The sequence below is a fragment of the Phyllostomus discolor genome, chromosome 5 (assembly GCF_004126475.2).
Source record: "Phyllostomus discolor isolate MPI-MPIP mPhyDis1 chromosome 5, mPhyDis1.pri.v3, whole genome shotgun sequence".
In the NCBI taxonomy this organism is placed as follows: domain Eukaryota; kingdom Metazoa; phylum Chordata; class Mammalia; order Chiroptera; family Phyllostomidae; genus Phyllostomus; species Phyllostomus discolor.
Genome location: NC_040907.2, coordinates 142,736,118 through 142,797,065, shown reverse-complemented (window position 1 = coordinate 142,797,065; position 60,948 = coordinate 142,736,118). Strand labels below are relative to the sequence as shown.

General features: G+C 42.3%; 1 protein-coding gene and 1 non-coding gene across 2 annotated transcripts; one reads left to right on the top strand and one right to left on the bottom strand.

The window, feature by feature from the left end:
* Positions 1 to 3,106: 3,106 nt before the first annotated feature.
* PAPSS2 (3'-phosphoadenosine 5'-phosphosulfate synthase 2) lies at positions 3,107 to 52,250 on the bottom strand. The gene is made up of 13 exons (XM_036027515.1): positions 52,053 to 52,250; positions 48,377 to 48,550; positions 30,353 to 30,470; positions 26,866 to 27,101; positions 25,754 to 25,892; positions 25,092 to 25,210; positions 24,845 to 24,958; positions 22,650 to 22,761; positions 14,020 to 14,225; positions 8,286 to 8,421; positions 6,826 to 7,094; positions 5,525 to 5,754; positions 3,107 to 4,936 (listed from the first exon to the last, which is right to left on the bottom strand). The coding sequence occupies exons 1-13, from the start codon at positions 52,248 to 52,250 to the stop codon at positions 4,795 to 4,797; spliced, it is 2,193 nt and encodes a 730-aa protein (XP_035883408.1). The 3' UTR covers positions 3,107 to 4,794.
* LOC114498349 lies at positions 8,990 to 9,110 on the top strand. The gene has a single exon (XR_003684773.1). It is a non-coding gene; the product is annotated as a U6atac minor spliceosomal RNA (small nuclear RNA).
* Positions 52,251 to 60,948: the final 8,698 nt, after the last annotated feature.

The following is a 60,948-nucleotide window of genomic DNA, read 5'->3' as shown; positions in this document are numbered from 1 at the left end:
AATTCTCACCCCTGCAGAGAGTCTCCATCTAGTCAGGCCTGTTCTTCCAAGGGCTGCCTCCAGCTTAGGAGTCCACCCTGATACAAACAAGAGACCAAGGTTCTCTGCTTGCCTCTGAAGGGCTTATTTCTCCCTGGAAGGAAGTTGGTGAAAAATTCTTTACATCCACTGTTTTTTGCTAGCCTCATAGAAAGTATTATTTTTATTTTTTCTGGATTTTTCTTGTTACTATGGGAGTGAAAGTTTTTTGTACCCTTCTATATTTCTAGCAGAAGAAACTGTTCAGGTTTTTATGTCATGTAAAGTTCATTTTCGGCTTTCTAGGTTTCACTCCCAGCTGTGGAATTTTTATTATATATGGCAATGTGGCCTTAGGCAAAATCTCTTCTGTTGGACACCTGTTCCCTTATCTGTAAATAGGCATTATAATGTGTACCTTCTGGGATTGTTTTAAAAGTCATATGAAAAGGTTTTAGAAGCTAGGAAGTGGGTAAGGCTGTAGGTTACCATGCCCTTACACAAGTCATTTTTGATTCTGGGCTCCATTTCTTTATCTGTGCGATAATGGAAGTGCTGAGATAGATGTGCTTTTCACTAAACAGCACACTGGCCATCTTGGTAGACGGATGTGGGGCCCTTGGCAATTCTGACCTGATCCTCAGGACTTCTAAGCTGGATGGCTTTCTTAGCCACTGATGGTTATCAGCCATAGTAAATGGACTTGTTTAATAGGTGCAAGTCAGGAAACGTGCCATTAGGTAGGTAAGTCAGAGACATTCCATGTGCCTGGGGTTTCTGTTTATTAAACTCATTTATTTCCTTGGCTCTGCTGGAGCTGTAAGTTTTCCTTGGTTATTAACTTTGAATATCCAAAGATCTGGTAGTTCCATAATTATTTTTATGATTTGAGGATAGGATGGGGGATATAATATATCTCTGAGGTGGTTGATGGAATTCATTCCTTCCATAAATGTAGGTTCTTGGTGAATACACTTACAGAGGCCAATCTTTTAACTAGTTTAAAATATGAGGTTGATATTGGAGTTGTTTACATGAAAATAGTCTCATTATTTCAACCTGTGCTAAGCTGAACTTTACCTTTCAACTATTTATGCCATAAGTATAAATCAAGATCTTTCTTCACCCATAAGTTCTTACAATATTTTGCAGTTTATAAGAACTTTCATGTTATTTTAGTAAAATAGGTTTAGAGCAAGTTGAAACTTCTGAAACAAACCAACTATATTTAAGAAGTTTACTGAACAAAGTGTATAGTATTGATGCTAGTGATTACAAATGCATAGTATGACATTGAAAGAGCTGTGCCTATCAATTGCTTATATTTTTGGAGGTAAAAAATATTTTATAATTTAGATGTCTTATAATTGAGACTGGCTTTCCCTGCAGTTAATCCAAATTAGGAGGTCTACGGAAAGGGTAATGGGCCACGGTAGGGCAGGGCGGGTGGGGGGGGTGCGGGGCGGGGCAGAGATAGGGAAAGCTTCCTCAGTTATAGAAGAGGCCAGTGAACAACTACCAAGGCTCACCTTCGGAAGGCTTGTTTCTTAGTTCAAGACTTCCTTCCATCCATTGTTCTTTGCTAGCCCCATGGAAAAGCATTATTTTTATTTTGTCTTGGTTTTTCTGTGTCAAACTAAAATGTCCAAACTCTAGCCATTGACCCATTTATTTTTAGTAATAATTTCAATACAATTAAGGCAAAAGATTAGGTAGTTCTTTGGAGAATTGCTTGTCTATCACTTTCATTATTTGGTCAGTGTGTATTATGAGTGGTCCAATACATAACAGTTAATATTGACCAAGGAATGAAATGCATGCTAGGTGGAAGAAAAAATAAAAAATTTTATTTTGCTGCAATAATTTTTAAAACATGCATTACCTGACTGTTGAGTCAGGGGCACTGACCTCTTTTCCTTTAGCTTGTCAAGTGAAAAACTGACAACAGCCACCACCATAGCCATCTGGTGTGAATGAGCCAAAGTTACACCTATATTTTTTGTCAGATTGTCGAAAATGTATTTTTTAGTGTGCTGCATAATTTTGGTAATTAGTGTATGTGTGCATGAGATGAAAAGTTGGAAATCACTGCTATAGACATGGGAACAGTTGATTGATTTACTGACCATCCGATTTCCTGATTACCCACCCATGCTTGACCTTGAAGTCAGGTAATAACAGAAAGGAGGGGGATGAGGAAAAAACAAACTTTGCTGTTCTTAAGTTGCCAAGATTGTTTCTTTTTGCAGGGACTATGGGTTGGAGAGAAATTTTGCATCCTGATACAGTGTTGATGTATTTGTAAGTCCACCATTATCTGACTGAAGGATTTACATATGTGCCTTTCCAGGATCTCACACTGCCCTGTACAGTTTGGCATCCCCGTCAGCACCACTCACATCTTCATGGGCTTACACATTCCCTGCCCTACTCTGTCTTTCTAATTGTCACTTGCAGCCAGTGGGTAAGGGTCTGGGGAGAAGAAGGGAGGAGCAACAAGTGGTAGCTTTGAGTTGGCTGTCACACCAGTCTTACTTGGAGTGAGGATGGCAGCAGTCATTTTCACTAAGCCTTCAGGACAGAAAGGAGGAGGGGATTCAAGAAGGAGGAAAACCAAAACACAGGCCTTCCTGAGGAACACTGAAAGTAAGGGTGGCACCGGGTGTCCTTTCTGCATACAAAAGGAGCAACTGCTGAGGTCAGTGAAGATGTGGGATGTTGTGTGAGAAAAACAACTGCTTCCCACCCCGCTGGTAATACTCCTTGGGGGCACTTGGAGCAAAAGGGAGCAAGTTAGAAAAAAGAAAAAAATTTCGATTCAGATCTTTATGCAATGAAATCCTGGGGAGAGGTCCCCGGGGAACCCAGACATTTGGGGAGAGGTCCCTGAGGAACCCAGACATCTCTGAAAGTATCACTGCAGCGCGGCCACTCTCAGAGCAGTTTTGGAAATGACGTGGATAAGGTCCAACAGCCCCGGCATTACGGTCTGGAACAGAGCTGCTGCTGTTTCCAGTGACGAGGAGTCACAAAGCCCTCAACAGGCATGTGGCCAGCCAACACTCTGTTACAGGCAGAAAAGGCTCAGTTTTCATTTTGAGAAATTTATTAAACTAAGAATAAGCATCAGTTATACATACAACTAGTCATTCGTACAACATGGCACTAGAGCAGGAGGACAGTTTTAAATATTTTTAAAAATCACAAAATACATGAGTTAAGGCACTACCTGGTTTGTGTTTTCAATAAATATGCTATTTTTTAAAGGCAGTTGTGAGTACCCCTGATGAAATGAGTAATATAGGCACTTTATTATTAAAGTTACACTTTCACTGTAGCCATTGTATGTTATTCTCAAAAGAGCTTTTATTAGCTAAGATTAGCATGTTTTAAAAACAGAATATTTTAAAACTCACAGTTTTCCCTGTTTAAGTCTCTTCCAGAGAGACCTATGTATAAAAGGTACTGCTTCTTCATGTATCCCTTAGCACCAGGAATTGTGCATAAAGTACAAAAGACTGCCTCCCAGGAGGTAAAGCCACCAGAGGTTCGATGTCTCAAAACAGCAATAAGTCTTTGAAAAGATTTTTTTCCCAACTAGAATGAAATCCGCTGGATTTTAAAACCCTGGACCTTTCAGCATCCAAGAAGGCTGCTGTGTAAGCGCCCTCTGTTCAAGGACCTTCGATAAGCAGCTGAGGCGAGTCAGACCCGGCTCCTGTGTTGTTCTGTGTGGACAGAGTCCCAGACTGGAGTCACATGGCCCGTTCAGTGCCACCAGCATTTCCCAGTAATGCCAGTTTTATGTTTTGTTGCAGTGCTCAGCAGCTCACAAAGCACATGCTTGTACATCGTCTCAGTCTGGTCACCTGTCAGGTGAACGGGTTGGATTCAGTGTTTTCTGAGGTCTTTTCCAGTTCTAGCAGCTCACTAGTCTGGTGGTGTGAATGGTTTTCAGTGATAGCTGCTGCTGCTGCAGTCTGTAGGCACAGCCTCTCCACAGGACACAATGCCCACAGCAAAGAGGAGGAAAATTAACTTTCCATAATATTGCCAGACTGAGTCCTGGGTGGAAATCTGTCATCAAAGCACTCTACGCTGTTTAATGAAAAGGCACTGTTTAATTGAAGTTACATTATGCACAGAAGTGCTGTAAGACTTCTCTAATTAGATAATATAACTTCAGTGCCATAAGTAGGTTGCATAGATCTCTGAGATTAAATTCACATTTTCACACATTTGGTTTCTCCAGTCAGGTCATCCTTCAGTGTATAAGAGGTTAAGCAGTAAGACTGTATACAGCATGAGGTGAAATATTAGGAAGAATCTTAACATGAGTACACCTCTTCCAGGTAAGAAATTTTGTCAGCTGTACAGAAGAGGCTGCTGTTCTTCTGATTTATTTAATTGCTGGTGTGTGACACTGGGAGAGTGTAGGTTGGCAAAACTTAAGCTAGAAAATATGCTTCTTAGCAAGTAAATGAGACACGTGGTCAGAGCTTTTTAAGAACTGTGGGGCCTACCTGCTCAGACACAGTAGACAATACAATTAATTTCATTCTAAAATAATAGCATTATTGCTTTCCTCTGCTAAGATTTGGTCTTCGGTTTCACTTTTTTCTATGTGTATGGAAGTTGACGTTAAAGTTTAGACACAATTTTTACCTCATTATAAAACTCTAAAATCAGGCATTGAGAAACAATTGGATACAAAGCATCTGATCACAAAAATAGAAAAGGGAACCAAAGAGCACTTGAGAGAGAAACTCGGGCTGTTTAGCTGTTCTTCTCCAGGGACCTGTAATAATCTGTCAGGACCTTCCACGCTTTGGGGGCCATGAAGCCATCTGGGGGATTGTCTCCTTCCCGGGCCAGCTTCCTCATTCGGGTTCCTGAGATGAAGTCATACTCGCTGTGCCTGTCACAGGGTGGGAACAAAGAACTCCTCTTAGGTAAATAATGTCTTCCTTAAAGCTTCCTGGACTATGTTATGGGTTCTGAGGCCACATTTTTTCCTTCTGTAAAATGCTGTATCTTCTAAAATGGAAATTGCTAAATTCTCAGCTCAGTAAGGGAACTTGCAGAAGAAGGGGAAATGATGGCAGCTGTACTCTCACTGTTTCCTCTGGGTCCACGCTGCTCATGGGAAGTGTCTCCTGTTGCTCAGCCTTCTCTGGCCTCTGAGCACAGTGAGGACACCGTAACACTCATCAAAAACTCTTCCTGTGTGGACACCCTTTTACTTAATGTGCCAGGCATGCAGTCCTGATGTTCAAGAAGTGTATGTTAAAAAAGAAATATTTACGGACCATCTACTCTATTTATGGGGCTGTGTTACAATTTTATGGAACACAAAATGTGTAAGGCCAGGTCTTGGCCTTCAAGGCATGCCCATTCCAGTTAGAAGCATGTGGAGATGCACTGGAGTTTTCCAAAGGGCCAGAATTTTGCTTCGATGTTCCAGGTGTACAGATGTTGATCACAGAAGTCTCCTTTGAACACCTACCTTTCTGGGTCATAGAAGTCCATGGCTTTTTTGGCTTTGTTGTAGGCAGCCACTCGGAACGGAATGATTTCCACAGAGGTGAGACCAGGAGCCATACTCAGGACCTTGCCCCCATGTGTGGGTTCGTACAGGTCTTTCTTGGTCTCAGGGTGGGGCATTCCTGCAGGGTCCCGGCCCACAATGTAGAAATTGGCCCCCGCAATCATCCTGGACCTGCAGTGCCACTGGACCTAGGAAATAGCACATAAGGGACATACTGGTCATCACTGGCCAGTTCTGGGGGTCCCCATTTACACCTTTATTCTTTTGTAAAAGTAATTCAGTAACTTGGGTCAACTAATAATTGCAAGAAACTCAGTGAGGTGTCTAAAGGCTCCAAGCTCTCTTCTTCATGTGCTTGGTTATGCTAGGGAGGACAGGGGCTTCAAAGGTCAGAATACCCCCTCTTAGAACCTGAGGTTATATTTCCTAATCTCCCCAAACAGGCCTACAAGACCAGGAACACTCAGATCTTACTGTTTTACAGAACTGTGCATTTTACTTCCCCATTCAAAATAAATCACAGTTTAAAGGAAATTACAAACTCCACTGTCTCTTATCTGACTGCCAAGAATGAGCTAATTGCCTTTCATGTGCAGGCGGTGACTCTAGTTCAACACAGCAATGGAATTTCAAAATGAATTGTCCTCTTTATAGCTCCAATAGAAATATAGAGGATGGAGAAGAGACTAGGAGGCCTGAACCTTTGATCTGGTTGAAGAGAATTAATTTATTAAACTCAGTTTGGGGCATTCCAAAGGGTTGAGACCCTTTCTATTCATCATACTTCCCGCAAACTTGTTCAAATCCCCTCCACTGGTGGTACGGTGGGACAAAGAAGGTCTCTGTTTGATAGGCTCACTGCGTGATCGAAAGGGAGATGGCTAAGCTTTTAGAGACACAGTCTCCATGAGCTACTAATGCAGCTCACAGAGCATGGAGAATCAGAGTAACTGGAAGTTTGGACACAGCATTAGGTTAGACACCACTTGCCTTGTAAACCAGTTAACCTGCATTATTCACCTCATTTACATGCCACCTTCTATATTCTCAAAGGCAGTGTATAACAGGCTTGATTTGATGTTTCTAGCACTTTTCTAAGCACTAAGTGGAAACATAATTAAGTTGGATAAAGAAGAGAGACCAGAAGATTTCAGAATCTGCTCATGATGAAGAAGGAGCCAAGAGACTCATCGGCTTCTGTATATAAAGTTGGAGCCTGCGCTTTTGAGGCCCATAGCCCAGCTCAGGGAGCTGCTCACCTCTGTGGGGCCAGCATACAACATGGGAGATGGGAAGATGGCAACGATGGTGGACTTGGGATCCAGGACCCCTTCCTCAAGCACAGCTGCATGCTGCTTCATCCGCCAGTCCAGGGGCACGTCGTCGTCCTTGGTCCAGCCCCCCAGAGGGTGGAGCAGGAGGACTGGGTTCTTGTAGCCCCGCTCCAGGAGCCGGCGGCGGGTGTCCTGCATCAGCAGAGCGTGGCCATTGTGCACAGGATTGCGCAACTGGAAGGCAAACACCACATCTGGGCACGGGAAACATAAAAGCCAAGGTCAAAGAAATGCAGCATCACTTGTCTTCAGGAACAGAAAGGAAAGACACAGCTATATGTATTGTTCAGTGCATTCATTATATCCAGTTGTTTTTGATTATCAGCTGGAGAATCCACCTGGGTCTTTAGGGGCGTCACTCCAAAGGTACCTGCTAATGTCAGACTGCTTACACAGGACACAGAGGCAGGAAGCCCCCGAGAGAGAGCCTGATTCAGAAAAGAAAACAAGGTTGCCAGGACCTTTGCGGCAAACCGAGTCTCAGGCGGGTGCCCACCCGCCTCATCCTCTTGCTTCCTGCTCCAGTGCCCCCTTCCCCAGGAGGTGAATAACGATGGGGGGCATTTTCTGGGGCCTCTGCAAGGTCTCAACAATCTAGAGATATAAAATAAGTTTCATCTTCTCTTTAAGGAAATCTTCAAAACTACTTCACTTATGGCCCTGGCCTGGTGGCTCGGTTGGTTAGACGTTGTCCCCAATATGCAGCCAAGGCTGCGGGTTTGATTCCTGGTCAGGGCACAGACAAGAACAACAAATTGAGTTTTCTCTCTCTCGACTTTACTCTCTCTAAAAATCAATTAAAAAAACAACAACAACCTACTCCACTTAGCGATAGATACCTGAGGACCTTAATTTTTTATTTCTGTTTACAACATAATGCATAGCCATTATGAAAACTTGGGAAATACAGAAAAGTCCAAAACAATATAAAAATCCATAATCCTATCTCTTTTCCTCTCTCTTTTTCAAAATACGGGAAGTGAGAGTCTTCCCCTCCCCTTGATCCAGCTCTACCCCCAAGAGACAGCTGCTGCAGGAGACATTCCCGCTTCTACACACAGAAATAGCATCGCGATTTTTAAAAAAAAGTTATTGTATTTTATTTTGTTTTCCAAAATTATGTTATACATAAGGTTCTTCAAGGTGCTTTTTCATTTGCTAAATATACTTTGGGTATCTCTCTGTGTTGGTGTGTATTTTTAACTGCTGGATAATATTCCAGTGTATGGCTGTAATTCAACTTTATAAACTTTCCATATCAACAAATATATCGATAGAAGATGTTTCCATCTTTTTAATACTATAAACATGCTGTTCCTGACATTCTAAATCCTGTAATCAGAGGGTGGGAAGGAGTAGTAACGTGTCAGAGCCAGCCTACATACCAGCTTTCATTTCCTTAAATTTCTGTTTAAGCTCCAGAGGGGTCAGGCGGTACTGGTCCAGCCCATCATTCCACCTGATTCTCTCCAGCACCTGAAGGTCTCCACCGACCAGCCAATCCCCACTTTCCATCACCATCTAGAAAAAAATGATTAAAATTAGTAAATAATATTGATTTCTATTTATCTGAAAATTTTTCTCCTTCTGGACCAGTCCTGAGTTACTGTTGAAAAACTGCCTGGAGTCCTTCAGCGTTTCTAGCATGGTAGTTATCAAACTTGTGGTCCCTCGACCCCTTTATATTCTTAAAATTTATTGAGAACTATCAAAGAGCTTTTGTTTGTGCAGGTTATATCTATCATTTTCCATTTAGAAATTAAAAGAGAAGCAAAATAGGCCCAGAGGGCCTTCATGAAGTGGGTCAAGGCCAAGCACAGAAAGGGAGAGACAGGTTCGCTGCAGATCAAGAGCCGACTCTGCGCACTCCTATATTCTGGTGCAGAACCAAAATGCCTAAATTTGAACCTGGCCTTCCAGATTGTTACCAAAGCATAGTTGTCAAAGTAGAAAGGTAGAACATTTTAAATTTAAGTTTATTAGTTAGATATGTAAATTTTAAAGGTAGTATGTGGGCTCCTGTTTGTATTTCTACTGTGGGACCCACATGAGGTGTGAGGAATGGTCAAAGTCATGAAAAAGAAACCCCGGGTCGGGGAGAGAGGGTCAGCACTCCCCTCGCAGGGCGGGAGCACGCCCTTGGGCCTGACAGCACACAGTTCGGGCATCGCCCACCCACCCACTCGGTGGCACGGAACCGTGGTTTTTATGTCTACACCTTAAACTTACACAATGTATTATGTCAATTGTGTCTCAATGAACTCACAAAAAAGAAAAACATGACAACCCTCGTTTTTTTCTAAAAACTTAAGTATGTTGCAGTGCAATCAACTATGACTCAGAGCAAGTGTCTGTACTCAAGCATCAGGACAAACACAGAAATCTTACTCCTCAGTCAAATAATGGTCGTCCGACCCTTCATGTGGTTGGATTCCACAACTGCTCTTTGCCCTGCCCAAGGACAGTGTGGCCCATCTGAAATGTCACGGAGGAGAAGGAGGCAAGAGTGGGGGCAGAGCTGACTGATCGCCAACAGCTGGTCGGAAGACACCAAGGTGGTGAGGGCGTAGCTCTGGTTCACACTTCCTGTCATGGTCAGGTGCTGGGTTCACAATGACTTGCATTCCACAAGGGTAAGGGAATGCAGTTCTCAACAGTGGGCGAGTCTGCCTCTCCGGGTGACATTTGACAATATCTGAAGACAATTTTGATTGTCCTGACAGGTGGGGAGGGTATGCTATTGGCATCTAGTGTGGAAAGGCCATTGCACAGGACAGCCCCTCCCACAAGGAGTTATCCAGCCCAACCTCAGCAGTGCTGTGGCTGAGAAGCCCTGGGTGGAGAGAGGGTGATTGTGCAAGGGATTTGGTTATGTTTTCATGGCCACCTTTCGAAACTCTGAGCTCAGAAAAACCCCTTAACAAGAATATTTTCAAACACCTATACCCACACATTTACTTTCTCCTCATTGCTTAAATTAGACCATAGATAAACTTTTGAAGGATTTAAGATCCCAAATCCCTGGGAGTGTAGTAACTCATTCTAGACACTAGGGGTCCACCCTACACTGGTTCTAGCTGCAAGGCAACCTTGAACGGATTTCCTGCACTATGTAGCCTAAAATGTGCCTATCTGAAGGGTAATGCTGAAATGATGTTTTTGGTTTTACTAGGTTAGAGAGGAATAAAGGGCATTTCTCTCCCCAAGGTGATCAAACGGTCCCCAAAACTGTGGCTTTGCCTAATTTCCTAGAAGTCCCCACCTCCTGCCAAAGAGAGGCAAGGGACCACACACAGCTAAAGAGTTTGCAGAACTGTACACACACACGGTGAAATGGGCAACAGGGGAACTGGGCCCAGAATTACAGATAGCAGGAATGCAGAAAGGAGGAGAGGATGACTTCAAACACTAGGAGGAAGGCTGTGAAGAGGTGAATTGGCTCACAAAGGTCAAGAAGAGGAAGACTTGAAAGCTTCCTCTTCTTTCAACCTGGAGAGGAAACGGGAACCCGCTAATCAGGAGGGCAGCACCTGAGGACAGGAAGGTCCAGAGGTCAAATGAAAAGGGGAGAGCAGAGAAGAGAGAAAAAAGCAAAAGGAAGGGAGAAATGGTGACTTCAGGAAAGAAGGTCATGATGAAAGAGTTCAGAGAACAGAGTTGAGAAGAGAAACTAACGTTATATAAGTGGAGAATATTCATTTCTGTGATCTCTCTCATAGTGATGGGATTCGGAACTTGTGGACCGAATGCCCTCATTTTCAGATGAGAAAGCAGCTTTGCAGAGGGGAGGTGGCAGAATTCAAGTGCAAATAGCTGACTCCTCCAAACAATGCTCTCTTTCCATTGCACTCACTGCCCCTCATCAGCCGTTGTCTCCACGCTGATGTTTCAGTGTTACCTTCAGAGGTATCTTCTGCTCATGCTCCATCCAGGGAGCACTTACTATGTGCTCCCCCCCCCCGCCCCCCCGCCTTGCTGCTGGGGATTTGATGGTGATCAAGGCAGATCAAGATGTGGTCCTTGATCTCATGGTTTGGCAGTCTTTGTGGGCTGACAGAAGAGTAAATGGGTAACAATACTGTGGGACAGGTGTGGACAGGACAAAGGCAAAGTACTCTGGGAGGACAAAGAAGGGACACCCAGTCAGGTTCATAGGTCATGGGAGTAAGACCAACTTCTTAAATGGGAAAGGAGTAACACCTCCTCCTAAGGTGAGGAGGCAGGGGTGATGGAACAGTGTCCTAGGTTGAGGGACTAGCATGTGCAAAGTAAGAGAAGATGATGAGTGGGGAGAATGGGGGAGGAGAGAATATGTTCAGAGGTGGTGGTAAGAGGTAGTATGGAGTCATATCTTCACAAAGAATTCCCAAATAAAGCTTCAATAGTTCCCTCTAGAGAAAAGATGGAGAAAAGATCAGAGAGGAGAAAGGCAAGAGACAGGGAAGAAACAAAGTATCCTGGCACAAGCGGGAACAGAAGAGAAGTGGACAGATTCAAGCAGTGCAAGAGGCAGAAACATTAGGATTGATGGCTAACTGACTGAACAAGGGAGCCGACAGAAGTAAAAATGACATCCAGGCTTGGGACATGGCCAGTGCTGGGGTGGGGGAGCCACTCACTGAGCTGGGGGACACAGAAAAGGAATCAGGCTGGGGGCGAGGTTGCCCCTGTGGAGTGTGAGGCACTTGCAGGATATGTCCGGGGGACCCACACAGGAGAGCACCCCTGGTGATGTCCAATGCAGTGGTTTGCAGCCTGCGCAGCACCGTAGAGTCCCAGGGAACTCTCACCCCCAACACCCAGAACTGACCCCAGGGCAATTAAACCCTGTGAGGACAGGATCCAGTCATGGGTAATTGTTAAAGCTCCCTGGGTGGCTCTGATGATGGAAGTGACCGTATGGTCTTCACTGCAGAGCTGAAGGGAAGTCACACCCTGTTCTCTTGGTTTCTACATCTGTAAAACAGGAGTGGTGATTCTTAGCTACTTCACAAGAGGTTGTGAGAAATAATTATTGTTTGGAAAAGCCTTGCAAGCCATGGATGAAGGGCAACAGGGCTCCTCCAACATTAGTTTAATAAGTTTCACCTGCTCCTCCTCATGCTTTCATCTGCGATCATGTCACATGGTTCCATATTAGAGACAAGAGAGAGGGTTGGGTTGACTTGAATGGAAGGTCAAGGTGACATCAGTGAGGAGCAATGCAACAGGGGCAGATCCTTTCCCTAATGACTCTGACCATTTTTCTATGCAAAATCACTCCCAGTGCCCCATGGAAATTACTTTCGGAAAGTTTGGGATTTTTGAAAAAGAGAGGTATGTAAGTATTATGTGAATTTCAAGGTACTAAAAAAATGCAGAATTTCCTTCCCAATAAAACCCAAATGTTGCAAGTCTGGTAAACACACTGTCATCATCCAAGTGCATTGTGTACAGGGTCAGTGGCTTTCTCCCTCTGGTCACCCATGGCCCATTTCTCACCACCGGACAGCTCACTGGGAATGTTTCCAGAGTCCCTCTAACAACCTTATGGCAGAGTCACTGACTATACTGACCAGGTCACAGTCACATCACCATTCTGCCTGACTTCTAAGAAAGTCTGAGCCTCAACTGCCAACATAGGTGGCAAGACAAGATAAAGAGAAATAATTGTTTAAGAGCTTCCTTAGGTTCTGTTTGGTTGGTGGATGTCAGGCCCAATGGGTGAAACGACGTCAGCAGGCATGAACACAGACAACCATTCCTTAGGTCACTGATCGAAGATGAAATGACAAACCTATGTGACTACTATCGGGAAAGGAATGAAGCAGCCATAGACTAAGGCCCAGAACATAGTTCCTCCAACAGCACTAGATGTACAGCTGTTTCCAGGACAGTCTGCCAGCCTCTGGGAGAGAAACTGCTCAGATGGCTTGGAGCTGGATGTGCGTTAAGATTAAAGATGCTTATCTGCAGGGTGGACAGTTGGGTCCAATAAACAAAAAGCTGCTTTGCGGCCAACTGACCTCTGGCATCAGGGGCTGTGTCTAGCGGCCTTGAAAAGGCCCTTCCTATATTGCAACATTTCACAACTGGGGAAAAAAATAAGACATAAGTTTGCCTGACAGATTCAGACAGGTTTATTTAAACATCCATTTTACAGGGTCTCAGGGCTGAAAGAGATCTTGAATGTTATTTTGAGTCTGGACCCCAACTTTTATAAATGAGGACACTGAGACCCAGAGAGAAGATGCTCTTTTAAGGGTCTCCTGGGGCTCAGGCTGGCCCCCTCCTGTGACCTTTCTGAAAATTAGTTACCCCAGCTAGGGAATTTGACAAGTCAAATTAGCAGTATATGTCTCTTTAACTTTCAACCCCAATGCTTTCATCTCAGATGAGAAATGATTTTTGGAATCAATTTCACATATTTTTCTTTATGGGAAATGAATCACCTCCAGCAATCCCATAATACCCGCCATTCCCACCCCACCACCCCAAACAATTAGAAATTGTAAAGGAATCTGAGGAGTTTTAGTCTATTTTGCATTTAGGCAGGACAGACTTGAAATGATCCTAATTAGATGAATACATTTTCAATCTAAAAAATATTCACTGATGAAAATGTGGTGTTTTTCCCTCTGGAAACTCTGCCAATATCTGTACTGATTTTTGTTCCCTGGAAGGATGTCGCTGACCCCAGCCTTGACCACAGAACGTGAACTCTGAGTCTCTTTCCAGTGGTTGGTTGGACCCTTCTGTATGAAGAAATTGACTTCCTTGGTGAATTTTCAAGAATGGACAGGACTGCAAGGTCTGGCTGTGGTTTTGTGCATAGCTACGATTATTCATGATGCTAAACTAAATTATCTACCCGGCACAGTTCCCATTTAGCTCAGAGACCCAGACATCACTGGGTCTAAGGACACAAGAGATCATTTAGACCATCCTTCAAAATAAAGACATTTCTTTGCCCTTTTCTAAAAAGATCTCCAAAGCAAAGCCTGCAAAACCTCCCTTAGAAATGTATTCTTCCATCTAGCCACAGCTTTTTTAAGTCCTTCATGAAGGAATTGAAAAGAACTACTTTTGTCCCAACTTGGAAGAGATCAAGGAAACCTTTCCAAAGGTTTGGCAACTTACTTTGATGTGGGGATGTTTGGCACATGTGGTCCCCCACACACGGGAGCACCGCTCCTCTTTCCTGTGTTCATAGAATTCAGGGTCTTGCAAGATAGCCACATTCTGCCCACTGTGTGTGAGGACAACCTTGCTGCACCCTTCCAGCCGCGTCTTATCGTCCGTAGAGACCGGCAGCACAATGGGAATGCTCAGGTTGATCACTCCGTCTGTAGAAAGAGCCACATGGTATGTGAATATGAGATACAGAGTATGCTGTCCTGTAAGGGTGACTCAGATGTGTACAGTGTCCCTTCCAAACAGTCCCTGCAGCAGGCCCTGAGACCTCAGTGCAGCACGTTTGGGTGGCCTGCTCCAGTTTCCTGAGAGTCTGTGATGAGAAATGCTCGCAGGGCATCTCAAAGCAGGAGATGGGGCATTTGTGAAAAATGGGCTCAGTTTCAAATCACAGCGGTTGCTTCCGTAATTCAGGTGACAAGCCTGGGGCGTCTCCCTTCTGGGCTCCCTTCTTAAAGCTTGGTCCTGACCTCAATGCACTAGGAAGCTTAAAGTCTTTAAGATTCCAATTAAACAAAGTAAAGGCTGTCAAACCAAACCAATCCAGAAACCTCCAGTCCTTCTTGGGAATGAACCTTGTAACACCATTGGCAAGTCTCTAACTGCACTGCTAATAAATTGAATTGAAAAATTAAAAAAAACCCAGACAATATAACCAACAGAACCCCAAACGAGGAGCCCTCTTGATGTCATTCATTTGCTGTGGTGCTGGTACAGCATCACCTTTAAATGTTTTTGAAAAGACTTCGCTGGGAATCCCGAGTCGTGTTAGCTCAATCACAGCTGAGAAGCATCAGTCAGGAAAACAGGGTGGAGTGAAAGCAGACATAACAGTTAGTGACTACAGCTCAGGCACTTTCTCTGGAGAGGGAGCACCTTTCACCTTTATGTGGAATCTCTTACTTTAAAAGGTATCTGAGGAGACCGGATGTTCTGGCTTCTTAGCACACCACACAACAAACTAGAAGGTGTGGAATGTGGTGTTCAGAAAATTCATGTTCAGGGGCAAGAAATGTCAAGTGATAGCTTGACCACAGGGGAAAAGACTGGAAAACTAAAAACAGACAGAAACTGTGATCATTAATTTTATGTGTCAACATAAAATTATGTGTCACAATACCCAGATGTTTGGCCAAACATTATTCTGAATTTCAAACATTTCTTTGAAGGTATTTCTAGATGAGATTAACATTTAAGTCAGTAGACTCTGAGTAAAGCATATTATCCTCCATGCCATGGTGGGCCTCATCCACTCAGGGGAAGGCTGTCATAGAGAAAGTCTGACCTCTCCAGAAGCAGAGGGGATTCTGCCAGCAGATTGCCTCTTTTCTTTTTTTATTGGCTTTATTGGGGTGGCATTGGTTAATAAAACTATACAGGTTTAGGGTGTATAATTCGGTAATACAGACTGCCTTTGGACTTGAACTGTGACTCTTCCCTGGGTCTATTGACTGTCAGCCTACTCTGAAGATTTTGAACTTGTTAAGCCTCTGCAATTGCCTGAATTGATTCCTAGGAAGGAAGGAAGGAAGGAAGGAAGGAATCTTTCTCTCTTCCCTCATCCCTCCCTTCCTCTCTCTCTGTCCTATTTCTCTGAAAAAAAACACAACACATTAATATGGTAACAAAAAATACAGACTCATGAAGCCTCCTTAAGTGTGAGGCCAACAGTCCGACTGGCCTCCCAGTCCTCAGGGCCCGTCAGTCACATCAGAGCTCAGCTTAGTGACAGGTATAACAAATGCAGGCAGGGTCAGTTTTTAAAGTTTCCTTTTTCTTTTAATAAGTGAATAACAAGTTATTTGGGTTTTTTTAAGACAAAACGTTTTTTAAGATGTTTCTAGATAAAATGGTTAAAAGGTGTAGTTGTTTTTTAGTTTGGGGCTTAAAAGGATGCAGTTTGGCACCTTGGAAACATCTCATTTTTTAACAGAGCCGGACGATTAACGTAAGAAAACCCCACAACCGTCTTCCCCTTCTGTAATGACACCCTGACAGTCTAACAAATACCTCAGTCGTACTGACAGGTAAGAAAATGGGGGCATAAAGAACATTAGGGAGGTTTCTGGGGAGTTTGCGGGTTTGACACCCAGAAGGAAATGACAGGAAGATGAAGCGAGAAAACACTGAACTCCGGGAGGACAAATGCGGTTACGTCTGGATTTGAGGAATGTACCACAAATTAATGAAGTATTTTCAACCTAATTTTCAAAACCCAACATTTGGAATGCCTCCAGTAGAATGAAAGATCTGAGATCTGAGTTCTGTTTTGGAGGCAAAACGCCCTCTCTGGTAGCTATAAAGCCGAAGTCTCCAGGCTTCTCACTTACACCTTTTAAATTCTCTTTAGAAGTTCCTAGGACACAAAGAATGTCACAAGATCCAGACAGCAACTGCCAGCAATAAAGAAACCCTATCATAAAACCCTGGAACCTGCTCTGGGAGCCCTTATATGCCAGGAAGAAGACATTGTACACAGAAAGTAATGGGTTTTGTCATTCAAATAACTCCTTTGTTTCAAAGTTCATAGGCCATAGAGCAGGCCAGGCCCTGCGCAGAGAACACTGAACTCAGTCAGGTGTTCTCCCTGTGCTACCTGTGTCCTTCACTTTCTCTGCTCAAGTTCCTCATTTGAAAACTGGTGCAATAAATAATATGTATTTCCCTGGGTTGCTGGGAGGAAGCATACGGTAAAGCCTTGTTTAGCTTTATGTTGAAAGATAATTAAACCAATTGTCTAGTCTCCTTGAGAAAAAAAGAGAGAGTTTAACAACACCTTCAAGGCTACTGATGATCTAGTTAGAAATCATATTTTCTGTTGATTGTGGATTACTGACCACACTGCTTGTAAAGAGTGACTTGACCAAAATAAAGTAAAGCAAAATGCAAAGCAAAAGTAGGGCAGGATCCTGGAGGAAGCCTGGCTCTGCCTGCAGCATGCTTTTGGTGGTGTCTTCCCTCAATTATTCTGGGCTGGGATCCAAGGGATACTCCGCTTTCTTGTTGTAGCCACTTCCTTGAGTCCCACGGGTTCCTGCCCAGGGCGGCCCATGACCCACCTTTGTCTTGGCCTTCAGTGGAAGTCCAAACCCAGGAGCCAGCGCTTCCTGACAAGAGTGTCAGGGCAAGAGAGCTAAGCTGTGGGACGTTGAGGAAAGAAGTTCTACTGAATAATAATGCCACCTGTAGCTACAACTCTGCACAGGTATACACAGATTTACTGTGGTATCCTCATTACTACCTTTATTACTTTTCTGATACAAAACATATCTAACAACTTAACTCTCTGCTGAAACATTTTCCATAGCTTTAAACACTGACTCGGGCTTTTAGCCTTTTCCCACCTTGTACCTCAGGTGGGAACTGCCTAGGTTGTTTTATTGCAATATATCTCATTTTAGAAAAGAGTACTGTGATTTTTTAGCCATGGTTAGTCCAAAACATAACTTCATGTTCAAGTGAATAATTTTGCTTTTGCTTTAAATAATTTTAAGCCTTATGTTTTAACCTCTTAGATCCACTTACTAGCTGTTTGGGGCTGTTTCTAGGAAAGAAACTAAAGTACTTTTTATTGTTTATCTTGGCTTTTTAAAGAAAAAACAACAATGGGGAAAACAATACCAAAGATAAATGATATCTTCAGAATTTAAGCTTTCATCCTGGGACAACACAGAAGTTCATGGTCACAGCAAGTACGTGTTTATTCCTAGTTCCATAACTGTCAGTCATCACAGCTCTACATTAAATTTATGTATAATCACACATCACAAACAAGTACATCACTCACAACCTACCCAGGCGCATCCACTTTAAATTGCATCTAAAATTGATTTGTCCTACTGCAATTAAAAATGTTTAGTAAATGCTATGGAAAAAATTTCCAGATTTGTGAAACTACCCAAAGACCAACACTCAGTAGAAGTAAGTAGTGGAGAATGTCATAAACTTTTTTAAATCTCAGGAACAAAATATGCAACAATTTAGAAACAAGTTTACTTTTGTCAGCCAAATACAACATTATAAACAACAGCTGCATCTGATCCAGAAGTGTCCTGTTATTTGGACTCCAGTCAGCTGAAGAATATAGCATTATCCTAGAACTGGTTGGATCATGAACTGTTAGCAAGTCCAACTAGTTCATTTGGATTTTTTTAGTTAGGTTGTCAACCATTTCTAATTAATATGAAATATCTACTTATAATAATCGAACTACCCCTTTCCAAGGGGTACTTGGAAAGTTAAAGTATATACCAGAAAGGACCATGTCTAGAAAAATGCAAACACAATTAAGAAACATGTTTTCACCTCTCTAACAAAATAATCTTAAAGTAATGTCAAGGAATAGATTCCTATTATAAAACTTCACACATACAACAAATATTCTGTGCTCTTTGCTACTCTTATTTTAGAAAACAATATACGAGAGCAAAAACCTGGTGAAAGCAGATTTGTACTGAACATTATTCAAAATCCAGAAGCATTATTGCAGATGATTATATGTTTTAAAAATAATTTTAACATATGTCAGTGGCTCTTCCAACTTTGGAAAGAAGTTGTCTCTTGCACATCTGTGATGGTGTAAGTATTACAAGCAGCTCCAAACCAGGCTTTGGGAGAAGGTACAGAAGCAAACTTCTCTAGGACATCTTAGAATCCTAGATGTTTAGAGGGCGTGAAAATATGCTCAGTAGAATGAGCACAGATGCTGGGGCCAGGGTAACCTGTGTTTGAATCAAGATTTCACTCGAGTTATTTAACCTTTCTATTCTCACACGCACATCTTCACAGTGGTGTTGCACAGATTAAATGTGATGCCCCATGTCACAAGCCACAGTCAGACCACAGTAAGTGCAAACTAAATGCTGGCAGTATAGAAGGAAAGTCCTCAAGCCTTGCGCTGAAAACTCAGAGCCACAGAAGACTTAGCATAAAATGATCAAGTCTCATAAAACTGCCATGATATGACCCTCCCAGGGGCCACCAATCAAGAGCACAAATGGTATATTATCTCTGGTATCTGTCTTTATTAATGGATTTCCATAGGAGTTGAGGAGGCTTCTGAAGGGTGTGAGGAATTTTGAACCCTGACTACACCTGTGGTTACACAGGCATGCCCAGCGGACTCCAGCTGCAGCGGTAGATGGTGGAGCCAGCAGAGAATTCCCACAGGGCTGAAAGGAGTCTTGCACAGAGCCCCAGACATAGGCCGTATCAGTTGGAAGTGGGTAAAGATTATGGAGATAGTAAGACATCTGGTCTTACCCTGTCCCCCACATAGCCCCACTGGCATATATAAACAGGCGAGAGTACAGATTGCAAGAGTTTTTTCACTCAATTCTCTAACAGTGTGGGGCTCAAGCAACCTAGTAAGAGAGTCCTTCCCACTTGAGAAAAAAGTACGTGAACTGCCACAGCTCTCTGGGTACATGAACAGTAGTGACTGGAGTGACTAGGCAAGATTTACACCTCTGTGAGTGCAGAGGGACACTGAGATCCACGTGGCAAGTGGCATAGGGCCATGGGCCTAAACTCTGGAATGCAGGGAATACCTCTTGAGAATTCCCACAAACCCTTGGGGGTAGGCTTTGGAAAGAACTAGGATTTCTATATGAGCAGGAAGGGGCTGGGAACTAGTGGATTCAATTAATGGGAAAGTAACCTCCTTTGTATCCTCAGACAGGTGGGCTTGGGGGAGGGCGTGATATACACTGGGATTACATGGGAAGGGAGAGCAGTAATAAGTGCTTCAACTACCTCATGGTAGTTAAGAACCAAATGAGAAAAAGCTAAGCAACATGTTTTGCAAATTGAAGAACACCATAAAATGAAACTGAAATGGTGTGAGAGGGAGGGCAAGAGATTTTGCTTCAATTGTCTAGATGGATTATCTGCATTAGCTATTCTTCATCTTTTTGGATCATAAACTCCTTCTAGAAGCCATCAAAATCTAGATGACCAAAAAAAAAAAAATGCCTCCTTTTCCCCTTCTTAAAACACAAACAATTTGCCTACTGTAGGTTTTTGTTGTCCCCACATGCTGACGTCCTAGACCCCAAGTTAAGAAACCCTGGTTTCTATTAACATTGACCTCTGTACCCACACCCACCTCCCTGGTATCTTTCTTTAAAGAACAAATACTAGTCAAAGGTTATAGTCCTGTGTCTGTAATACGGTCCTTGCTTTCAAGGTGGTTCATGTTTCTTTTGGCCACAGCTCTGGTTTATATGCTTGTGGTCAGCCTCTTGTTCCAGGCTGGCTGCTGAGTGATGCAGCTTGTGCTCAGCATATGTTGCAGTTAAGACATTGAGATAAAGGTCAGCCTATAAATGTCTGCTGTACAAACATCCCTACCTACTAACTGCTATTGGAAAGGATATCTGGAGAACAGCCAGATACGGAAAGAGCCCTGGGCCAGCAGTCAGGAGACTCTGGTCCCTGGTCTTGGGCCCCTCACCTACGAGTGGACGAATAACACATGTTTCCGACCTTGACCAGATCAGTACTCTAAAAGCCAATTCAGTTTGTGTCCAGAAAGCTGCCTTAATGCTCCCTTGTTAGAGTGTAATGGATGAAGACATTCTAATATACAGGGTCTGGCACAAGTAACACCCTGTTTTATTATAAATCTTTCATTACAAAATCATAAGCATGCAATTCTGTAACATGACAATATCACACTCAAGCACACCATATGACATCTTAGGTGAAATGTTCAAATTGAAACTATAAATTATTACATCCATATTATTACCCTACCAACCACACTCAAGCAGGCATTACTTCTGCCAGACCCTGTATTGCATGGATGGGCATGAATGTTGACACTCTAGGATCCACCAAGGGAAGCAGCTGCTGCAATGATGGCTTACTGAGCAACCTGGAAGGTGAGTGGTGCCCTGCAGGTCAGCAACGTGTGTGGAGTCAACCGCATTGTCCAGAGGGTCCTAGCATCTGGCAACAACGCTTCTGACTGTCTGCCGCTGCCTTCTAAGCATCCAGGGCCAACAAAGGGCTGGTGGAAGTGAAATGGGCTTAACCATCTCTTGGCTTTGTGTGCAAGATGTTGGGGACTGCCTTGTCTGGTCTCAGGAAGCTGTAACCCCCTGTGACTTAGGCTGAGTGAGAGACCTCCAGACCAGGAGCCACTAAGGAGACAGGAACTTATTTCCCTGGCATGAACGCTGCCTGTTCTGTGCCTAAACCTCCTAAGCTTGATCAGTTAGCCAATGATGGGTAAGATTTCCCAAGGAGGGAAACGCCTAAGACAGGCATGATTATGTGGAGGTTTCTGAGAAGAGACTCGGGGCTGTGGAAATGAAGGGGTGATGGACATCAACCCCTGCCCCCTTGGCTTTGTCAAAGCCTGAGTCCTTGTTCTTAGATGTGAGAAATCCAAGTCTCCTGGCTGCCTTTGTCTCTGTTAACTCAGGCCTGTGGAAATAGCAGGGGCGGTGCAGCCCAGACCAGAAACGGCAGACCCCCGGGGTAATCAGGCCTGGGACATAGAATATGCAAGATCCTGTGAGATCTGTTTGCTGGAGGATGTTATTAGATTAGAAATTTGAAGGCACAAGCAGGAAACGAGACTAGCCTTTTAGGTCCTGTAGTAGTAAAACCCCAAGCTTTGCCCAGAATTTCAGCAGGGGTTCTGTCTGCACCTTTGTAAGTCACCTACTTCTTTTGATCTTTTCTGCCAGACTGTGAATCCACAAACCAAGTCTGTATTCTCAATAAAAATCTGCTTGGGAATGGATACGGGGCACACTCTCCACTAGAGAGAGTGGCCGTTCTGTCCCTATTTCCCCACAGGACCTGGTTGTCTCTGTGTATGTTTTTCTCATGTTTTTGATGAGCATCCACAGCAGAGATGGATATTGCTGGCTGGTATCTGCCACAGCAAGGAAAACCTTCAGTTCCTTGGTTTTAAATAATCGATAATCCTTTGAGGATAGCCAGTAAATTTCTTCAAATGGAAGCGTATATGTATTAGAATCAGACATGCCATAAGTGATCTAAATGTTTTCACAGTAAGATTTACAAACCAAAGATTGGCATTTCTTGCTCCTATGAAGAGCCCGAGAAAGATTTTTCTCTTTAATAAAAAAGAGTAGCAAGAAAGGGAAGTTCTTCCAAGGCTGGGTAATGTGTTCTTAAACAAGCTCTGAACCATTTGGAGATGCAAAGTTGACAGAAAAGAGAGGAAATGAGCAAAATCAACGGTCAGAATTGTACAGTGTCTAGAAATCCACTGGGTGAGTCAATCTTTACTTACACAAGGTAGGTTAATGATGGCATAACAACTAAAGTTCTAACAAGTGAAGTGACTTTTCCAAAGCCCCGAGCGTACGTGGCAGAAGTACGTCAGGGACACTAGGATGTCTGAGTCCAAAGCAAGTCCCCTTCCCCTGACACCGTGGTAGTGGTCCTTCAGCGGTTGTCATGAATGCGCCAATCGAGAAGGAAACAGAAACTGTCATGATTTGGGAAACTCTACTGAATTGGCCAAATAACAAAATAATAATAATAATAATAATAATAATAATAATAAAGATAAAGAAACAAAGAAAAACCCATACCATCTAGCAGGGTGGCGAAGTGTGTAACCTGCAAGTACTCCTTTTCTCGCATAAAGCCTTTGAGGGGAGTGGCCCAGCCTTCACTCAAAACTTGGACCCACTGAAGATCCAGCTGCAAAACAGGAAAAGCAGGTGAACATTTCCATGAGCTCCGTTGTTCAGCCATCTGGCTCCGGGGCAGTCCTTTCTTATTCAGTTGATGGGAGCATGAAGGCAGAACCTTTAATGTTTTTAGTGTTCCCATATGTGGGGGCCAGATAAATTGGAGTCTAGAACTTTCCTACGGGGCAGTGGTGAAAAGATTTCAAAATGAGATGATTTATCTGAACGCTTTAGGCTACATCTATCCTTATGGTGTGCAACTGTGTTGAACATTCACTGTTTATTCTCTTTTTTCCCTCAAAAACTATGGATTGGCTACATTTTCTCACCATATGTACTATGTGACAGGGGACCCCCCCAAAATGGAATTTATTTTTTAAAATTATTTATTTATTCTTACATGTTTAAACTTCAGTCACCTTCAAAATCTTCTCCATTTGATGCAATATACCTAATGAAATGTTTTTCCCACTGCTCAAAACAGTTTTTGAACTCATGGATTTTGATGCCTTTTAGTGCTTCTGCCATTTTTTGTTTTACCTCTTCCACCTCGGCAAAGTGTTTCCTATTAAGGACTTTTTTCATCCAGGGAAATGAACCAAAAAAAGGTCCCCGGGGCCAGATGGGGTGGATAGGAAGGGCGTCACATTGTTTTTGGTCAAAAACTGCTGAACACACAGTGTTGCGGTGTAGGCAGGTGCGCTCGTATATGGCCCATCGCGAAATGGGCAAACGCGTTCAAAGAAATTTTAAAAAACGTTCACTGTAGCCTCTCACAGTCTCTCATAACGCCTGCGGTCACACTGACACAGATGGGTTCCTAGAACACTCACCTAGCGGGGGAAGCCTGTACTACAAAGGGCCTGCACTCGAGAAGATAAATCTGGCTTTTCTGGGTCCCCCCTCCCCTTGTCTTTAGTTGACTGGATTGGGCAAACCATTGACTCTAAGATAAAATCCCAAAATTCTTAGCATAATACTAAAAGCCCTTCAAGCTCTGGGCCAGGGGACTTATGTAGGGACTTCCACCTCTCCCCATTCCCCACTTGGGAGCCTATTCACCAGCAATGCCAGCCGATGGGTAGTCTAGACACACACGTGGTTTCAGGCCTATCCTCCTTCCCATCTGAAAACTCCTATTCATCCTTTAAAACCCAGCTCTTGGGTCACTGCTCTGAAACCTTTCCTATCATCCTTAGGACTAAAAAATACTTATTAGATTATTTGAAGGGTTTTTTTTTTAAACTTTAAAGCCTATTTTGTTAATGGAACTATGATTTCATAGTGTAATTATAATTATGTTTCTAATCAGTCTGGAACATTGGAACCAAATGTTCCAGACTTTATTTTATAGAGTCAGGGGTTCTGTATACAAATTTGTCATGACTTATTAGAATGCAGGACTTCATGAGCTGAAGCAGGTTCTCAGTTCATTCTGTCTCTTATAAAAATGTCCAAGGCTTTAATAGATAATAAAGGTACCAATGAAAACATGGTCAACTTGTATGGACCAACTAACATACAAGGCCAAGGCATGCGCAGAGCAGTTTGCTGGGGTTGGATCTGGATCTCCCAGGCAGTAAGATAAACACAAACAAAGCTGTCTCCCTCTCTTCTCAGACCGGACACTCCCCGATGGCAGGAGAGTAGGATTTGCAGAGTAGAAAAAGATTGAGGCATTCACCTCACTTCAGCTCAACGTTGCTTGTTGTTTTCTCCCAATTCTTTCTCCATTGCCCAAGAAGCTCTTATATTCAGGGCAAGCAGTCTGCCAGCAGCTGCCAACATCTCTTGCCTACAACTTGGCATACCCGAAGGTGTGAAGGCACCCTGTAAAATTGTCCTACAGGAATATAGACGTTACTTTCCCAGTCTGCCTCTGTACCCAGCAGTGATCACCTGCCCTATGGCAACTCTTGGTGGCAAATCTGATTACAGAAGAGGTTTTTAAAAATTGACAAAATGAAGCACTTTTCTTTATGAACATTGCATTTCCCTTATTCATACAACCCATATTATTAATAGCAATTATAAATGGATTATAACAACTAATATTAAGCCTAATACCCCTTGGCCAGTCTGCACCCTATTACCTTGGTGATTGACAGTGAAGGGAGAGTTTCAGCCTCGGCTCGGACTTGGTCCAGTTTGTTTTCCGGCACAAAGAGCTCATGGATGCCATTGATTATAGTATGGGGTACAATGTTCTGCAATGAGGCAGAATTGGTAACAATTTAAAATGAAAACTTAAAAAAGAATGCTTCAGCAAATATATGTTATTTCATAATCTTATTAAATTAAAACAAAAAAAGAAAATGAAAAGATGACCAGTGTACCCACCTGCTCTTGCAGAAGTTCCACTACCTGCTGGACACAGTCGCTCACTGAGGACAAGTTGGTTTTAAGCACAAGCTCAGGCATTTCAGGTTTCTCATAATCAGAATCGATGCCTGTAAACCCTGCAAGGCAGATGGGTGAAAATCACATCTGCTCTGACAGAACCATCTTTTTAAATCAATAAGGCAAAACAGATGTTGGAATAATGTGTTAAACTGAGAATTTGGATTATAACAGAAAAGGTCAACCAGCCATCCTTGACCTCTAGCCGTACGTGAGAAAATATACAGCTGTATTTTCAATAGAGAAAGCCCCAAATTATCCACAAAATCTGGCTAGCAAAGTCCAAGCTCCCTGCAGCTGGTTAGAATCAAAAAAGAAGACAAGAATATGGAAAGACTCAGACATACTCCTCCTACTCACACGCTCACGTATACTCACCCATATTAGTCCCTGAACTCTATTGTTTATTCTTGAAAAATATGAGCCCACATTTTATTAAGCCCACGGACATACTGAAAGTATTACGGTGGGATAAAAAGTTGTGTATGCTACATGTAATTTTGTAAAACAGCTTTTGAAACTTCCAGCAGGTTTCTGGGGACAGACAGGAAGGGCCGGGGGCCAAAGTAAGTGGCAGTGGTGCTGCTGAGCTGTCCTCCTACCTTTGATCTCCCCTGCTCGGGCTCGTTTGTACAGGCCTTTTACGTCCCTGCTTTCGCAAATGTTTAGAGGCGCGTCTACAAATATTTCAAAGAACCGCAGTCCAGCTGATTCATGGATTTTTCGGGCATTCTCACGATCCTGGAAAAAAAAAGTTATGCTTAAGGATGTAAGAAACGGCCCTGGCGGATTGCCCAGTTGATTAGGCCCTCCTGCCTATATGCCAAGGTTGTGGGTTTGATTCCTGGTCAGGGCACACACAAGAATCACCCAACGAATGGATAAATGAATGGAACAACAAACTGATGTCTCTCTCTCTCTCTCTCCCTTCCTCTCACTTTCTAAAAATCAATAAATAAAATTAAAATAAAAATAAAGAATGTAAGAAGAGGTTTCAAAATTAAATTCTTCATCAGAAAACACTGTGTCCTCTGATACCTGCAGATAACAGCGGGTGTCTGTGCTCGCAGAGGCAGCAAGAAACTTTTCCTTCAGAGAAAGTCCAGAAACTTTGCTCCAGTAAACACAGCTCTCGCAAGAACTCTCAGAGAAAACCACAGCAGGGAGTCTCTGCTAAAGTTCAGGGCTGGCAACCTGGGAGCATGTCATTCAACAGACACATTCAAAGTATAGGTATCTTATCTGAAGCTCCCAGAAATTCCCTGTTGTAAAACAAACAGAGTGACTATCGACCTCAGCGATTTCTGTATTAAACACACAGCACCTGGGGCTTTTAGAAGTGAACTGCTGTTTCCCTTAAGTGAGCCAAGCATTCTGAGTTTTGGGAGAAATGAAATTATAGAGCTTTAGAGTTTTTCTTGCTTAACATGTTCTTCCTTTCAGCTCTGGCCAAGTGTACTTCACAATTGTGAATGTGGAAGGGGTTATGTCATCTGGTGCCCTGGCATCTGGAAATGAAGGAACCCTCTTTATATAACTAACATTAAATAGAGGAAATGAGGGAGCAAGTGAGGGGAGGAAGAAACAGTGGGGGAAATAGAAAGTTTTACATTCCTCCGCACCCTCCCCACCCCTTCCCTGGCAGTCTGAGAGCGCAGGCGGGGTGTGTGTGTGTGTGTGTGTGGGAACCGAGTGCGGCACCCAGTGAGTTTACCTTGGTGAAAGGAGAAATGAAGCTGGTGATGCAGACCAGTCCCGCGTCCGCAAACAGCCTGGCCACCTCGGCAACCCGGCGGATGTTTTCCTCTCTGTCTCCGGGAGAGAATCCGAGGTTTCTGTTGAGGCCATGACGCACGTTGTCCCCGTCCATGGAGTAGCAAGGGATGGAGTGGGAGACCAGGTACTCTTCCAGAGCGAAGCTGATGGTGGTCTTCCCGGCACCAGAGAGACCTGTTCAGGACAGGCAGGACAAGACAGGCATTGTCCCTGGTTGTCTGACACGACAGATTAGAACCTGATCCTATTTGTGGCCTGATCCTAGTTTTTACCCAATTGAAGTATAATTACACCTTATTACAATCATTTGATTGATCTCAAATCAAAACCCTTACAATCTAGAAAAACCATGGTTTACTACAAGTCAAGTACTTGCGTTTCTTCCAAATCTTGAAATAACTATTTGTGCCTGATTGGGACTATAGCCTTCCAAGCAAGGGAGGTTCATAAATGGGGAAACCTTGTGGGGCTGCATTTGGTCCCTGCTACGTGCTATTTTGCCCGCAGAGTGTTTTAGACATTAGAAAGTTGCACACAGAAATCCAGATTTTGGTTCTCTTGAAACTGGAAAAAAAAAAAACCCACAGAAGATCTGGTAAGGGGGTTCTCATATCCTCTTGTGACAACGATCAGCTCAAGTGGAGAGGACAGCCAGGCTGGGTGGCCCACATCACGACCATCTACAAAAGAACTCAGATCCTGCCCTTTGTTTTCAAACTTTTTCCAAAATGGCTCTCAAACACGAAGGCAGAGAAGCGTCCTGAGCTGGGCTGTGGACGTGTGCGGCACTGCCACGCACCCTTCGGCGTGCGGGTCTTTACATAGAGCAGACTTACCAAGGACCTTTCACTGTGGTTTCAAAGCACAATGGTTGGGAGCACGCTTTGTAATGTCTCTATGTAGGAGAATATAAGGAGAAAGGGAAAGAAATGCTACCTTCCAAAATTACTGAAGAGCTCAAAATCTAAACTACCCTGGAAACGTAGCACTCTAAAAGTTCAGTTGTCCTAAAGATCTCAGAACCTGAAGAATGCTCCATTGGGCCAAGCCTCTGTCAGCACCCACGTGTAGAAGAGGAAGAGTCGGGGGTAAAGAAAAGGAGGTGGAGAGGTTTCTACAGTGAAGACAGCAGGTGAAAAGAGGGAAAAAAGAAAAATACAAGAAAAGCAGGGACAAGGACAGAGAGAAAAGGAGACTTGAGACCAAAGGTGACATATGAAAGGTAAACAAATATTTTCCATATTTCAGGCTTTAAAGTCGTGCCCCTGGCCTTAACATAGGGTCATTGGAAGAAGTGTTTACATGAAGAGTGTGTTGGCCGTCTCTATAAATCGTTGCTGAAAACACAGCCTGTTAGGCAACTTTGTCTATTAATTATGTAACTCAGTGTCTCTTAGCAGTTCTGTCTGGTTGTGGGGTAGGAGAAATGCGACTCCTGAATTTCTGGGATATTCTCTCCCATCAGAAAATGAGAGAAATAATAGATGTTTCCTTTGATTCTGTTTCAGCATGCAGGAAACTAAGAACTAAATAACGGTAACTGTATAAACCTAGATTAATGCCATATTTATTTTTTTGAAACTGGAATAATACTAATTACATTTGTCAAGAGAGTTACCACGGACTAGGCACTGTGCCAAGTGCGTATTTACTCTGTTTCACTCAGTTCTACCTACACCTCTATGAGAAAGGCGCTGTGTTTATTCCTCAGAGAGAGGTTCATTGGCTTGGCCAAAGTCACACAGTCAGTGGAGGTGCAGCTGGGTTCCACATTCAAGTCTCTGTTTTAGAAGTATTTAATTTCTTCTGAACAGCCTGGTCAATATCTTACCTGCAATATTAGAATAAAAAAATAAAATACGAAAAGATTCTTTTTTAAAAGTAAGAAAAGCCAAAGGAAGTATACGCTTGAAAATTTTCCCCCTCTTCCACCAGTTCTTTTTCCCTTTTCAAGGGTGTCCCACATTAGAAAAAGTGGGCACCGTGTGGATGTCCCAACACGAAAGTGGACAAATACACGAAGGCAAGCACCCCATGAAGACAAGCACATAACAAGAGAGAAACATCAGGAACACAGCTGCGTTTTATCTGCTGCTGCCCATTATGTCTCCAAGAGGGAGTCGGGGAAACATTTCAGGAATCACGACGGGTGAATACTGCCTTTCGGAAAAGGGCAGGCCCCTTGTTCACTGTCTATCCTCCCCCTGGAAGCTGGGAAAAGTTGGTGGACCAGGGATGAATGAAACCAGAAGACCAAAAGCAAGTGCCAAAGTCACTACAAAAAAAACTTGAAAAAGAAGAACGAAGCTGATTTAGATACAAATGGGAAACACAGGGGATATTAAGATAAGAGGCAAGGCAGGCCCCTGCCTGGCGTATTCCTTAGAATTATCTTCAGGTAAGAATACTTCAGCATTTATGAACAGACAGTAACACAGAAGTTGATTTCATAACCTGTATAAACATATCTTTGCATCTGGGGTCATCTCTATTTGAAATATTATGACTATAAAATAAATCTAATTTTTTTTGAATCCAGGCTATCTCAGAATTTTCCCAGGAATCAACTACTTCTACATTGTACTCAAAGTATAAGGTCACAGCCCATGAATGGTTCCAGTTCTGTCACTAACCCTTAGCTTTGACATTCTGTGGCTACAAAAACACAAGAAAAGGGAGATTCATTTGGTCACCTCAGTGGGAGTAAGTTATTTCTATACATGAGGGGCGATCCTCAGCTAAATAGAAATCACTAGTTTTCCTTCGTACAAGGGGTTTAATTTTTTTACACTAAGTACAAGAGTTTCTCAGAATGCTAAAGTATCAGAAAACAATAAAGAATATCTCTAAACATCCAAAACTTTATGCTTGATGCCAAATGCTTAATGTCAAGTAAGGAAAGCCCTGTGCATAACTTCCGGTAACTGTGCTTAGGCATGAAGTTGAGTATTGTGGAATTTCTTAGGCCCAAAAGGAATGTCATCATCGGCTCGTCCCATCTTCTCCTGACGAAGAGGAGAAAACTGAGAACTCGTGACATTTTGTGACGTGATCAAAGTCCTAGTTCTCACCGAGGGTCAAGTCAGGAGTAACACCTGGGCAGCTTTCAGCCTCCCTCTAATGTTAAGCACGTAATTATGTTACGTCCATTTTTCCTTAAATTTTTTGTCACACAATTTTTGAAAAGATTTTATTTATTTTTAGAGAGGGGGGAAGGAGGAAGAGAGGCAGAGAGACATCAATGGGTGGCTGCCTCTCACGCATGCCCTCGTGGGGACCTGGCCCGCAACCCAGGCATGTGCCCTGACTGGGAATCGAACCAGTGACACTTTGGTTGGCAGGCCAGCACTCAATGTACTGAGCCACACCAGCCAGGGCCACACATCAATTTTTGATTAAAAAAAAAATCTCTCAACATGGCATACCTGTCAGCCACACAGTACATCCTCGGAATCCGCCCCTCGTTCCGACAACCTGCCCTCTCTTATTCCTGCTCACATGATGGGCCTGATAGATGACGTTGGTGGATTTCTGCTGGATCTCCTACAGAAAACGCAAGATCGAGTACAATAGTTAATAAGATAATAAACATAATATGTATAGTATGTATAATTGGCACACGGAGTACCATTAATTCTACTAGAATACCCATCATGACTCTTTGAAAGCATAATTTGAATGACACTATTACTGATACACTGTAAAAGCTCTGGTTCCATGACATTTGGGGGGACATTTAAAATGTGCAGCTTTTGGTGAAATTTTTTTGGTGACGTGTGATCCAGGGAGGGGAGGGTACAGAGAACCCATAATGGTGGTTCAAGAAAAAGGTTGGGAACTACCCACATATGTTTTTGCTGTGGTAACTGAATTTCTTATGACAGAAGTAATCCAAGCTGCTGAACTATAAAAATCCATGGAGCCCTTTAAACACCACACTCGTTCACCCATCAGAGATAAGAAAGCACCAATATTCTTTGAGCAAGCCCCAGAGAGTCTTAGGAAACTCTGGGCCGCGTAATGGCAACTTTTCCATTCTGGAGCAAATGAAATCACCTATTCGTGCCACCTCATTTGGTAAAAACAAACAAACAAACAAACAAACAAACAAAAGGGGATACGAATAGGACTCTTTGGAGTCTATGTGAATAAAGGGTGTGAACGTGCTCTGTAAATGGTGAAGTTCTCTACAGATGTGGGTGCTGACGATGACTATTGAGTGTATACCCCCAACAGGAAAGGCTGGAGCCAGCTGGATCAGGACCAGGAAAATCACTTGCAGACCACAGAAGAAGGAGCTCGCTGCTGGCCCTAGGTGCTGAGAAAGGCAGTGCACACCAGTGGGGGCAGACCTGCTGGTGAGACACAGAGCTCCCTGTGACCTGCAGTGGAGCCAGGCAGGCCCGGAATGGGCAGCGTCAGAGGCAGCCAATAGGAAGATGTTGAAAGCTGGGATCAGCTGGATTGTCTAATACCTTCCAAAGCTAGATGCTCTCTGATCATCTGTCAAGCAAGCCGGATGAGATCCCAAGACTAGGAAGAGGTGGGATATAGTCACAGAACACAGCAAGTCAGCAGAGGTGGCTTTCGCTTGTGGGTACATAAATGGGGCAAAATAGGCTATTTCTTAAGATATCCTAGCAGTATTTCCCCTGGTGAACAAATCCCCTGAAGGTATCTCAGTCTTTTGTGTCAAGTGTACTTTATAGCTCAAGGGAAGCTTTCCTTTCTTTTTCTCTATTTCCCTGTTAATCATTGCCACTAAATTCAAGAACTTTGAGTCTGGATATCAGGCGCAAAAGTCAGCTCAGCAGCTCATTCATTCACTGCTTCAGGGGATGTTTATGTAAATGATCTCTAACAAGAAAATAATTCTGAGATGTCCTAAATTAAATCGCAGCAGGCCAGAGGATGGGAACTAATCAGGTAAGAGCCACAGGCCAAAATCAACAAAAGACTGCTCACATTCCTGAATATGTGTTGAAATTTTGAATCAGCTTCCAGGTTGCTTTCTTAAAAAAAAAAAAAAAAAAAAAGCCAACCACCAGATGCCACCACATCCTGCTTATGTATGAACTTTCCAGACTGTTGCCACAGCCCACCAGAAGTAGGAACTATTTCTTCCTTAGGGACTACACATGTATCCTAGGACTGCCCCCACCTCACCTTTACCTGCCATCCCACAGCCAATGTAAATTCTTTCAAAACAACTTACATCTTTCTTCCCCAAACCCACTGTACAGAAGAGCCCATACGCTCCAGGACAAAGGACACGTTCAGAGTCTCCATGTAGCCCTGCTACTGGTGCTTTAGGCCGCATGTCCCAGGACCTGGTTTTTTTTTTTCTGGCTAGCAGATGCTCAATAAACCCTTTCTTTCTGAAAGCATTCCAGTCTTTTAACAGCTACTACTATGTGTCGGTGGGGACATTGTAGGCACTGGGAATATAGTACTACTAAACAAAGCAGAACCCCTGGCATCATTTTGAGGGCAAATACAGCCAAAAAGATCAAGTAACTGGAGCCCCGCTCCTCAGAGGAGGTGGAGGATCTCACACATACATCTGTATACCATACGAACATATACAACTACAAGGAACACCTGCAACTCAATAGTAAAAATACAATTCAATCTTTTAAAATGGGTAAAAGGTTTCAACAATCACTTGACAAAGGAAGATACACAAAGGGTCAGTAAGCACGCGAAGAAGCACTCAATGTTCTTAGTCACGAGAGAAGTGCAAATTAAGACCAAACCAGATGTGACTGATAACGTCCAATGGCATTAAAAGTTCTCACATGTTGGAGTGGAGGTGTAAAATGGTCCAACCATCTAGGAAAAAATGCCGTCAGTTTCTTATAAAACTAAACATTTGCCAGCCCTATGACTCAGCAATTGTATTCATAGATGTTTGTTTACTCAAGAGAAGTGAAAACATGTCCACAAAGAGACTTGCAGAAAAATATTCTTAGCAACTGTATTTGGACAAAAACTGAAAATAACCAAGTGTCCATCAACAAGAAAACAGATAACAAAACAAACAAATAAAATGTATACCAAAAACACCTTACAAAATCCAAAACTGTAGAATCCTTATATAATGGAACATACTCAGCAATATAAAGGAATGGACTCCTGATACATGCACCATGGCTAATAAATAAAAACATTTTGCTGAGTCAAAGAAGTCTTACATAAAAAAAAGGAAACAACCTACATATGATTCCATTTATGTGAAGTCCCCGAAAAGGGAAAACTAATTTACTAAGCCAGAACAGCAATTGCCTTGGGGTGACAATGCTGGGCTTAAAGAGCACAGTGTAGACACTCCATTTCAGAGGGACATTTCCTTGTATGTAAATTTCACCACATGGGAAAAAGAAAAGAGCCGCTTAAGAAAGTAAGCAAACCAGAAAACAAATAAGATTCACATGGTGGAACTATACTGGTCACTATTGTTGCTTTTCTGGAGAAGGGCTGTGGTCCCAGTCGCAGTGTTACAGGGTGCAGCCTAGAGGGGGGACCCTAAATAGGCATTTGAAATGGGGTCCAGAACTCAAGGTGTCCAGGAGATTTTAAGATGTCTTCACCCCTTCCCCCACAGGTGTGAGTTGGGGGAAGGGGCACACAGAGCAAGAACATGCAGGGCAGCTTTGCAGCTAATCCATGGCATGGTCATTTAACATACCTATAGCCTTTGGCTGGTCACTTAGATATGCTAAATAGCTATGGCCATGCTCAAGGCCAGGGGGATGGAAAGGGACCTCCCCCCCAAGATGGGACTGGGGGGCAGGTCCCCAGAGTTACAGCGCCTACGTAGGAGCTTGGAGAAGATTGGCTCCAGGATATGGGGTCACACCTGCCCAGACCCACGATGGCGACCAGAAAAGCTGGAGAAGACAGCAGATTGAGGGCAAGTGTGCCCAAGTGTAGGAGGAGTCGGAAATGGGGCTGCAGACGAAGATTGGCGCGGGGATTTAAACCTAGACACGGCAGCCATTGAGGGAGAACCATGCGGCCTTGACAGAGTGGAGACTCCTGCAGCCCTGAGAGAGAGAGAATCATGCGGCTTTGGCAGACTGGGGACTCCCCCTTCCCACAGCTTTGTAGGAGGGGAGAAGCACGGGTTTTGGCTGAGTGGGGACTCCCGTGGCCCTGGGAGAGAGGACCACGTGCCTTTGCCAGAGTGGGGAGCCCCGCAGCTTTAGAAGGGGGAACCACCACCTGGTTTCAGCAGAGATCCCGGCGACTTGGCTGAGGGTGCTGGGAACCCAGGGAGGTCTCCCAGTCGAGATGGAGTACTAACTGGGAATAACCAGAGGACTACCTGAGCCATGGACTTCTATTTCCTTTCCTGAGATACGGTACTCTGGACTGGGCAAAGGGGAAAGGAAGGAAGGACTGTGTCTGTTTGTGGGTGTTTTAAGGGACTTTGGGATTCTGGTGAAGACATTAGGTCACTACTTTAAGTCTGTATAGCATTAAATAAACATTTCCTTTCCTTTTCACAAATCTCTGGCATAGAGAGACGTCTTTCCTCTGGTGGCAGACACGACGGACCTGGGGGCTTTTTTAAATAATAATATATCATCCCAGGCCCCCCCTTGTTTGTTCTGTAACAACAGCATATTTACTTAAGGGGTTGCTGCCCACCTGTGCACATGCATGTGCTCCAGAGCTTAATTTTCCTCAACTTTGGCTGTTTCTTCTCCCCAAAGGGAGACATCTAGAATAAATTCCAAGCTTTGTCGGTCTTCTGTGGAAACTTTGTTATGATCTTGTTAGTCACCTCCCCAACAAGTGCTTGGTTTTCAAAAACAGTTCAGAAACGACCAGAAGGAATTACTCTAAAACTATTTAACAGTAGCCCTGAATGACATGGCTCAGTGGGCTGGGCATCGTCCTGCAAAAGCGAGAGGTCACCAGTTTGATTTCGGGTCAGGGTCCATGCCTAGACTGGGGGTTCAGTCCCTGGTCCGGGACGTGTACAAAAGGCAAACGATTGATGTTTCTCTCCCTCTCTTTCCCCCTTCCTTACCCTCTCTCTAATAAACAAACAAATATTTTTTAAAATACTCAGTAGTTAATCCCTGAATTTTTGGGTCTTATTAGCTGAATCTTAATTATGGGGGGTTGTATAGATTTTCTGTCACTCCTGCAATGTGTAAACAACTAAAGAAATTTTTTCAGATGGCCAAGTACTGGGATTTTTGGTCCAGGAAGATATTTTGTTTTTTATGTCAAATTTACCCTTGACTTACTTCAAAAGGCAAACAGATAAAACAGAAGCAGATGTTCTGAATGATATTTGAACTGCCAAGGGACCAGGTAGCTGAAAACTTCTCCTTGCTGAGCCCTCTACTCCCTTTGAAAGAGCATACAGTCTCCCAAGCTTTGAAAGGAAAGTGGAAAAGGGATGCTGTCTATGAAAAACACAATACATGTTAAAGAAAAAATCCTTGCCTCCCTGTGTGTCGAAACAGAGCACACAGACATTTCCAGGCACCTCGTCTAAAACTGTCACTTAGCAGGAGGCGGCGCCCAAACCACGAAGTTGGTGCTATACTCCCATTCCAGGTCCCTAAGGACAATTTTGCAAATCCCTACCTTTTTCCAGCTTACCGGCTCAGAAAAATTCCCTTCAGCACGTGCAGGAGCAGGATGAGATGGGTCTTGCAGTCAAGCAAACCCGAGTTTAAAACTACTTTGCAGCCTACTTGCTCTGGGACCCTAGGCAAATCATTAAGCTGCAGAACCCCTGTTTCCTGCCCTGTGAAATGGGGCTGTGGATGAAAAGGGGGCCACATGCTAAACCAGACAACTCAGGGGAGGCCTGCATGGCGGTCTTACAAACTCAGAGACTTACAGTAACCACATAGGATGGTCTGAACTTAAAAATTCCCAACTACAAGCAAGACATGGCAGGTGGTCACATTCCAGGCATGTATCATCCTTGACAAAGGTCAATCTTCTGAATTAGGGTTTCTTTGGATAAATTCCAGGAAGTGAAATTGCTGGGTCAGACAGTAGATCCATTTTTAATTTTTTGAGGTATCTCCATACTGCTTTCCACAGTGGCTGCACCATCTGCATTCCCACCAACAGTGCACAGTGGTTCCCCTTGGTCCACATCCTTGCCAGCACTGGTTATTTGTTTGTTTGTTTGTTTGTTTAAAGTACATTTTATTGATTATGCTATTACAGTCGTCCCAATTTTCTCCCTTTGTCCCCCTTCACTGGGTTCCCCCTTTCCTTTGAGATCCCCCCTTTAGTTCATGTCCATGGGTCCTGCATATAAGTTCTTTGGTTTCTCCATTGCCCATACTGTTCCTAACATACCCCTGCCTATTTTGTACCTAACCAGTTATGCTTCTAAATCCTTATACCTTTTCCCCATTCTCCCCTTTCCCTCTCACAGCTGATAATTCTCCAAATGATCTCTATATCTATGATTCTGCTCCTGTTCTGGTTGTTTGCTTAGTTTTCTTTTGCTTTTGTTTTTTAGATTCAGTTGTTGATAGTGTCTGATACCTCATTGTGGTCTTAATTTGCATTTCTTAGATTAATACTGATGTTGAGCATCTTTTCATATGTCTATTGGCCATCTGTATGTCCTCTTTGGAGAAGTGTCTATTCAGGTCCTTTGCCTATTTTTCACTGGATTGTTTGTTTTTGGTGTTGAGTTTTATATGTTCTTTATAAATTTTGCAAATTAACCCTTTATCAGATGTATTGGTGAATATGCTCCCCATTCAGTGGGTTGTCTTTTATTTTGTTGATGGTTTCCTTTGCTGTTTGAAAACTGAAGAACATAAGCAATAAGCACCCCTATGTTATTTGCAGCACTTTTTACAATTGCCAAGATTTGGAAGCAGCCCAAATGTCCATCAGTAGGTGAGTGGATAAAACAACTATGGGACATTGGCAAAATGGAATACTACTTGGCCATAAAAAAGAAGATAATTTTAGACTTTGTGACAGCATGGATGGACCTGGAGAACACTATGTTAAGTAAAATAAGCCAGTCAGAGGAATAAAAAAATACCATATGGTTTCACTCATTTTTGGAATCTAATGAACCAACTAAACTAACAAGCAAAATAGAGACAGACTCATAGATAGAGAGCAGGATGACAGCTCTGTGGGGGTGGGAGTTAGGGGGTGGAAGGATGGAGCAAAAAGGAAAAAGCACTCATGGACACTGACAACAGTGTGGTGATTGCTAGAGGGAGGGAGGTATAAGGGGGATAAATGAAAAAACACAATAAAAAATTTTTCAGCCCTGGCTGGTGTGGCTCAGTGGTTGAGTGCTGGCCTGTGAAACAAAGGGTTGCTGATTCGATTCCCAGTCAGGGCACATGCCTGGGTTGTGGGCCAGGTGCCCGCTGAGGGGCGCACGAGAGGCAACCACACATTGATGTTTCTCTCCCTCTCTTTCTCCCTCCCTTTACCTCACTAAAAAATAAATAAAATTTTTTAAAAATAAACTTTTTAAAAAGGTGAATCTTTTTTTTAATTTTTAATTTAAAAAATTTAAAGATTTTATTTATCTTTAGAGAGGGAAGGGAGAGAGAAAGAGAGAGAGAGAGAAACTTCAATGTGCGGTTGCTGGGGGTCATGGTCTGCAACCCAGGAATGTACCCTGACTGAGAATTGAACCTGCGACACTTTGGTTCACAGCCCGAGCTCAATCCACTGAGCTACGCCAGCCAGGGCCTAATTTTTAAAAAATTTTGATTGTTGTTCAAGTGCAGTTTTCTGCCCTTTCCCCCCATCCCAGCCCACTCCCCCAGCCCTCCCCACCTCCCTCCCATTTCCACACCCCCTTGTTATTGTCCATGTGACCTTTATACTTGTTCCTAAAAACCCTTCACCCTTTTCCCCTGAAATTCCCTCTCCTCTCACTTCTGGTCACTGTCAGCCTATTCTCAATTTCAGTGTCTTTGGTTATATTTTGCTTGTTTGTTTTGTTGATTAGGTTCCTGTTAAAGGTGAGATCATATGGTACTTGTCTTTCATCACCTAGCTTATTTCGCGTAGCATAATGCTTTCCACTTCTATCCAGGCTGTCGAAAGGGTAGGAGCTCAGAAAAGGTCAATCTTCACCTTAAGTAAGTCATATCTTCGGAATGTCAGAGTAATTCATTTTTTTTCAGATTGCTCAGGATACACCCACTGCATCAAAGCAGCCTCTCATTGTTATCTCGTTTCCTGAGTGCCACCTCTCTGTGCTATAAATGTTCATTGTTAACTATCCTATACCCACCAGTGTGAAAGTATTTGTCTCTCCATTTTACTCTTTATCCAGTCTCAGGGATTTCCCCGCTTTGCTTTCTTCTACCTCCCTAATCTATCACAAGTGAATTCCATGCAACACCCTTTAGTCCCCTCCTTCGATTTTAACATATAAAATAAGCTGCAAAACCATCATCCTCCAGATCATTTTCTCATTCCATTGAGATTTTACTTCCTGGAAGTCATTGTCAGTTTAATGCCAATAAACTCATAATTTTTTTATAGGTTTGGATGTTTCTCATGTCAAGTGGGCTAAGAATAGTTTCCTCACAGGGTTGCTATAAGGATGAAATAAAATGATCTGTATGAAGTATCAAAGAAAATGTAACACACAGTAAGAGGTTGAATCTGATGAGGCCCAGGTGGCATTTAATCTGCTCTAGAGAAATCATGATAGTTTGAACTCTAAGCCACCCAGACTTTGAAGCCTTCTAGGGATTTGGGTCCGCTCTAAGGCAAGTCTGCGGACAAGTCTGTGGGGCTCCCAATCAAATCAGACAGTGGATAGGACAGCAGCTGGTTTGGAGTGAAGAGTCACACACACGCACAGTCATTGTTGCTGTTCCAATTGTCACTATCCTTGGGCCAAAGCCCAGCAGGTATGTATGCCCATCTGAGATGCACAAGTTTGAAGCCTCCTCATTCTGCCCCAAACTTACTGCTTTCCTGCTGTTTCAGTCATAACCCTTAGTTTTCAGTTTTAGGATGGCCTTTGCTCAATTATTAGAGTTGGGACCTCTGCACACAGCCCAGGATTGCAGTGTGTCTCTCTGCTGGGTCCGCTCCTCCCCATTAGTGATGCAGAAGGGGGAGTGCTGGGCGAGGGCATTTCTGGATCTCGGGATGGGGTAGGCTAGGTCAGGGCAGACACCCTCAGCCTTGATGGGGACAAAACTTCAGACGGGGTATCCTTGGAGCCAAATTCAAGCACATGTCACAGGGAGTAGTATTATGAAAGGGGGGACGCTGGAGGAACGTGGGAGTGGGAAACCACGTGTCAGGTTATGGTTTTCCCAATGCTCAAATGTTTTTTCAACATGTGCATAATCTAATCAATGAAAATTGAGTAAGCGGATTTGAATTTATAGTCTCCTGGCTCCTATGCAGGGACACTGTCTCCTTTGAGCTTGGCCCTGATTGCTGCTGATTAAGAGTTCCAAATCTCCATGTCTTCAGTGTTCAAGTTGAAAATAAATTTAAAGATGCATTTTCAGGAAGAAGCAACTTCAGTAATTGCTCTTTTGGGCTCCTAGTAGAAGCTCCACTTTCAGATGCTTTATCTTGCTTATTGTTCAAAACCTGGGAGCTCAGGAGGCTGGGCATGGTGGCCTGTATACAGATCAAACACTGCTGGTTGACGTCCCACACCTGAAAGATGGAGGATGTGCAGCCAGGCTTCCTGGCTCTTAAGTGCAGGTCTTACTCCTGCCTAGGCACAACTAGTTTCCAGGCCCTGCTGTGTGACCTCTGTGCCACAGCTTCCTCTTGTGGACTAAATGAGATCATTAAGGCTTTGGATACTATGTAAAAATGTAAACAAACAACCATTCTCCATTTTCATTAATGTGAGTAGCTTCCAATCTTTTACAGTTATCAATCCTTATTTATTTTTCTTTCCTTTCAGAGTATTTCCTTGGGGTGTGTAACCTAAAGTGAAATAATTAAGTATTAAAAGTTATAAACTATTTAAGAGATCTCACTATGCACCACCAGTTCATTTTCCAAAGGACAAAGCCAACTTACCAGGCTACCATAATATACCTGTTTCTAAACATTCCAACTAATTTATTGTATTTGTAATTTTACTGTTTCCCTTCTAGATTACTTTGTACTTACTTAATTACTAGTAAGAATACGCATTTTCCCTGTAATAAGTTACTTATGAATTTGTGTTTGTCTCTTTTGATATTAACTAACTGCAACCTGGACAATGACCTCAGCCACTTGTTTCTTTTTTGTTTGTTTTCTTTTTACCTCAGTTACTATTTAAAAATATCTTTTGGTTCTTTTTCTGTATTTTGTATAGCAAAATTTTAACTCATTATATTTGTTCACTTGCTTTTCTTTTGATATGTACTTTATTATATATCTATATATATCATATTAAAGGTTATTTTAAGAATATATAAAATATTCCCACTATCTTTGATGCCTCATTTGCTCATTCAGTATAGCTGCTCCAAATATGCTCCTCAAACTTTGTTTTGATATGATTAAACTTTATTAACTTTGTGATACATCTGACCTTTTCATAATGAGTCATGTGGTTATATGGATCAACTTTATTTGTTTCCATCATTATATCCCGTGACTTCAAAATATGTTATATTATAATTCATTTCCCTATTTAAAAAATTTTAATAGTTTGGATCTACTTCTAGAATTATTTTTTTAGGTTTTATTTATTCATTCATTTTTTTAGAGAGAGGGGAAAGGAGGGAGAATGAGAAGGACAGAAACATCACTGTGTAAGAGAAACACTGACCAGCTGCCTCTTGCACACCTGCAGCTGGGGACCTGGTCCGCACCTGGAAACCCACCTGTGATTCTTCAATTCGGGGGACCATGCTCAACCCACTGGCCACACCAGTGAGGGCTAGAATTCTTATGTATGGTTCTGATCTTATTCTGCAGTATGTTTTAAAATTCTGAAGATAAAAAGCTCTTTTACAATTTTTTTTCAATTTCAGTTTATTCTTAAACTCATTCTCCCATGGAAGCAAAATTATTCAAGTTTTGTTGAGAACATGAAATGCCTCACTATGATTTTTCCCTGCTAGTCTTGCTAATTCTCAAAGAACCTCAACATTATAATACAGAAAAAGGAATTATTAACCAAAGGTGTTCATGGTAATAGTATTTAAAATAGTGAAAGCAGAAACAATCAGAATGTCCATTAATTAAATAGATTATGGCTCATCCATTTTATGAATATGCATGCCTATAATTATTGATGTAAAAATATATCCCGAATATATCATGATGAGAAAATAGAAAATAGGTTACAGAGTAAATCAATGTTAATTCCATTCTTCAGTATATGTATTTTTATGTACAAATATGTGTATTTATATGTATAAGGCTAAAAAGAAAAGAAGCTGAAAAATAAAGGACAGCATGCTAATAGTAATTATCTTGAGGGTTAGGTAATTCTAGGTAATTATTTTTCTTCTGTCTCTATATTCTGATTTTTCTGTATTAAACTTGAAAGTAAATATATATTTTTAAATATGAAGAATTTCTCAAACAGAAAATGAGGAGCCCAGTGGTCTGAGGCTCAAAGGGTAACAGATACGCAAACAGAAGTGAGTCATGAGGCACAATGCCACCAAGAGAACAACAACCAGATTGCGGCAACAAATTAAAAAACCATTCACTCTATATCTCGAAATAAACCTTTGAGACAGCTAGTCCCTCTATAATACACAGTGAAGTACAGTGAACTCTAGCAGGTGACCTTTAAAGTACAGTCCATGCCACTTGATCACAGTGGTGGTTGTTTTTGGTGCTTAGTCATTTCACGCAGAGAAGAAATGCCTGTGGAGAAGCTTTGGTGGCTTTTGGAAGTAGATATCATAAATGAGAACCTCTGTTCACTCTAATTACATACAGTCTGTTTAGGAAGCCAGAGCCTGAGTCGGCTGGAGGCGCCTCATAGGAACAAACCTCTTAGGGAGACATATTCTGCCAATCTTAGTAAAATATGTAAACAGCTGAACAGCAGGAAGGGCATCTTACTCAACTTTGATGCAATCACTACCCACTGGACATTTGAGGTTCAACTCCAATCCTGTGGTTATTGGTAGATATGGAAGGGTTTTTTAAAAACTTTTTTAAAAGATTTTATTTATTTATTTTTAGAGAGAGGAAGGGAGGGAGAAAAAGAGAGAGAGAGAAACATCAATGTGTGGTTGCCTCTCACGTGGGCCCCACTGGGGACGTGGCCTGCAACCCAGGCATGCTCCCTGACTGGGAATCAAACCTGCGGTGCTTTGGTTCATAGACTGTGCTCAGTCCACTGAGCTACGCCAGCCAGGGCAGTAGATATGGAAGTTTTAACTGAAGAAGTGTCATTGAAGTGAAAACTTTTAAAAAAGAGTTTCTGCTGAGGAAAAGAAGGTTCTAAGGTATTCTACATAAAGAGAGATTTTAGATTATTTGGGAGAGCTAAATAGAATTTCACAAATACAGTTTTCATTGTAAGCTGTATATACTTCTTATCATGCCAACCACACCTTCCTAAAAACCACCAGCTTCAAGGGAACATACTTTGTGTTAAACTACTCTTGAGTTAAAAGGGAAGGAACCATATCAAGTAGCCAGTGAGAAAATATCAGTTGTGAGAACTGAGATAAATGAGTTGACAAATTCCTGAAAAGAACAAATTAAATCATTTGTCAAAACAGTTATTGGACAATACAGAAATGACCCAAATCTGGAATTTATAAATGAAAAGTGTGAGATCATGAAAAAAGTTTTAGGATGGGTGTAAAATTTCTTTAAGACCAAAAATGATAATTTTCCACCAATTCCTACCACAGAAAGATTTAATGAAGAGGCTAAAACTATAAGTGAGAAAATAACTTAAGGGCAAAATATACCCAATAATTGAGTTGATTTGACTTTGGAAGTCACCACCACGAAATAAAGCACAGGCTGATGTCACATGGACAAGAATGTGAATGCTGTGAAAAAAGGACAACAAAAAATACAAGAGCAGGGTGTAGTTAAGACATCCTTAAAAAATTCCACATGGCTTTGCTTATTAAAATATTTACAGTATTTACTGTGTTTTGAAGCATCTTAAAAACGTGAAAATTGTTGGAAAACCCAGAGTGGCACATTCAGATAGTGTGCATGCATCATTCGACATTTGCCAAGGTGAGGGAAGCAGCCCCTCTCCGCCAGGCACCGTCCGTGGTGTTGGAGGTCCTCTAGATTCCGTGCCTGTGGAGCAGGACGGTGGGAGGTTTCCACGTACTACTCAGAACTGTGTGCAATTTTTAATTGTATGAATTGTTTATTTCTAGAATTTTTCATTTAACATTTTCAGACTGCAGTAATTGAAACCACAGAATGTAAAGCTGCTGATAAAAGGCGGGGGTGGGGAGACAACTGAAATAGTTCTGTGCTTTCGTTCTTGCTTCTGTTTATGTACCCCAGGATCTGCCAGGTTTTTCTTGGACTGCAGCCTCTGGGTGAACTCACTCGAAAGCCCACCAGGCTCTTCCTCTGGCTCTAGCCTCCACCACGCTGTTGGCGACACACCCAGACCCCAGCCTCTCCCAAAGCTTCCAAAGCATCAGCACGCTGCTGCTCTTGGGCACCGTGCCGGTCAGGGGTCCGTGTCTGGCCCAGCTGGGACTTCATCACCCAGGACTCAGAGAGAGGTTCTTAAATTTCAGTCCAGAGGGAAAACGGAGGAGGACCGAAAAATGAGATCTGAAACTCTTTAGCGGAAAAAACCCTCAACAGGGCTGTTTGGTGTTTCAAAAACAGGAAAGTAGAAGAGAAGCTACTGGATGAAGTTTATTGAAGGGTAAAGGAGGAAATACTTTTGGATCAAATAATCCTAAAATTGCACACTGCCCTACAGTGCACCCAGGATGGAAAATTACGTGGCTGGAAAAGTTGGGGGTGCATGTGTGTGAAGTTACTTCTCAGGATCTAAAGGGTGTGTACACACCCACAGGCCCTCCTCCATCTCAGCCCTGGAGCCAGAAGCCTCCTTTGCTGATGTGGATGGGAAGAGCTCACACTCACACTGAGAAGCGGGTGGAAAGACAGTGAGCACAGGGGAAACCTAGATTTCATGGTTACACTGGGAGTGGCAATATTCCTGGTGTGTTAGATTGATATTTTATAAACATTCCCTCATGAAAAAAAGTTTTTAACAATTAAACTTTCCCAAGGCCCAATAACTAATTTTGGAATCAACTTTTGGAACATGATTTGCTCTTAAAATGGCTGTGAGGGCTTACAGAACCCACTGACCTCATTCCTCTCTGATCATGTATCATTGATCCACAAGTGTTGTTTTGCCTCATAGTGTCCCTCACATAAAGATCTTTCCCCGGTTCCCATTGTTAACACCCTGACTTGGATACTGTTTTGGTTCCTGTGATTTCTACTTGTGTATTCAGTTCTATGTCCACATTGTATGGCGAGCAGGCCTCCAGTGGTCTCAGTCCTGGTCCAGCACCAGGTGCTTTCTCTGTGCCACGCTCTCCTACAGAGCTTGTTCTGAGTCCTACCGGTTCATTTTTCACTTAGAGCCACGTCTCGCCACTCAGACCCTTCTGATACTTTGTCTTCTTGACCAGGATTTGGAGACTCCTCCTGGCTGCACTGCCCTTTGCTGCTGTGGGTGAATATCCCCCTCGGCCTGGCCTGGCTTTTTGGACCTTATTCCTGAGCACAGCCCCCATGACCCCCTGTCCTGAGCTTGCTCTGGGTTGTGAAACATCCATCAAATGTTATCTCTCCCTCAGCTCAGAACTCCGTTAGTGATCTCCAGTCCTATCACTTCCTCCCTCAACTGACAATCAGATTAACTTTCCGAAACACTCTGTAATTGGGTTACTTTTATGTTCATAACCTCAGACATGGCTCATAGCAATATTTTATTGGATATATCTCCCCAGGAAAGGTAAACAAAAGAAAGAAATAAACAAATGGGACTACATCGAACTAAAAAGTTTTTGCACAGCAAAGTATATCATCAACAAAATAAAAAGACAACCTGCAGAATGGGAGAAAATATTTGCCGATACATCTAACAAGGGGTTAATATCCAAAATTTATGAAGAACTTACAAAACTCAACACCAAAAAACCAAACAACCCGATTAAAACATGGGCAAAGGCCCCAAATAGACACTTCTCCGAAGAAGACATACAGATGGCCAATAGACATATGAAAAGATGCTCAATGTCACTAAATCATCAGAGAAATGCAAATTAAAACCAAAATGAGATATCATCTCACACCTGTCAGGACAACTATCATCAATAAATCAACAAACAAGTGCTGGTGAGGATGTGGAGAAAGGGGAACCCCTTTGTACTGTTAGTGGGAATCAGACTGGGGCAGCCACTGTGGAAAGCAGTATGGAGATACCTCAAAAAGTTAACCATGGATCTGCTTTTTGACTCAGAGATCCCACTTTTGGGAATATATCCAAAAGAACCCAAAGCACTAATTGGAAAGAATATAAGTACCCCTATGTTCATTGCAGCATTATTTACAATTGCCAAGACATGGAAGCTGCCCAAATGTCCATCAGTAGATGAGTGGATAAAACAACTGCAACATTTACACAATGGAATAGTACTCAACCATAAAAAGAAGAAAATTTTACCCTTCCCAACAGTTTGGATGGACATGGAGAATACTATGCTAAGTGAAATAAGCTAGTCCAAGAAAGACAAATACCATATGATTTCACACATACATGGAATCTAATGAACAAACTGAACTAACAAGAAAAATGGGGACAGACTCACAGCTAGAGAGCAGGATGACAGCTCGTGCGGGTGGGAGTTAGGGGGTGGAGGGATTGAGCAAATAGGAAAAAGGACTCATGGATGTGGACAACAGTGTGGTGATTGTTGGGGGGAGGGGTATAAGGGGACTAAATGGTAATGGAAAAAAATACAATAAAGATTAAATATAAAAAACCTTTCAATGGCTTCCTTTAACTACAGAATAAAGTCCTGATTCTTAGGATATCCTTAAACAACATCTGGTCTTCATCAGCACATATGCTTTAATGTCAGTACTCAGTAGAATAGCATCTTCCCAACTTTGGTTACAGGCACCTTTGTGTTATGTGCTAAAGTCTTCTCAAAGTGAGACCTGCTGTGTCCCAAGTCTTCTCACAGATGGCATGACAGAACACAGCCAAAGCAATCCAAACGTTAAAATAAACACAGCTCCCACTCACAAATGCATTTGTACAATATTCTTTGAAATCTGCATGAAGGAACTATATATAATAATTTGTGGTTAGAGTTTCTGGTATTTCCCATATTTTTTGAGAATTAATTAAACTGATGTGACCCCAATGCATTTCAGTTAGTGCTGAAGTTCAAGTCACCATTTATATATTAAACTGGACATATATAGTACACTGCTTGCATCAGTTAAATGAGTCATATACTCTCTGAGCACATCCTTACATGAATTATTCCATTGCTTTTTCCTCCACAAATATGACATAAAAAATCCAAAGATAGCCAACTAAAACATGTGTTATTGTGAACCAAAAGAGCCCTGCAGCTTGAAATAGTCTGAAATCACCATTCTGAAAAGTTTACATCAAAATGCTGACAAACACTGCTTATTCTCTATTCAAGTACAACTAAATTAAAAACCTATCTGCTATGCAGCTGAGACTCCATGCACCGTGAGGCAGATTCCTAAAGTAAGAAAGGTCACTAAAGCCATCGTGCTCTGGAATAAACAGAATCGTGTGGACATTCCTGCCCAGTTCAAAGACCTCCTTTTATGCAAAATATTTTGATTATTCAGTTAGGAGAACTCAGGAAATGAAAATGAGATTAGCAGACACAGTTTTCCATTCCATCGGCAAGATTGGACCCTGAGAAGCTTCTCCCTCTGTGAGGAAGAGCAAGTAAAGGGCATGAGCAATAGGGTGAGTGTGACTGGTTGTGCATCCTGGTTATTCCAGCTGCTGGCTTCATGCCCTCGAGCAAAGCATTTAACCTCTTAGCTCCTTCAACTGTAAAATGATTTTTATGACAGTTGCTTCCTTACTGAACTCTTAGGAGGATTGAATTTAAAAATGCACATAAAACAGCACCATCACCAAAGCCATCACTAAATATTAGCTAGAGTAAAAAAAAAGGTGGTTATTAATGCTCATTAAAATATTTGTTATTACTAATAAAATAATAATAATAATAATAATTAAGTGAAGGTAATAGTTAAAATTATTGACATCCTCAGTGCTTCCCTCTGCTCAGCCTTCCCCTGCCATGCAATGTGTAATATAGAAAGAAATCTCATGATTTCCCTCAAAACTCAGGGGCATTCTTTTTTATCATGCAGCTGTAAAAGCTGCTCATGCCTGACAATTTCTAGCTCCTCACAGAGCAAACAGCTTATGGCCCTCTGCCCACACACACAGTTGTGTCTACCAACTAAAGCATGCGCACAGGCAGCTGCAGTGGTCAGTCCCTTACCTGCCACAGAAACTAAAGCCATGCTTGGGCCTCACAGAGCTCAGCTGGGCATGGCATGTTTCATCACATCCATTTCACAGATGGTTCAAAGATGTTAAGTGTTTTGCCAAGGTCACACAGCTGGTCACTCAGATCCATTGTAAATCAGGTAATTAAAAAGATGACATCAAATTCCGATAAGATTAAATAAGTGAACTTTTTAAAAATTCTGATAAGACTAATGTTCAATTTCCTGTTCAATGATCACTTCTTTGTTAAGTGGGGAGAAGCTTTCATGTATTTAGAATTTGGATCCTTTACTTAAGCGGGTTAGTCTAGTAAGGAAATTAACCAATTAAAGTCCAAAATAAGAGCATTAGTCACATGACCTTTTTATGTATGTGAGTTTATGTTCCCACCTAGGTTATAAGTATCACAAGTTCATTATTTTCTATACTTTTTTAATTCTTTTAATTTTTTCAAAAAATATTCATTGCCAAACACTGTGCTCTGGGCACCATGGGGAAAGAGACGCACACAGACCAGCTCCGGGGCTCCCGAGGCCAGGCCCAGGCCTCATCATGACGCAGAAAGCACTCAGAAAATAGCAATTGATTTGAATTATCTGAAGCCATAATGGAAAGCTTGTTAAAGCTTCCCAGTTCAACCAATAAAAAATACAGTAGTGTATCCATGCACTATTTAGGATATACTTATACCCACTAATTGGTTGTTTATCTGAAATTCAAACTTAACTAGATATCTTATTTTATCTGGCACCCTACTAGGTGTTTACTTCTCAGAACAACTAAAAACAACTACATTAGAGGAGAATAGTAGGAGTCATCTCAAAAGACGAAAGTTTTGCAAGTTCTGAAAGTTCAGACATAATAACTTTTCAAAGTTTATGTAATTTTTCCAGCAAGACCAAATACCCTGTATTAAGCACATGCTGTTTTCAAACACTACCTTGAAATTAGCAGTGAGCTGGTTCACTGGCCAGGGGGTGGCTGGGGCGGGACACAGAATCAGGGTGTGGGGGTGGGGGTGGGTGGGTGGTGCCGTGGGGCATGAGGGTGATATAAAGACAGAGCAGGAAGGGAAGGCAGTTTCAGAATCAAAGAAGACTGAACTCAGACATTCCTAAATAGCTAGCTGCACCCTCCCCGCTATCAACCAATGAGCAAAAAAGCCTTTTTGTTGGAAAATTGCCACTCTCCTGGCCGACAAGTCTCACAGATTCCACAGTGGAAAGGAGTGTCTGGAAAAAAAGAATGAAGTTCTACAGAGGACAGTCTGCACATTTAACTTTTCTAAAATGCTTTTAGAAAACAATTTTTAACCTTTCTGCCCACATGTACACAACCAACTCTGTCATTGAAAAAGAAAAGGAAAGAAATCTTCCATTCAGATTTGAAGACTGTTAACATTTTCCAGAGCAGGAAACACAGTGTAGGATGCGCCCTACTGGGGAGGAACTCCCTAGCTTCTGAGAGGAGATGTAGGCTTCCTCCACACTCTCTCCCTCTGCATCACAGCCAAGATCCCAGCAACTCCGGCACTGTCCTAAGAAGGTCAGGGAAGCATGCAGGAGCAGAACGCCTCATTTCACTGATAATGGGGTTTGGGAGTGGGCGGCCCTCCACTTCCATGCAGGGAGAGGCCCAGCACTGACCTCCTATCAACTTCTTGGTATTGGGTTGCTGACTCAGGGCTAGGAAATTGATTTTTCTTTTTCCTGTTAATCAGTAGCCTCTACTTGAATGGCTTTCAGGAAGCAAATGACAGAAGAATGAATTCGTGAATATTTTCTAAAAAACAGAAAGTGAGTTGATATTTCATTTTGTACAGACAGCCAGTTAAGGCTCAAATAAAGGAAAAAAGAATTTCTAGTACAGGAAAAACAAAAATAAAATAAAATAAAAAACTCGAAATAGTCTTCAGCTTTCTTCACATTCCGTGTGATGAAAGTAGCACCTAACCAGTTAAAGCTGAAGATACACTAACAAAATAATGTGTTAAATTCTCCTCTCAAGAGTCAATTTAGCTTTTAAACATGTTTTTGAAATGGAGCAGGGGCAGCGCTTAGGCCTACACAGGATTTAGGCAAGCCAGGTGAGCTAATGGGACCACCCAGCAGAACCCTCACTCTCAGCACAGTAAACTTGACCTAGAAACAAATCTCTGGGGAGGGATGAATCCGTATATAGCCTGGTGACAGCGATGCTTGTCTGCTGGTCCAGCTCCCGCAGCCTCAACTATTAAATCCTTTAAAGAGATAGAAGAAAGACAGAAACAGATCAAAGACCCACCTCACTAAAGAACCCAGTCCCGCACTGAGGCATAATAGAGTAAGGCAGAGAACGTGCACCCTTTAGTTAGGTTACCTGGGCTTGAGGCCTGGCTAGACCACAACGACCTGCGTGACTTGAGGTAAATGAATTTTAAAGCTGCTTTTTATCCATCCCCCAAGTGGACAAAATAACACCACCTACCTCATGGGGTTGTTACAAATGTTGAAAGACACCCGACTGCCATTCAATAGCAGTCTGGCAGATAAATCACAGTGTCTTTACCCAAAGGAATACTACACGACAATGAGAATGAACAAATTACTACAACACACAACAAGAACAGGTCTCACAATGTCCAAATGTAACACTGGAAAACTGTAACAAGGAATTGTAACCCACTCACCATTCTTTTGACATTGTTTCTGTAAGTGGGAACTCTGACTAATATGTAGCTTGCAGATGGACAGCATGTTTGTATAAGAATCTTAGGAACTAACTTCGAAAGATATAGACTGGGACCCTCAGGCATCCCAGCTCTGGGAGATTTGCTGACCTTCAGCTGTGGATCCAGGACGACTAAACCAGGATGATGCACATCGGACCATCACTGTCCTTATCAGAATGGACTGTGCTCGTCTGCACATAGAGAACTTTCCAACCCCTCCCCTTGATCTCTTTGTTCTGTTCCCCTCTCCCTCCTTATAAAAACCTCTGCCTCCACTGAGATGTGGGGATGGGCTTTGAGATGTGAGTCCCCATCTTCCCAGTGAGATGGGTTTTGAGACAGGAATCCACCCCCCCATCTTCCAGATGGCCAGCACCTGAAAATAAACCACTTTCCTTTACATCAGCACCTGCCTCTCAGGTGTTGCCTTTCATAGTGGCAAGCAGCCGTACCTGCTTTCAGTGACAGAAAGAGGCCAGACATGAAAGGAGAACATGCTGTATGATCCCATTTATTGAAAACTCAAACACACACAAGCAGAAAATCTATAGTGTTGAAAGGCAGGGCAAACGTCTGACATCTCACACCATAAACTGCCCCTGTCACGAGCACATGTGAACCGCTTCCTGAGGACTTAGACTAAGCTTCTGAAGGCTGGGAGAGAGCCTGACGAACATGGCTTACCTTTGAACTACAACTGGAATGGCAATATGGTCTACGTTTAATCACATAGCCATAGCAACTTTCCCACAAACACAAGGAGACTCCTGCACCAATTACTCATCTAGTCAAGTAAAAACCCTGGGTTCCGCTGGGAAAGGCAGGATTTGTTTTTTGTTTTTTAAATATATTTTATTGACTATGCTATTACAGTTGTCCCTTTCCCCCCTTTATTCCCCTCTGCCCTGCACACCCCCTCCTACCCACATGCCCCCCTTTAGTTCATGTCCATGGGTCATACGTGTAAGTTCTTTGGCTTTGCCATTTCCTATACTATTCCTAAGCACCCCCTGCCTATTTTCTACCTACCATTTATGCTACTTATTCTCTGTACCTTTTTTTAAACAGAATTAACCTGATGGTCTGACTTCAGTCTTCACTGATCACACACTAATGTTACTGTGCAACTCTGTATTTTGCTGTATTTTGTTGTTAACATGAATTGACACAAAGGGACTGTAAATAGATTCAAAATAGCTGTGCAGGTGACATAGTCCGTCCTTCCTTCCTTCCTTCCTTCCTTCCTTCCTTCCTTCCTTCCTTCCTATCAAAGGGAGGGAGGAACAGGGAGAGAAACATCAATGTGAGATACCTAGATTGATAGGTTGCCTCTCACACGACACAGCTGGGGACCTGGCCCACAACCCAGGCATGTGCCCTGACTGGGAATCGAACTGGTGACCTTTTGGTTTATAGGACAATTTTCCAACCAACTGAACCACCTGCCAGGCCTATCTCTTTTAAAGCTATGTAGTATATGCAAGACATTTCGTCTAATTAAATGGAAGAAGTTTAAAATAGTTATTAGTGAGCCTGCTTCTCAGACCACGTATTTAAACCTTCATGAATCCACACAAAGACAAAATATTTCTGAACACAATTATGCAGGATGGTCATGAAACAACCTGACACACGAACGCGAATTTACACCAGAGAGCTCTGTTCCTGTCAGGTGACAGTAGCAAGGTGAATGCAGGCATCTCTCCTCAGCCACCCTCAAGGGCCTCCACTGTTGCTCTAATGTGGTTCTGAGCCTAGTTTGCATGTGAGAAGCTACACAATTTGAAATAATCTGCACTGCCCTCGGAATCTCTGGGGAAAGCACAACTGCATCTCAGGGCTTAAAACCCTCCTTACCTTCTATCCCATTCCTGGGATGGAGAAGAGAGGCTTCCACATGCCTTACCTTTCCCCTCAGCACAGTCGGCTCCACCTCTGAACCTCTCCACCTGACCACATTTTCCTCTGTGCTCCTCTTCCTGATGGTACCCAGCTCCCTAAATGGGGAATGAGCGTGGCAGCCACCCCACTTTAGTGCCCTGTCAGTGATAGCTCCATTTGGTGCAGATGGCTTGACATTGATGGTGGGACTATTCTTTATCATTCCCTGCCTGTTTTAAGTGAAATTTTCTTTTTCTAACATCTTTTAAATTTCACATCTTTTCTTCAAACACAAATATTCTGTGTGACAATCACACATGTGCTTTCCATCTTAAGGACTCAGTCTTAAAGCTCCAACTCAAGAACAGAGAACAACTCCCATTGAGTTAAAGCTGTTTTATGGCCCTAGGAAATCCTGTCAGATCGTACACTGTAAAAGTGCCTTGTTTGAATTTAGTTATTAAATCTGCCAAAAATAAAATAAAATAAAGAGTCTTCTTGGTTCAACTGGAAATACAAGCCTCAAGGCTATGCCAACTGGATCCTGTGGACCTACCTAACAGCTGTCCCTTTGTTGACTTGTGCCAGCAAGATTAGGGGAGGGAGGTGGAGGGTCCTGCTTTGCTCTTCTGCAGGCCTGCAGGAAGAGCTAACCTAGCAAACCTTACGCAGAGATCAGTTATGGACATGACTATCAGAATGGAAACCAGGTCAGGCTTCCTCTCCCCACTCCTCCCCTCCCCTCCCACCCTTCATTTTTCCTGTCTCCCTCTCTCTCTCTCTCTCCCCCCCGCCCTTCCTTCCTTCCTTTTTCTTTTTTTTCCTCTCTTTCTTGTATAGGGCATTTGTTGAACTTGAATAGAAATGTAAACTTGAATTCCTTTGAATTGACACAATAAAAATAAGATTTAAAAAACATGGATGTCATTTACATTTTCCAATATTACACTTTAATTTTTTCTCTGTTCCTTACATGGACTTCATTTTTTATGGCAGCCAGAGTGCCAGATAAAGTCTGAATACAGACACACTAAAGACAAAAAATATTCAACTAAATCAAGCAATTTGAATGTTGAAGATAAGACTTTACGACATATAACACATTTGGGTGCAGTGCTGTTGGCTGCTGAATTGTGCCAGATGCCATGTTTGTTACGCTCTCTAACAGCAGGGGCGACCCACTGCACCGGAGGCACTGCAGAGATCCGACAGTTCGCTGAGTGGGAGGGAGGCGCCACTCCATTTCTCTTCTAAACTAACTAGTCTGACTCATCTGAGAGGTCACTCTATAATGGGAATAAGGAGCTAACCATACATGATGAAATTTGGCTGTATCGACATTTCAAAAACTGTCCTCAGGCTGTCCCTTGATATAATATGGTTTTCTGTGGGGGAAAAAAAGTGGGGGCAGTGGCTAAATAAGCTTGGGAAACTCTAAGAGGGTTGCCAACAATGTGGGCTTGACCTTCTGGTATAGATAAGTTTCCTTTCCAGTAAAATGAAAAACAAAAAAACAAAACTTATTATAACAGCAGATTTGCTTTATCTTATTTTTTAAAATAGTTTTGGCTTCATTTTGTTGTATTGAGAATGTTATATATGTAATACTGTATAAACAAATTCTTGAAAATGATATCGTTTTGCAATGTGAAAAGTTCTTTACCTTGTTTACTCTATCACAAGAAGAGAGAGAGATTTAGTTACTATGTTAAGATTTTTGCTTAGTTATATAAGAAGTTTTCCCTTGGAAGGAAAAAGTGAGGAAAAGAGGAGCAAAGGACAAAGTAGTCAGTATAAAGTGTTTTGACCCTCTCCATTCTCCCCCAGCACCTCATGCCCACAATGACAACATAGTTATTCTGGTCTAATAAAATGAGAAACATTCATCCCATGAAGCCCCATGATCCTACGAGGCTAAAGAATAGGTTCCCACTGTTTGAACATCCTCACTATACAAGTGGCGAAGGTTGGGTCTGGGGTTCACTACTTTTGGAGCAGCCCATTCCACTGGTGTTTGACCCAAATTCACCTGTGGAGGCAATTCTGCCGTTAGGTAACTCCTTTGGCTCTCAGTGTCCACTTTGCACAAGAGAGGCCCAGGACCTGATTTTGTTCAGTAAGAAGGCGAGCCCTTCTTTTTGCGCAGAATGCCTTATGATTTAAAGATAACGTACTTCGCCCTAGCTGGCGTAGCTCAGTGGATTGAGCGCAGGCTGGGAACCAAAGTGTCCCAGGTTCGATTCCCAGCCAGGGTACATTCCTGGGTTGCAGGCCATAACCCCCAGCAACCGCACATTGATGTCTCTCTCTCTCTCTCTCTCCCCCTCCCTCTCTCTCTCTCTCTCTCTCTCTCCCTCCCTCCCTCCCTCTCTCCCTTCCCTCTATAAAAATATATAAATAAAATATTTTAAAAAATAAAAATAAATAAAGAGAACGTACTTCCATGCCCCTTTTGTACCTGATCTCCGCAGTCCTGTGAGGAACAAGCCCTGGTGGTGCTTCCGCTACCCCATCCTTCAGCGATGGGTATATTGGCTCCACGTGTGTCTGCTCTTGCAGCCATCTGTCCTTTCAAGTTATTATTTATTTTGTCGTAAGTTACCAACATGTGGCATGTTTAATGACTTCTCTTACTGCAACCAAACAATTACCTATTATCCTTCCCTTTAAGGCAGAGCTTTGCTGCCCTGTAGCTTAGCCTTCGTGGTTATAAAATGCCTTCAAAAATGCGAGGGTCTGGATGGGTAGATATCAGACGTCTCCTTTCCCTGTAAGTCTAATTTCTTTATGTCATCTCTAGTCTTTTCCCTTTCTTATTCTTTTTTTTTAATCACTCAAATTATCTTTGAAAATGATATAGACCATCTGGTCTGGGATCATATCCCCTCTTCAAAAGCCTACTTGTGTTAGCCATTTACCCAACCATGCTTCAAAATCCTCCATATCCATTTCCACGACAGCCCTGAACTGGAAACAACTGACGTCTATCAGCTTGTGAATGGATGAACAAACTGTGAAATACCCATACAACAGAACAGTATTTGGCTCTTCAAAGGAAGGAGGTAATGAAACCGTTGCAACATGGCTGGAGCTTGAAAGCATTATGCTAACTGAAAGAAGTCAGACACAAAAGATCACGTTTTGTGATTCTATTTGTAGGAAACATCCACAAAAGGAAACTATTGAGAGACAGAAAGTAAACTGCCGGGTTTTTGGGACTCAGGGTAGGAACAGGAGTGAATGTACAAGGAATCTTTTTGGTGCGATGGAAATGTTCTAAAGTTAAGTTCTGGTGATAGTTGCACACCTCTAAACTCACTAGGAATCTTTACATGGCACACTTAAATTGGGTAAATTTCACAATATGCAAAGTATACTTCAATAAAGCCATTTTAAGAACAGTCCTTCACGTTTTTATCCTTTGATGAAAAACCTGAGTTAGCCCATTTCATTTTCTCATTCAGAATCTCTTCAAATTCTTGAGCAGTTCTAAAATACACAATTTTTGTCTATGACCAAAACTATACATACTGATTCATTTTAATTCTAACATTTATTGTACATGTAAAAACACCCCCTGGTTGGTAGTTCCTTTATTTCGATAAGACTGTGATGAGCATGGCTTCAAGAATTTCAGAGCTAGGGCTGAGCTGGGTAATGCTAATGAATGCTGAAGTTGAGGCTCTAAGAAATGCATGAGTACGTAAATTTTGGCATATTCACACAATGGAATGCTACTATATAGCAGAGTTTCTGAACCTTGGCACTATTGACATATTGGGCTTTGCTGTGGGGCTGTCCAGTGCATTGTAAGATGGTTAGCAGCAACTTTCCCCCCACCTCCTTGTGACAACCAAAGAAATGTCTCTAAAGATTACCAAATGTCCCCTGAGGGGCAAAATGACCCCTGGTTGGTAATCACTGCTGTGCAGCATTGAGAATGAGCAAGTTGTAACCAAACACAAACACTATGGACAGCATGGATGGCTCTCAATATAACTTGGGGCAAAAGAAGAGTGTATAATGTACAATACTATTTACATGAAGTTCAAAACCAGGCAAAACTCATCACACGGTTACCTTGGGAGACAGTCTTAGCGACTGGAAGGGGCTTCTGGGGCTCAGGGACTATTCTGTTTCTTAAGTGAGGTAGTGGTCCACAAGTGTGTGCACTTCATGAAAATTCATTTGGCAGAACATTTAAGATTTATGTAATTTTATATGTATACATTATACTTTAATAAAAAGTTTAAAAACATGGGCCATTGCTGCTATTGCAAAAAGAGGACATTCAAGGTGATTCAGGAGCGGCCCAGCACCTTTCTAACAGGATGCTCATTCATCCCTCCACAGACCCACCCCGAAGTGTAGGACAGAAATCCAGTGTGCTCCAGTGATGAATGAAAGCTTGTTCCTGAGGAACTTTGTTACCCCTGTGCCAAAGCTGAGAAACCCCCACCCAGCCCATTTTCAATGCGCACTTGCCAAACATAGGCTGAAAATTGATTTCAGTGTGAAACTGACCTAAATGAAGCCAAACAAATTAAGGCTTATACCAGTGCTAAGGAAAATATGGGTCTCGTCCCCAAACCTGAGAACACTACCAGTGCCCAAGGTGGCAACTGCTGTTGTCAGGTACAGTAGAGAGAGTGAATCGTGCCAACTCAGCCATGTTCTCAGTCTCACGGGGCTTCTCGTGACCAATAAGGTGCCCTTGCAGATAGTGGACTGGGTTCAAGAGTGCAGTACTTGCCATAATGACCTTTGATCTAGGCGGAGTTAGGTGACTGCAGATCCAGGCCCAATCACCCAATGACTAATGAGTCCAGGGACCAAACAATTTAGCTGAAAGCTTCAAAGTACCAGGAGTTACTGTTAGCCTTCAAACCTTGTGTGTGTGCGTGTGTGTGCATGCATGCGCGTGTGTTTATAGATAAAGACATAAGAGACAATTTTCCATGAGTCCTTTATGTTCTGCACATCTTGTGAGTTGGTTATTAACTGCCATTCATTCCAGACGAACTTTCAAGGATTTTTGTATTGTGAACAGCATTGGACAAAAGAGATAATGTCTCCTTCCAGAGTACAGGATCAGTCTTCCTACTGCCCTTTATAAAAGATTCAGGTTCCAGCCCTGGCTGGCGTAGCTCAGTGGATTGAGCGCGGGCTGCAAACCAAAGTGTCGCAGGTTTGATTCCCAGCCAGGGTACATGCCTGGGTTACAGGCCATAACCCCCCAGCAACCGCACATTGATGTTCCTCTCTCTCTCTCCCTTCCCTTTCCTCTCTAAAAATAAATAAATAAAATCTTAAAAAAAAAAAGATTCAGGTTCCCACCCTGATTGGTGTGGCTCAGTTGGGTTGGTGTCACCTGGCAGAGTGAAAGGTTGCCAGTTTGATTCCTGGTCAAGGCACATGCCTGGCTTGCAGGTTTGGTCCCCAGTTGGACAGATACGAGAGGCAACTGGCTGATGTTTCTCTCTCACCTGGATGTTTCTCTCCCTCTCTTTCTCCTTCCCTTCCCCTCTCTCTAAAAATACATACATAAAATCTTTCTTGAAAGTTTCAGGTTCCCTCAGCTTAGAGTTCTTTCTGTAACTCACTGCTTGTGTGACAGTAATCTGAACACATCCATGTCACCCCCAGGGGAGATCCGGCGCAAGAGAAACAAGCACCCATGCTATGTTCTTACTGCTTGCTGTGCTGTGAGTAATGCAGTCCTCACCTCTGACTCAGGAGCCTTGTGTTTTCTGCCAGCACCCATGAAACTACGGCAAGCTAATTTATTAGATTGCAAGTGAAAAATCACAGACCCTTTAGAGTTCTTGACTATATAATTGATAGATAGATGATAGAGTTATCTATCTATAATTAATAGATACATACATAGATAGATAGACAGATAAAAGTAAATCTACCCAGCCACATAGTTCTCTTAGTTTACCATGTATACTTCCAGAGATAGTCTATGCATTAATGAATATATGTATTTTTTCTTTTTCCTCCCAAAAGTTACCATGCTATAGATACTGTTTGCACTTTGCCTTTTAAATTTTTTTTATTTTAATTTTTTGCACTTTGCCTTTTCTTAATTAACAAAATTCTTGGAGTTCTTTCCATGTTGGTATATTTAGGAAATACCTCATGCTTTTTAAACAGTTGCAAATTAGTCCTTACAGTGGAAATATTAGAATGATAAAATAGTACAGAATATGTACTTAAACAATCCTCCTATTGATTGACATTTAGGTTGTTTTCAATCCTTTTTTGTAAAAAAACGCTGCCAAGAGTATCCTTGTGTATATATCATCTTACCATTTGCAAGACTTGCACAGAAAAAAAAGTCCTAGAATTTGAATATATTCATTTTAATTTTGCTATTTTAAAAAATCTCTATGGAGATTGTACTAAAGTGCACCTCCGCTGGCAACGCATGAAAGTGCATGGTCTCTCATGCTGAGCACAACAGGCTGGCCTGAGTTTTTACCTGCGCCAATCTGAGCGGTGAAAAGTTAAATCTCATGCGCTGAATTTCCTAAAACGAATGAGGTTGAGCACTTTTCTTATGTTAAAGAGCCATTTGTATTTCCTCTTCTATGAATTTCACATTCCTTCCCCACATTTTTTTTCTGGCCAGACCGCTGACTGTTTCTGACGACGAGTTTTGGGAGCTCTGTGTAATTTGGAAAGCAGCCCTGTGTCTTCTGTAAGTTACAAATGTCTCCCAGGTTGTTGTTGCTGTTTGTCTTTTGACTTTGTTTTAATTTTTAAAAGTGATATTTTGAATGTAATTTAAGAAGTGTTCAACTGTAATTTTTTGTGGTATCTGGGTTTGTGAGATACTTAGAAACGTCTTCCTAATTCTGAGTTTATAAATGATCCTTGTTTTCTTTTTGTAGTATTATGGGGTTTTGTTTTGTTTTTTTTACAGCTTAACTCTTTGCTCCATCAAATCTCTTCTTTTCAAAATCAATCATTAAAATATACATTAAAATGTTTATCTTTGCCCTGGCTGGAATGGCTCAGTTGGTTGGAGCATCATCCCATAAACCAAAAGGTCTCAGGTTTGATTCCCAGTCGGGGCATATACCTAGGTTGTGGGTTCACCCCCTAGGCTGGGATGCGTACAAGAGGCAACTGATCCATGTTTCTCTCTTGCATCAGTGTTTCTCTCCCTCCCTCCTTTCCTCTCTCTTTAAAGTCAATAAAGCATGTCCTTGGGTAAGAATAAAAAAAATGATTATCTTTATTCATAAGGCTAAGCATAGCTTTTTTTAAAAGATGATTTTCTTAACTCCATAATCACATAATTTTTTTAAATCTCCATCCTTTGGCAGGTGCACACCTAAACATGGCTTTAGACATAGAGTGGTTCAAAGTACAGTCCACATGTGAGCACATAACATGAACCTTGTATAGTTAATGTTGTTATCCTATAGAGATAGTGGACAGCTTTTCAGTAGTAACTTGCTAAAGGGATTTTGCTCTACAAAAGTTTGAAATTGAATTGCTTAGGAAGATGAAGACGGTCCAAAGGAGGCAAACATTGCTTCTCTGGGTAGGCAATTCACTTGACAGTTCTCTGTCTGGTTCTGCACAGGGCTGGTGAGGGGGCTTGGCACGGATTCCTTTTTCTTATCTATGCCAGTTACTAGACACCAAGCCATTTTCTCTCTGACATTTTTGGTCCCTACTTATCCTGACCTGCTGTAGGTGAAATTTATTTCCCATCCTAACAGTTGGGTAGGAGAATTATAGGAAAAGAAAAAAATTTTATTTATTTTAGATTTAATGTATACAGTCACATAGTTTTCAAAATAGCTATAACCAAATTCACTCTAAAATAAGATAGAAAGAAAAAGAAAGTAAAAAGAAAGTTGCTGTCCTAAAGAAACCAATGGTAAATCAGCAAGCCTGCTGTTAATTCAAGAACTGTCATTGGCTTGAGTCATCTAATCTTTTCAAGTCTAAATATCATCATTAAATGTCTGTCTTTTGCTTTTACTACATTACTACTGAATAATCTCTGTGAATATAAGACAACACATTATTTTTATAACCTAATAAGATAAAGTTAATCAAAACCTATAATCAGATAATCTATTATATATAATCAGAAATCTATTAGTTTGGATAGAAAAGATATAATTACTTAATTTGACTTATTGTAAGTAATTTTAGATGATAGGTATGAAATACATAAATGGACAGCATTTCTGCTTGTGAGGTACTTACATATTTTCCTCAGAAATGCTAGAACCACACCAACAACTTACAAGGAAAAGAAAGGTCCATTTTTGGAGGGCTCCGCCAATGTGGGTTCTTAACATGCAACTCCATCAATGGGACAAGGGAATCCTTTTAGATTTATTCCCATTGGAACATACCAGGTTCAGTAGTGACATCTGGAGACTTATATTATCAAGAATCATAAGCTACTTTTAAAAACTGGGCCACTCTCTTGATTGCGATTGGGAATGGGGCAAATTTCCAGGAATAAATAGTCACCACAGCCAAGAACAGCTGACTAAGAAAGAATGATCTCCAATTTTTCCAGAAAGCTGTCTGCTCATTAGGTAATGGTAAAACAGGACAAGAATGGCAAGCTTTAAAACATTCCAGCTGGAATATTTAATTTTAAATATTCCATGAGGAATGTAGCAATTACTGAAGTCTGCAGTAACTGGTAAATGGCCTAACATTTTTGGGGAGGAAAAACCTGAAAAGAGCAAATGGCATCCCGAAGAAGAGAAGCCCTGTCTGTTACTAGCTAGCTGGAAGACCCTGGGCATATCGCAGCGTACACATTTTGTATGGGGAGGAATTAGGCTAGGCCATGGTTCTCAAGCCACACTGATCTGAGGCACTTCTAGACAGCTTCTAAAGAACACGATATACACCAATTCAATCAGATTCTCTGG

Excerpts from the sequence above, each read along its gene's own strand:
- PAPSS2 (XM_036027515.1), bottom strand. The coding sequence starts at position 52,250 with ATGATAAAGAATAGTCCCACCATCAATGTCAAGCCATCTGCACCAAAT. Across the intron at positions 27,102-30,352 it reads ATGTACTGTGTGGCTGACAG|GTCTCTCTGGTGCCGGGAAG; the intron begins GTATGCCATGTT and ends TGTCCTGAACAG. Across the intron at positions 14,226-22,649 it reads CTTCGCCACCCTGCTAGATG|ACGGAGTGATCAACCTGAGC; the intron begins GTATGGGTTTTT and ends CTCTTTCTACAG.